At 58.3% G+C, this 67379-nt stretch overlaps 5 protein-coding genes across 7 annotated transcripts in view; 2 read left to right on the top strand and 3 right to left on the bottom strand.

Moving 5' to 3' along the window:
* The window catches only part of Scn11a (sodium voltage-gated channel alpha subunit 11), a gene marked incomplete at its 3' end in the record, with an annotated part of 17173 nt that extends 17011 nt beyond the window's left edge, over positions 1-162 (bottom strand). Inside the window, exon 1 of the mRNA XM_042672731.1 lies at positions 1-162. This exon is cut by the window's left edge and continues 114 nt beyond it. Coding sequence (XP_042528665.1) covers positions 1-162 — 162 coding nt within the window.
* A 19030-nt stretch (positions 163-19192) lies between these two features.
* Positions 19193-37024, top strand: Wdr48 (WD repeat domain 48). 2 transcript variants are annotated; one of them, XM_042672734.1, is made up of 19 exons: positions 19193-19293; positions 21890-22030; positions 24157-24235; positions 25088-25170; positions 25290-25419; positions 25968-26056; positions 26836-26937; positions 28372-28596; positions 29663-29737; positions 30303-30405; positions 31023-31120; positions 32279-32344; positions 32672-32768; positions 33199-33294; positions 33944-34049; positions 35169-35256; positions 35452-35528; positions 36030-36222; positions 36833-37024. In XM_042672734.1, exons 1-19 carry the CDS (start codon positions 19246-19248, stop codon positions 36926-36928), a joined length of 1992 nt encoding a protein of 663 aa, XP_042528668.1. In that variant the 5' UTR covers positions 19193-19245; the 3' UTR covers positions 36929-37024. The 2 variants fall into 2 exon arrangements, with proteins under 2 accessions (XP_042528668.1, XP_042528667.1); XM_042672733.1 differs by having other exon boundaries at positions 32279-32386; positions 36833-37021.
* Positions 37025-37463: 439 nt separating this feature from the next.
* On the bottom strand, positions 37464-62481 carry Gorasp1 (golgi reassembly stacking protein 1). Of its 2 annotated transcripts, XM_042672737.1 has the most exons (11): positions 62476-62481; positions 59894-59897; positions 43566-43644; positions 43158-43238; positions 42646-42849; positions 41728-41814; positions 41516-41646; positions 40773-40980; positions 39843-39993; positions 38919-39047; positions 37464-38167 (listed from the first exon to the last, which is right to left on the bottom strand). In XM_042672737.1, exons 3-11 carry the CDS (start codon positions 43626-43628, stop codon positions 37917-37919), a joined length of 1305 nt encoding a protein of 434 aa, XP_042528671.1. In that variant the 5' UTR covers positions 43629-43644; positions 59894-59897; positions 62476-62481; the 3' UTR covers positions 37464-37916. The 2 variants fall into 2 exon arrangements, with proteins under 2 accessions (XP_042528671.1, XP_042528670.1); XM_042672736.1 differs by lacking the exons at positions 59894-59897; positions 62476-62481 and having other exon boundaries at positions 43566-43669.
* On the top strand, positions 43627-61505 carry Ttc21a (tetratricopeptide repeat domain 21A). The gene is given in 31 exon segments (XM_042672730.1): positions 43627-43722; positions 44522-44651; positions 45109-45219; positions 45437-45603; positions 45969-46091; positions 46553-46710; positions 47420-47504; positions 47628-47726; positions 48291-48483; positions 48589-48686; positions 48964-49164; positions 49430-49559; positions 50222-50379; positions 50569-50787; positions 51124-51336; positions 51338-51363; positions 52937-53009; positions 53125-53169; positions 53171-53236; positions 53812-53950; positions 54085-54188; positions 54549-54737; positions 55748-55858; positions 58050-58131; positions 58403-58553; positions 59202-59363; positions 59835-60015; positions 60099-60323; positions 60937-61057; positions 61267-61334; positions 61428-61505. Coding segments are annotated over 31 exon segments (4002 nt in total).
* Positions 62482-62708: 227 nt separating the features above from the next.
* Positions 62709-66536, bottom strand: Csrnp1 (cysteine and serine rich nuclear protein 1). Its single transcript, XM_042672735.1, has 4 exons — positions 66310-66536; positions 65631-65890; positions 64758-65063; positions 62709-64298 (listed from the first exon to the last, which is right to left on the bottom strand). The coding sequence occupies exons 1-4, from the start codon at positions 66488-66490 to the stop codon at positions 63513-63515; spliced, it is 1533 nt and encodes a 510-aa protein (XP_042528669.1). The 5' UTR covers positions 66491-66536; the 3' UTR covers positions 62709-63512.
* Positions 66537-67379: the final 843 nt, after the last annotated feature.

Here is a 67379-nt window from a genome sequence, read left to right as displayed (position 1 = left end):
CCGGGCGGGCGCGGGGCGCTCGGGGCCGGCGTGCGCCCTGGACCCCCGCCGCGCCCGGGCCTGCGCCGCGCGCCGCCGCTCGATGGCCGCCAGCGACTCGGCCGTGAACGGGCGGAAGTTGCGCTCGTCCGGGAAGATGACCGGGCAGCCGCGCTCCGCCATGCCGGCCGGGCCTGCGGGGACGGGCGAGGCCGTGGGCGCGGGGCGGGCGCACCCCACCCGCATGCAAGCCCCACGCGCGAGTGCACACTGCACACACACGCGTGCGCACCCCACCCGCGTGCGCACACACTGCGCACCCCACCGCGTGCACACACACTGCACACCCCATCCGCGTGCGCACACACTGCGCACACCACCCGCATGCAAGCCCCACGCGCGAGTGCACACTGCACACACACGCGTGCGCACCCCACCCGCGTGCGCACACACTGCGCACCCCACCGCGTGCACACACTGCACACCCCATCCGCGTGCACACACACTGCACACCCCATCCGCGTGCACACACAATGCACACCCCGCCCGCGTGCGCACACACTGCGCACCCCCACCCGCGTGCACACACACTGCACACCCCACCCGCGTGCAAGCCCCACGCGCGAGTGCACACTGCACACACACGCGTGCGCACCCCACCCGCGTGCGCACACACTGCGCACCCCCACCGCGTGCACACACTGCACACCCCATCCGCGTGCACACACACTGCACACCCCATCCGCGTGCACACACAATGCACACCCCGCCCGCGTGCGCACACACTGCGCACCCCACCCGCATGCAAGCCCCACGCGCGAGTGCACACTGCACACACACACGTGCGCACCCCACCCGCGTGCGCAAACACTGCGCACCCCACCCGCGTGCACACACACTGCGCACCCCCACCCGCGTGCACACACAATGCACGCCCCATCCGTGTTCACACACTGCACACCCCACCCGGGTGCGCACACAATGCACGCCCCATCCGTGTTCACACACTGCACACCCCACCCGCGTGCACACACACTGCACACCCCACCCGCGTACACACACAATGCACACCTCACCCGCGTGCATACACAATGCACACCCCACCCGCGTGCACACACAATGCACACCCCACCCGCGTGCACACCCCACCCGTGTGCACACACTGCACACCCCACCCGCGTGCGCACACTGCACACCCCACCCGCGTGCACACACAATGCACGCCCCATCCGTGTTCACACACTGCACACCCCACCTGCGTGCACACACACTGCACATCCCACCCGCGTGCGCACCCACCCACATGCGCACCCCACCCGCGTGCGCACCCACCCACATGCGCACCCCACCCGTGTGCACACACAGCGCAGCCCACCCGCGTACACACCCCACCCGCGTGCACACCCCACCCGCGTACACACCCCACCCGCGTGCACACCCCACCCGCGTACACACCCCACCCGCGTGCGCACCCACCCACATGCGCACCCCACCCGCGTGCACACCCCACCCGTGTGCACACACTGCACACCCCACCTGCGAGCACACCCCACCCGCATACACACACTGCACACCCCACCCGCGTACACACACAATGCACGCCCCATCCGTGTTCACACACAATGCACGCCCCATCCGCGTGCACACCCCACCCGTGTGCACACACTGCACACCCCACCCGCGTGCACACCCCACCCGCGTGCGCACCCACCCACATGCGCACCCCACCCGCGTACACACTGCGCACCCCACCCGCGTGCACACACACTGCGCACCCCACCCGCGTGCACACCCACCCACATGCGCACCCCACCCGCGTGCGCACCCCACCCGCGTGCACACCCCACCCGCGTGCACACACACCCACATGCGCACCCTACCCGCGTGCACACACCACCCGTACACACACCCGCGTACACACCCCACCCGCTTGCATTCCCACCTGCATGCTGTGGCACTCCACCCGCTTGCACGCCCACCCACATGCACACCCCACCCACTTGCACGCCCACCCACATGCACACCCCACCCACTTGCACGCCCACCCACATGCACACCCCACCCACTTGCACGCCCACCCACATGTGCACCCCACCCGCTTGCACCCCCACCCACATGCACACCCCACCCACTTGCACGCCCACCCACATGCACACCCCCACCCACTTGCACGCCCACCCACATGCACACCCCACCCACTTGCACGCCCACCCACATGTGCACCCCACCCGCGTGCACACACCACCCGTACACACACCCGCGTACACACCCCACCCGCTTGCATTCCCACCTGCATGCTGTGGCACTCCACCCGCTTGCACGCCCACCCACATGCACACCCCACCCACTTGCACGCCCACCCACATGTGCACCCCACCCGCTTGCATGCCCCATCCGTACGCACACCCGCGTTTGCACCCCACCTGCTTGCACTCCCACCCACGTGCACACCCCACCTGCACGCACACCCCACCCGCCTGCACGCCCCACCCGCATGCACATGCACGTGTGAACACTTCACCCGCATGCACACGCACATACACACCCTGCCTTGTGCACACACACGTACACAGCCCACCCGCGTGCCCACCCCACCCACACGTGCACACGTGTGCACACACGCACACACGTGTGTGCACAGCCACCTGCATGCACACCTGGGCTGCATGCACACCTGAATTCCGTACACAAGCACATGTGTGCACACCCTACCCACGTGCACACCTGGGCTACGTGCACACACAGCGCACACCCCAGCCCTGTGCACATCCCAGCACCGTGTGCACACCCACCCGCGTGCACATCTCACCTATGTGTGCAGCCCAGCCCACGTGGGCACACCCCACCTGCCTGCACACGCACGTGTGCACACCTCAGTACGTGTGTACACCCCACCCACATACTCCCATGCACACCCCAGACCGCGAGCACACGCCCAGCCCACGTGCACACCCCCAGTACCGTATGTACACCCTCAGCCCCGTGTGCACACCCCATCCATGTTAACACACATGTGCACAACTCATCCCGTGTGCATACCCCACCCGTGCGTGCACACACCCGCGTGCACACATGTGTGCACACCTGAGCCCGCGTGCGTAGCCCAGGACCACGTGCACACCCCACCCGTGTGCACACCAGGACCAAGTACACACCCCAGCCCAGTGCACACCCCACCCGTGTGCACATCATGAAGTGCACACCCCAGCCCGCATGCACACCCCACCCACTTGCACACCAGGACCGCGTGTAAACCCCAGCCCATGTGCACACCCCAGCCCGCACACCAGCCCTGTGTGCACACCAGGCCCATGTGCACACCCCAGCCCATGTGCACACCCCCAGCTCCATGTGCACAGCTCCAGCCTCACGTACACACCAGCCCCGCATGCACACCCCGAGCCCCTTGTAAAGCCTCAGCACTGCGTGCACACCCTCAGTCCGCCTGCACACCAGTCCTATATGCACACCAGGACCACGTGCACACCCCAAGCCTGTGTGCACACCCCCAGCCCATATGCATACATCCAGCCTTGTGTGCACACATTCAGAACGTTGTGCACACCCCAGCCCCGTGTGCACACCAGCCCTGCATGCACACCCCCAGCCCCGTGTGCACACCAGCCCTGCATGCACACCCCCAGCCCCGTGTGCACACCAGCCCTGCATGCACACCCCCAGCCCCGTGTGCACACCAGCCCTGCATGCACACCCTCAGCCCCGTGTGCACACCAGCCCTGCATGCACACCCCCAGCCCCGTGTGCACACCAGCCCTGCATGCACACCCCCAGCCCCGTGTGCACACCAGCCCTGCATGCACACCCCCAGCCTGTGTGCACACCCACACTGTGTGCACAACCCCTGGGCACTCAGGGGAGGCAGGAAGGATGTGGCCGGCAGTGAATCTCTCTGTCTCTCTGTCTGTCTCTCTCTGTGTCTCTGTGTCTGTCTGTCTCTCTCTGTGTCTCTGTGTCTGTCTGTCTCTCTCTCTCTCTGTCTCAACGCTGGTACTAGGACTTGAACTCAGGGCCTGGGCACTCTTCCTCTGCTTTTTCCCTCAAGCCTGGTGCTCTGCCACTTGTACTACAGCCTCCACTTCCATCCTTTTGCCGGTTCATTGGCGATGAGAGTCTCTTGGACTTGTCCACCTGGGGTTGGGCCTCCAGCCACGATCCTCACACCTCTGCCTCCTGCGTAACTCCAGACAACAGACACCAGGCAGCCGCGCCCGGCTGGTTTCCCAGGGAGACCTCTGTGCCCGGGTGCCCTAGCAGCGGGGGAAACTGAGGCACAAGCTCATAGCCAGGCAACAGCCCAGAGAGATGTCGGAACCAGGCAGGCAGCCGGGCTCAGCTGAGCCGAGAAGGCCCAGCCTCTTAAACCAGAGCCCCGGCATAAACCGTGATGGCCAGCCGGGCGCCATGGCTCATGCCTGCCATCCCAGCAACTCGGGAAGCTGAGATCTGGAGGACGACGGTTCAAAGCCAACCCAGGCAGGGAAAAAAAAATCCAGAGACTCTTATCGCCAATGAACCAGCAATAATAATTAATGATGATGATGATGATGATGAATACAAAGTAAAACCAAAAGGCAGACGTGGAGGTGTGGCTCAAGTCACAGAGTAGCAACAGCTACCTGGCACCCCCAAAATTAACTAAATAAATTCAAGCCATTAATTCTGCTATTCCCACAGCAGCTGGCCCAGCGGGTGATGCGGCTCTTTATCCACTGTGGGTGGTGGCTTTAGCTTCAGGACCAAGATACTGGTTGATTCACGTCCACAACCAAAAATCTCCCTCCTCCCCCTCCCACCCCTCCTCCCAGAACTGATTTAAAGCCAAAACGCTGAATGCTAAAAAGAAAAGAAAAAGAAGTTTTGACTGCCATTAAGGCCAATATTCTGGAACTATCGTCTGCACCTGAACTACCAGAAAAACAGCACTGCCATAATTCCTTTTTCCTCTCTGGATTTCTCATTACATTTTCTTCATATCAAAAAAAAAAAATCCTACCATGATTAACCAAGGATCGGAATTCATTTTTTTGTTTTCAATACACCTGGGTGGCCATTCTAAACCCCTGATTCCAAAGATCTAGCTCTCTCCCCTAAAGAAGCCTCCCCCGGAACATCGAATCTCTGGATTTCTTAGATGTCAGACTCACATCAGTGTCACACACACACACACACACACACACACACACACACACACACACACACACAAAGAATAAGTCTTTTGAGATTTGCCCAACTCCAGCTGCTTTTGCAAAGAATAAAAGAACTTTTTCCTCCCATCTACTGCAAACAAATCAATGACAATACACAAATGCATAAATAGATATAAAAACAACACTCACCTCGCAGCCCTGAGTGACAGCCTGGCCGGCTCAGATCCCCAAGCCCAGCCAGCCGGCTCTGGGGTGGGGATGGGGCTGGAGGAGATGGCTTAGTTGGAGAGTCTGGGTGGAGAGCGGATGGAGCTTGGGAAGGAAGCCAGAAGGGATGTTTTAGAAGAGCCTGCCAGCCAGGGAAAACCCAGCTATGGGAAGAGGTGGTTGGTTCGAGGCAGGGAGGGCTGGCGGCTCCCCTTCTTACGTTGGACGCCTGGTCCAGCTGCGCCCGCCTTTAATCACTGCCGAAGCTCTCGCTGACAGAAAGCATCATGAATAAAGAAACAGGTGGTTGAAATGGCCTCCTCCTCCTCTTCCTTTCTCCACCCTCCTTCCACCAGGCCTCAGCCAAGCTGGGTGAGGGAAAAAAAAAATCTAGAAAATTCTAGGCAGGAAGCTTGAAGCCTGAAATTGCCCGCGGGATTTCTGTTTAGCATCGCCTGATTTCCCTTTTTATTTTTTTTCCTTTGCTGCCAGTCCTGGGACTTGAATTCAGAGCCCTGAGTGCTCTGTCCCTAGAGCTTCTTTTGCTCAAGGCTGGGTGTTCTACAGCATGAGTTGGACCTCCTCCACTTCCAGCTTGTTTATTTTATTTTTGTGCCAGTCCTGGGGCTTGAACCCAGGGCCTCGGTGCTGTCCCTGAGCTGTTTTTTACTCAAGGCTGGTGCTCTACCACTTGAGCCACAGCGCTACTTCTGGCTTTGTCTGTGTCTGTGGTGCTGAGGAATCGAACCCGGGGCTTCCTGCGTGCTAGGCAAGCGCTCTACCACTGAGCCACCCTCCCAGCCCTCCAGCTTTCTTTGTTTTATTTTTAGTGGTTCATTGGAGATAAGTCTCAGGACTTTCCCCAGCACGGGCTTCGTGGAACTGCGATCCTCTGGATCTCAGCCTCCTGAGTAGCTGGGATGCCGGGCTTGAGCCACCAGCGCCCAGCTGTGAGCTGCCCAAGGAGGAGGGACAGAGGGGTGGCAGACAGGCTCAAAGCCAGCGAATGGGGCTCGGAAGGTGGCCAAGCCCGTATGGAAGAGCCCAGCCCAGCCCAGCTAAGGGACTGGCTGGGAATCAAATGGGATATAATTAACTTAAAGTATCCCAATAAACTTGTTGTCATGCTTTATAAAAGGTTACAAATATTGTCTCCATTTACCCTGGCTCCAGCTCTCCTTGGCTTCAGGCCTCTTGTTAGGAAGAAAGAACCGAGAAGCCTTAAAGCGACAGCCTGATCGATTTATTCAAGGGAGGAATAAAAAGGTCTGACCAAGCCAAGCCCAGTGGCTCACGCCTGCCATCTCCACTACTCGGGAGGCTGAGATCTGAGGATTGTGGTTCGAACCCAGCCCCCAGGGCAGGAAAGTCCAAGAGACTCTCATCTCCACTGAAACACCAGGAAACTGGAAGTGGTTGAGTGCTAGACTTGAGTGAAAGAGTTCAGGGACAGTGTCCAGGCCCCAAGTTCAAGCCCCACAACCCACAAGTAGTCATCCTAGTTACTCAGGAAGCTGAGATAGGAAGATTTTTGTATTTGTATCTACAAGTTACTATTATATTTATATTTTATATAAGTCATAATGATTTATATTATGTAATACATATAAAATATATAGACTATATAGAGTATGTATAATATAGAATATATTCTATATATATATTCTATACAATATGTTTATATAATATATAATTATATTTATATAAGACACACATAACTTACAGAATATATAATTATATTTATATACTCTGATATATAGTTATGTTTATAAGCCGGGCACCAGTGGCTCATGCCTGTAATCCTAGCTACTCAGGAGGCTGAGATCTGAGGATTGTGGTTCAAAGCCAGCCCGGGTAGGAAAGTCCGTGAAATTCTTATCTCCAATAAACCACCAGAAAACCGGAAGTGGCGCTGTAGCTCAAGTGGTAGAGCGCTAGCCTTGAGCTGAAGAGCTGAGGGACAGCGCTCAGGCCCAGAGTTCAAGGCCCATGACCGACAAAAAAAATTATTATTATTATTATGTGTATATGCAATTCTATATTTACATACCATATTCTATTTGTGTATTATATGTTTATATTTAGTATAATACGAATTAACATGCATATATTACCTTGATATATGATTATATTTATATATAACTATATCATATATTACATTATACATATTAATACATTATAACATTATGCTACACTTATACTATATTATGTATATAACAAAATTTATATATTTTTTCTATTTTATATAGTTTATATGTATAAGTTATGCATAGTTTGTATATAAACTCTTTTTTTTTTTTGCCAGTCCTGGGGCTTGAACTCAGGGCCTGGGCACTGTCTCTGAGCTTCTTTGGCTCCTGGCTGGTGCTCTACCACTTGAGCCACAGCACCACCTCTGGCTTTTTCTGGGTATGTGGTGCTGAGGACTCGAACCCAGGGCTTCCTACCTGCCAGGCAAGCACTCTACCCCTGAGCCGCCTTCCCAGCCCTAACATGCCCATTTCTGGTCAGATGGGACAGGAGTTACTGGTGGAAAAATAAAAGCTCAGCTGCTTCCAGAAAAAGGACACTGGCGGGCAGGCGTGGGAAGGAAGCGAGTTTCCCCGCTCACCAGAAGCTTAGGAACCACACAGCACAGAGCTCCAAACCACAGCACAGAAAGCTCGCTCACCAGGGCCAGGGTAACCCGAGAGGGCTGGTAATGGCGGCTCTAGAGCAGCTGAATGACCCTGTGGCCAGTTGTGTTATTACGCCTAGCTTCACGGAGAGGAAATGGCTTTCAAAGAAGAGCTTCAGGGCTGTGTGTGTGTGTGTGTGTGTGTGTGTGTGTGTGTGTGTGTGTGTGTTTGGGGGGTGGAGGTGGATGATAGCTTCTAGAACCTTCTGCATCTAGAACTTTGGCCTTCCAGAGGGTTGGCTGGGCTTCCTAGTGACCAGGGCTCTGTGTTCCCAGCAGGGCCTGAGCCATCCGCAGGCCCAAAGGAGAGAAAATGGAAGGTGTGATTTGTGGGATCAAGAGTCAGTAAATGAGGTCCAGTCTCTGAATCCCATCCCCTGCCCTAACGGGGTCCCCTCCCTGCCCCGCCCTTCCCCCCAAATTACTCTCACCCTAAAGAAAGCCAAGCACAAAACAAATGCTAGGGAGCTCGCCCACCCTGACACCCATAGCTAACTTTATGAGGCTGAGATTGGGAGGATTGAGGTTGGAGGTCAGCCTAGGCAGAAAAGAACATTTTATATTTTAAGTATGTATGAATGCCTGCTCACCTATAGAAAAAAACTCAAAATGCTAACAGAGGAAAGAAAGGCATAGGAGGAAAATGGCTCTTATTATTTAAAACTGTGGGTCTTGTAGAAGAGACTTTTTTTTTTTTTAAGCCAGATGCTGGTGGCTCACGCCTGTCATCCTAGCTACTCAGGAGGCTGAGATCTGAGGATTGTGGTTTGAAGCCAGAGCAGAGAGAGATTTTTTTTTTATGGTCAATAAACCCCCCCCCCAAAAAAAAAAAAACAAATCTGGAGGCTTGGTAGCATATCATCCTTGAGTGGAAAAAAAGCAAACAAAAACAAAAACAACTAAGGAACAAACAACTTTCAGACCTTGAGTTCAAGCCCAAGGAATGGCACAAAAAAAGAAAGAGAGAGAAAAGAAGGAAGGAAGGAAGGAAGGAAGGAAGGAAGGAAGGAAGGAAGGAAGGAAGGAAGGGAAGGGAGGGAGGGAGGGAGGGAGGGAGGGAAGGAGGGAGGGAGGGAGGAATGGAGGAGGGAAGGAGGGAAGGGGAACGGAGGGAAGGAAGGGAGGAAGGAAGGAAAGAAGGGAGGGAGGGAAGGAAGGAACGAAAGAAGGAAGGAAGGGAAGGAGGGAGGGAGGGAAAGAGGGAAGGAAGGAAGGAAGGAAAGAAGGAAAGAAGGAAGGGAAGGAGGGGAGGAAGAGAAGAAGGGAAGGAAGGAGACGAACAAAGGAAGGAAGTAAGGGGAAGGAGGGAGGGAGGGAAGGAAGGAGGGAAGGAAAGAAGGAGGGAAGGAAGGAAGAAAGGAAGGAAGGAGGGGAGGAGGAAAGGAAGGAAGGAGGGAAGGAAGGAAGAAAGGAAGGAAGGAAGGAAGGAGGGAGGGAGGGAAGGAGGGAAGGAAGGAAGGAAGGAAGGAGGGAGGGAGGGAAGGAGGGAAGGAAGGAAGGAAGGAAGGAGGGGAGGAGGAAAGGAAGGAAGGAGGGAAGGAGGGAAGGAAGGAAGAAAGGAAGGAAGGAAGGAGGGAGGGAGGGAAGGAGGGAAGGAAGGAAGGAAGGAAGGAAGGAGGGAGGGAGGGAGGGAGGGAGGGGAGGGAGGGAGGAATGGAGGAGGGAAGGAGGGAAGGGGAACGGAGGGAAGGAAGGGAGGAAGGAAGGAAAGAAGGGAGGGAGGGAAGGAAGGAACGAAAGAAGGAAGGAAGGGAAGGAGGGAGGGAGGGAAGAGGGGAAGGAAGGAAGGAAAGAAGGAAAGAAGGAAGGGAAGGAGGGAAGGAAGGGAAGGAGGGAGGAAGAGAAGAAGGGAAGGAAGGAACGAACAAAGGAAGGAAGGAAGGGAAGGAGGGAGGGAGGGAAGGAAGGAGGGAAGAAAGAAGGAGGGAAGGAAGGAGGGGAGGAGGAAAGGAAGGAAGGAGGGAAGGAGGGAAGGAAGAAAGGAAGGAAGGAAGGAAGGAAGGAGGGAGGGAGGGAAGGAGGGAAGGAAGGAAGGAAGGAAGGAAGGAAGGAGGGAGGGAGGGAGGGAAGGAAGGAAGGAAGGAAGGAAGGAAGGAAGGAAGGAAGGAAGGAAGGAGGGGAGGGAGGGAGGGGAAGGAAGGAAGGAAGGAGGGAGGGAAGAAAGGAAGAAAAGAGGGAAGAAGAAGGAAGGAAGGAGGGAAGGAGGGAAGGAAGGAAGGGAAAGAGGGAGGGAAGGAAGGAAGGAAGGAAGGGAAGGAGGGAAGGAAGGGAAGGAAGGAAGAGGAAGGAGGAAAGGAAGGAAAGGAGGAAAGGAAGGAAGGAGAGGGGAAGGAAGGAGGGAGGGAGGGAGGGAGGGAGGGAGGGAGGGAAGGAGGGAAGCGAGGGAGGGAGGGAATAACCATTGCTTAATTCCAGAACATCAAATGAAGCTCCATTGTGAAACCTGCCACAGCAGAACCAGAGATCCATTCCCAGGAAAGGCGGCTAATTGATGGCTGCCACCCTCAAAGCAATAAAGGAGGCCGGAAGACAATAGTAGGAGAGGTCTCCTGTGCAGAGACAGAGGAAAGAAAAGACCAAGCCTGTCAACCTGTAATCCCAGCTGACAAAACTAAGCTGCCAAGAGCATCCGTGACAGACACTTTCAGACAAAAGCCCAGACGGAAGTCTCATCCCCAGAAGATCCTCAGTCAAAGAGAAGTAGGAGAGAAATACTTCAAGGAGCAGAAAACATTATTGTATTTTTCCTTACAGGCAGAAAGTCTGAGACACTTAAAGGGGTAAGGGGGGGTGCATAGCTTAATATCTGAACAGCCCTTAAAAGGATGGTGAATTACAAACAGGTTAATATGTAAATAGCCCTTAAAGGGATGTGAATTACAAACAGGTTAATATGTAAATAGCCCTTAAAGGGCTGTGAATTACAAACAGGTTAATATGTAAACAGCCCTTAAAGGGATGGTGCATAAAAACAAGTTAATATTAAACACCTCTTAAAGGGATGGTGAATTAAAAAGAGGTTAATATGTAAATAGCCCCATAAAGGGAGGGTGAAATAAGAAAAGGTTAGTATGTAAATAGCCCTTAAAGGGATGTGAATTAAAAACAGGTTAATATGTAAACAGCCCTTAAAGGGATGTGAATTAAAAAGAGGTTAATATGTAAATAGCCCCTTAAAGGGATGTAAATTAAAAACAGGTTAATATGTAAACAGCCCTTAAAGGGATGGTGCATAAAAACAAGTTAATATTAAACACCTCTTAAAGGGATGGTGAATTAAAAAGAGGTTAATATGTAAACAGCCCTTAAAGGGATGGTGAATTAAAAGCATGTTCTTATGTAAATAGCCCTTAAAGGGATGATGAATAAAACAAGTCAATATGTAAATAGCCCTTAAAAGGATAGTGAATTAAAAGTAGGTTACTATGTTAAACAGCCCTTAAAGGGATGGTGAATTTTTTGGCAAAAAGGTTAACATGGAAACAGCCCTTAAAGGGGGTAGTAGCAAAAAAACACAAAATCACTGTCTTCCTTTGAACTTTAATTACATATCCAAGAAGTAATTCTGATGGCTGGGGGAGAAATGGCTTCTGGGTGGTTCCCAACATGAATACAACTTTGGTTGTATTCATGGCAGGGCCAGCTTGCCCATCCATCTGATCTTTTTGTGAATCGGTTTTCAGAATCATTTTCTGACCTCTTCATCCATAAACTCTAGAAAGGGTTTAAAGGCATTTGATTTATGTCGGTGTGTGTGTGTGTGAATCCTGAGACTTGAACTCAGGGTCTGGGCACTGTCCCTGAGCTTTTTTGCTCAAGGTTAGTAATCTACCACTTTGACCCATATATGGTGCCACTTCCGGTTTGCTGGTGGTTCATGCAAGATGAGAGTCTCACAGACTTTCCTGCCCAGGCCGGCTTTGAACCATGATCCTCAGATCTCAGCCTCCTGAGTAGCTGGGATGACAGGCATGAGCCACTGGTCCCCAGAAATGGATTGTTTGGGGTTTCTTTGTCTTTTTAGGTAAAGTGACTGTTCCCCCAAAGGGCAAAACATGAGAGTATCCATTACGTAAACCACAGAGAAAATTCCAGCCGAAAACCACAAAGGTCAGAAATGCCTGCTTCAAGCTGCCCTAACTTTCCTGTAGCTATAATGAACCCAACAGGGAATGAAAAAGAGAAAGCTCATTAATTTAGAATCCTGGGAACAAGGGTCTCCCCAAAAATGCCAATGGAGCCAGGCACCAGTGGCTCACAGCTGTCATTCTAGCAACTCAGGAGGCTGAAATGTGGAGGATGGTGGTTCAAAGCAAGGAAGTCCGTGAGACTCTGCTCTCCAATGAACCACCAGAAAACCGGAAGTGGCGCCATATACATATGGCTCAAAGTGGTAAAGCGCCAGCCTCAAGCAAAAAGAAGCTCAGGGACAGCACCCAGGCCCTGAGTTCAAGTCCCAGGACAGGCACAAAAAGGAAAAAACTGCCAATGGAGGGCAATATTGGGTTCTAGGAGGACCAAACAGCCAAGTGTGAAAGAGGAAGCAAACAGGCTCTGTTGTCTGCTCTGACTCCAGGCTGGACCATCACAGCCTGTAGACTTTCCAGAACTCTTAATACAGGAAGAAGACATTTGTTTCCACAATGGAAAAGGAAATTAACTTTGATCCCAACAAAGTGCATGAATCTTCCTGGCCTGCGAACAGATCATTTCTTTTTAATGGCTTAAAAGACGCTGGACAAAAAGGTTGTGTGAGGCTGGTGCCAGCAGATCACACCTGTCATTCCAGCTACTCAGGAGGCTGAGATCTGGAGGATCGTGGTTCAAAACCAATCTTTTTTCCAATAAACCACTCAGAAAATGCCAGAAGTGGGGCTGTGGCTCTAAGGGGTAGAGCGCTAGCCTGGAGCACAAAAGCTCAAGGACAGCGCCCAGGCCATGAGTTCAAGCCCCAGGACCGACACCAAACCATAATTGTAATAAATAAGATAAAATGAAATAAAATCACTCTCCCAGCCCAAGCCATTAGCTTTCCAGAGCCACCCACATTTGCCTCTTTCCAATCTCCAATAAACACTTTGCCTCTTTTGATTACAAGAGAATTCTCTCCACCCTAATTGACTTCCGAAGCATTAAAGTTTCACTGAGATGATCTCAGAGGCTCTCCCGGGAGCCTGGGGAAAGTGCTCAGAAATACTGGCCTTCGGGACTCTGAGGGTTACAAGAGCGTTCCCCAAATCAGGCCTCTCCATCTGGGTGGAGCACGTCTTCCCTGGAGCCTCAGAGAGCAGCAAGAAACAAAGGGTGGAGGCTGGCAGCCCTGGCACACGCCTGTAACCTCGGCTACCCTGGAGGCTAACATTTGAGGATCACATTATGAAGCCAGCCAGGAAGAAGAGGAGGAGGAGGAGGAGGAGGAGGAGGAGGAGGAGGAGGAGGAGGAGGAGGATGGGGAGGAAGGGAGAAAGAGGAGGGGGAGGAGGAAGAGGGGGAGGAGGGGGAGGAGGGGGGAGGAGGAAGAAAGTTAGAGAGGGAGGAGGAGGGGGAGGAAGAGGGGGAGGAGGAGGGCAGAAGAGGAGGGGAGAAGAGGAGGAGGGGGAGGAGGAGGATGGGGAGGAGAAGGAGGGGGAGGAGGAAGGGGAGAAGGAGGGGGAAGGGAAAGAGGGAGAGGAAGAGGAGGGGGAAAGAGGAAGATGAGGAGGAGCGGGAGGAGAAGGAGGAACGGGAAGGGGGAGGAGGGGGAGGGGAGGAGGAGGACAGGAGGAGGAGGAAGAGGGGAGAGAAAGAGGGGGAAGGGGAGGAGGGGGAGGAAGAGGAAGGGGAAGAGGAGGAAGAGGAGGAGGAGCAGGAGGAGGAGGAGGAAGAAGAAGAGGAGGAGCAGGAGGAGGAAGAGGAGAGGAGGAGGAAGAGGGGGAGAAGAAGGGGGAAGGGGAGGAGGGAGAGGAAGAGGAGGGAGAAGAGGAAGATGAGGAGGAGCAGGAGGAGGAACGGGAAGGGGGAGGAGGGGAGGGGAGGGGAGGAGGAGGAGGAAGAGGGGAGAGAAAGAGGGGGAAGGGGAGGAGGGGGAGGAAGAGGAGGGGGAAGAGGAAGAGGAGGAGGAGCAGGAGGAGGAAGAAGAAGAAGAAGAAGAGGAGGAGGGAGAAGAGGAGGAGGAGGAGGGAGAAGAAGAGGAGGAGGAGGAGGGAGAAGAGGAGGAGGAGGAGGGGAAGGAGGAGAGGGAGGAGGGGAGGAGGAACGGGAAGGGAGGAGGAGGAGGGGGGAGAGGAGGAGGAGGAGGGGGAAGAGGAGGAGGAGGAGGAACGGGAAGGGGGAGGATGGGGAGGAGGAGGAGGAGGCCAGAAGCGGGGCTGTGGCTCAAAGTGGTAGAGCACTTTGTCAGTAGGGAGACTTGAACTCAGGGCCTGGGCGCTGTCCCCGAGCTGCTTTCACTCAAGGCTGGCGCTCTACCATCTGAGCCACAGCGCCGTTTCTGCTTTTCTGAGACCAGAGTCTCAGGGACTTTCCCACCGGGGCTGGCCTGGATCCCAGACCCCTGAGATGCTGGGATGAGAGGCCAGGCCCTGACCCTGTCCACCATGGAGCTGGGTCACCACCCCGCTGGGAGAGAACCGGATTTTCCTCTGTGCACGGGGCCTGCTCTCCACTGCTGTCTCCAGGATGGAGAACGCCACACCTCAGAAGGTTCCAGAGGAAGCGAGGGCGCATGTGCGGTGAGATCGCACGTCTGTGAGTGGTAAATACCATGCAAAGGCAATGCAAGGACACGCCTTCCCTTTCCAGGTGGCCAATCTGGAGCCCTATCCAAACTAGCCAATCACAAGCAGATTGTGAACGCCAATCAGAGCAGGGGGCGGGGCCTGCTGCCTTAGGAATAAACTATATACAATTTACCCTATCCAAACTTGCCAATCACAAGCAGGCTATGAACCTGAGCTCAGCCAATCAGAGCAGGGGGCGGAGCCTGTTGCCTTAGGGATAAACTATATAAATACAATTTACCCTACCCAAACTAGCCAATCACAAGCAGGCTATAAACTTGAGCTCGGCCAATCAGAGCAGGGGGCAGGGCCTGCTGCCTTTAGGGATAAGCTATATATATATACAATTTACCCTATCCAAACTAGCCAATCACAAGCAGGCTATGAACCTGAGCTCAGCCAATCAGAGCAGGGGGCGGGGCCTGCCGCCTTAGGGATAAACTAGGTAAAGACATTTCACCCTATTCAAACTAGCCAATCGCAAGCAGATTGTGTACCTGGCTCAACCAATCTGAACAGAGGGGTGGGGCCTGCTGAGTGAGGGACAACCTATGTATATTTTTACCCTATTCACATCGGCCAATAGCAAGCAGATTGTGAGCCTGAGCCCAGCCAATCAGAGTAGAGGGGTGGGGCCTGCTGCAATAGGGCTAGCCTATGCAAACACCCTTCACCCTCTCCAAACTAACCAATCATAAGCAGATTGTGAAGCTGAGCTCAGCCAATCTGAGCAGAAGGGTGGAGCCTGCTTCATGAGGATAACCTATGTAACTACATTTCACCCTGTCCAAACTAGCCAATGGCAAGCAGGTTGTGAGCCTAGGCTCAGCTAATCCGAGCAGAGGGGTAAACCTGGGATGTCAAAGGTTTGCTAGAGAAGGGGAAGATGATGATAGTCTAGATTTTATTGCACAGGGAATCTGAGTAGGAATGAAAATTGAGCAGGGCTGTCCATGCTCTGTGGTAGACCAATGGTTTCTCTCAGCTCTACTTATATTTCTAGACGCAGTAAAGATAAGAGTCAAGACAGTGGTTCATAGCCAGGCACTGGTGGCCCACACTTGTCAGGCCAGCCACTCAGGAGGCTGAGATCTGAGGATCGTGGTTCGAGGCCAGCCCAGGCAGCAAAGTCCCTGAGACTCTTATCTCCAATGACCCACCAGAAAACAGGAAGTGACACCACAGATGGCTCAAAGTGGTAGAGTGCTAGCAGCCTTGAGCAAAAGAGCTCAGGGACAGCATCCAGGTCCTGAGTTCAAGCCCCATGACCAGCCAAAAGAAAAAAGAAAAATGTGTTCCTTGCCAGTCGATTCCCTGCTTTGTAAATTCGATTTCAGGTGTTGTTTTCCCTTCCAGATCTCTGTGTAGGTAGCAATGCTTAAGTAATCAGTAACGGTGTTCATCTCTCTGTTTTTATTTATTCTTTTTCTTGTAGGCTCATTTCTATAGTTCCTCCTGTAATTATGCTTGCCTTACAGAGAATGGCTAAAAATGTACCTGCAGCAAGAGCTTGAAAAAGCAAGATAAATGCTTGATTGGCTGCAATTAGGGGTTTCCTGAAAATAAATGCCGGGTTGACAGTGAGTGCTTTTCATCACGAAGCATGAGCAGAGGTGAGGGGCATCGCATTTGGCATTTGTTCTGTTTTTCTTCCTTCTTTCAAAGCGACCAAATGTAGAAAAGTCATCAAAAATGGGTCCGCCTAGAGAGCGCTACTTTTAACAGACTCAGTCCTTAATGGTGTCTTCCAGTCCTTTTTCTTTATGAGTAGAACCAGACAAGCTTTATTTATTTATTTATTTATTTTTGCCAGTCCTGGGGCTTGAACTCAGCACCTGGGAACTGTCTCTGACTCCTTTTGCTCAAGGCTGGTGCTCCACCACTTGAGCCAAAGCACTATTTCTGGCTTTTTCTGTGCATGTGGTACTGAGGAATCGAACTCAGGGCTTCAAAGATGCTGGGCAAGCACTCTACCACTAAGCCACATTCCCAGCCCCCAAACCTTATGATTATATAAAATAGACATTTTAGGTGATCTCTACCTAAATGGATATATTATATATGATGCCTATCTATGAGATATATTACATTATATAAATCTATAAGATATGTATCTGTCTAGAATATACTATATTATATCTATAATAGATACATTTACATGTGTATTCCTAGACATATGTGTATATATACATATATATACACACATTTGTATATCCTGCTGGGCGCCAGTGGCTCACACCTGTCATCTTGCCTACTCAAGAGACAGATCTGAAGAGCTCTTTTGTTCTAGGCTGGCACTTTACCACTTGAACCACAGCACCATTTCCAGTTTTCTGGGAAGATAGTCTCACAGACTTACCTGCCCGGGCTGGCTTTGAACTGAGATCCTCTGAATCTCAGCCTCCTGAGAAGCTGGGAAGACAGATGTGAACCACCAGTGCCAAGCCTCCTTGTATTTTTTTAATCCAACTGTAAATACACCTGCAAGCGGAATTCCTAGCAGAGCAACTGCTCTATTTCTCTCCGAAGTCATTAAAATTGATTGAACCCTCCCACTCGGAGTTTATAAAATGATGGTTTTTCCCACATCACCTGAATGTAGTATCTCATTAAACTTTCAGATCCTTTCCGATCGGCACAGGAGAATTGGTATTTTGATAGGAACATGTCTTTTCCTTCCTTACAAAGGAGATGAAGGATATTCACATATAATCGGAGCTGTGGATGTTCTTTCTCCTGGAGACATCCGTTTGTATCCTACAGTTCCTTTTTTTTTTTTCTTTTTCCTAATGTGTTTTAGTAAATTGTTTCGTACTGGTTTATAAGAACTCTTTGCAGTCATTCTTCAGGAAATTGGCCAAGATGCCCGGCTTCTCAGACATGATCTCTGGAAGCTGGGCCCCGGTGGCTCACACCTGTCATCCCAGCTACTCAGGAGGCTGCGATGTGGAGGATCGCGATTCAAAGCCAGCCCTGGGCACAAAAGTCTGGAAGACTCTTATCTCCAAGGAACCACTAGAAAATAGAAGTGGTGTCACGGATGAATCCAGGTGGTAGAGGGCTGGCCTGGAGCAGAAGCAGCTCAGGGGCAGCGCCCAGGGCCTGAGTTCAAGCCCCAGGACTGGCCTAAAAATAAAAATGAAAATAGATCCATAGACCTCCAAGGCCTGGGGGCTTCACAGGGATGGAGTTGGGCTTACAAAGGCATCTTCTCCCTCACCTCTGCCATCCACCCAGCCCTGCCCAGGAGATTTATTTAACTAATGGGAGTGCAAGCAGGGGAAGGGGGGGGGGGGGGGAGGGAAGAGAAAAGGTGCATTAGCCTGTTACCATGGGAACCGCCCCGCCCACCGCATTTCCCTATTGAATGGCTTTGTGCAGGACACATTAGCGGGGCCAGGGGAGGTTTTAGCAGCCAGGGATTTTGAAAGGTGCTGGGCTGGGCAGGAGGGGACGCCTGTGGACTTTTGTCTGCCCAGCTACCAGCTTCTGGGGCCACACCATTTGGTGGAGACATTGAAGGGGATGGGGAGGGAGGGGGTGGGCAGGGCTGTTGTTTGGAGTTGTACCATCCTTGAGAGAAAAGAAACAGCCAAAGAGAAGCTGGGCCTCGCCCCTGTCATCCCAGCCACTCGGGAGGCTGAGATCTGAGGATCGGGGTTCAAAGCCAGCCCCGGAGGGGGGCAGGAAAGTCCATCATTGAGACTCTGATCTCCAAGGAACCACCAGGAAAGCGGACGTGGCGCTGTGGCTCGGGGGGTAGCGCGCCCGCCTGGAGCTGAAGCGCTGAGGGACAGCGCCCAGGCCGTGAGTTCGAGCCCCAGGACTGACAACATGAAAATAGAAGTCCATGAGACGTGGTTCCTCCAAGGAGAGGGGGTCCAGGGCTGCGGGCCCCACGGTGCACGCTCGCCCCCAAAACCAAACCCAAAATGTACAGCAGGATTTTGTGGTTTGGGGCCCGAGATCGGGGCTGGAGCGGGCTCGGGGCCGCCCAGCGCTCCCGCGGCCCAGCCGCGCCCCGGCCCGCCCCGATCCCGCACGGATCCCGCACGGCTCCCGCGCGGCTCTCTGCTGCCCTCCAGAGGCCAGACTGGGAAAACCGACCGGGAAGAACCACCCGCCAGCCGGCTTTCCCGCGCCTCAGGAGGCTGCGATCGAGAGGATCGCGGTTCGAGGCCAGCCCCGGGCAGGAAATGTCCCTGAGACTCGGCGCTCCCCCCGCTCAGCAGCGGGACACACGCGATCTCGGGGGACGCGGGGCCCAGGCCGGGAGTCCCAGGCCCAGGCCGGGCCCGCGCGCACGCGCACGCGCACGCACGCAGACGCACGCGAGCGCCGCCGCCCCCCATCACCTAGACAACAGTCCCCGCCTTCCCTCCCTCCCTGGGGAAGGGGCGGGACATCCGGCCCGGGAGACCTTTCCGGAAGTGACGTCGCAGTGTCAACATGCAAGATGGCGGCCCATCACCGGCAGAACACGGCCGGGCGGAGGAAAGTGCAGGTACGGGAGCGGGGGGGCTCCTCCACCTCCCGGGACGCCGCTCGCAGGCCGGGGGCCGCCGGGGCCGGGCGGACGTGTCGGGCCGCCGCCGGCCGCGCGCGGCGTGGCGTGGCGTGGGGAGGGTGGCGGAGGGAGGGGGCGCCCGGGGCGGAGCGCGGGCGGCGAGGGGAGGGGCCGCGGCGCTAACGGACGGGGAAGGCGCGGGGCCGCGGGCGCGGGGAGGCCGCGCGGGGAGGCCGCGGCGCTAGCGGTCTGCGGAGGGGGCGGGGCCGAGGGAGCGGGGCGGGGCTGGGGGCGGGGCGGGGCTGGGCGGGCTGGGGGCGGGGCCAGCCGGCGGGCGGGGCCAGAGGGAACGGCTGAGAGCGACTGGGGGCGGGGCGAGGTCGGATGGGCGGGGCCAGCCGGCGGGGCGGGGCCAGAGGGAACGGCTGAGAGCGACTGGGGACGGGGCCGAGGGGAGCGGGGCGGGGCTGGGCGGGCTGGGGGCGGGGCTGGGCGGGCTGGGGGCGGGGCCAGCCGGCGGGGCGGGGCCAGAGGGAACGGCTGAGAGCGACTGGGGGCGGGGGCCGAGGGGAGCTAGGCGGGGCTGGGCGGGCCTGGGCGGGCTGGGGGCGGGGCCAGAGGGAACGGCTGAAAGCGACTGGGGGCGGGGCGAGGTCGAAGGGGCGGGGCGAGAGGGAATGGCTGAAGGCGACGAGGGCGGGGCTAGCCGGCGGGGCGAGGCCAGAGGGCACCGCTGAAAGCGACTGGGGGCGGGGCGATGTCGGATGGGCGGGGCTGGGGCGGGGCCAGAGGGAACGGCTGAAAGCTGCTGGGGGCGGGGCGAGGTCGAAGGGGCGGGGCGGAGGCGGGCTGGGGGCGGAGTGAGGGAACGGCTGAAAGCGACTGGGGGCGGGGCGAGGTCGGATGGGCGGGGCTAGCCGGCGGGGCGGGGCGAGAGGGAACGGCTGAAAGCGACTGCTGGCGGGGCGGGGCAGGGCAGGGGCGAGGTCGAGGGGCGGGGCCAGAGGGAACGGCTGAAAGCGACTGGGGGCGGGGCGAGGTCAGAGGGGCGGGGCTGAGGCGAGCTGGGGGCGGGGCTAGCCGGCCGGGTGAGAGGGAACGGGAAAGCGACTGGGGGCGGGGCGATGTTGAGAGGGCGGGGCTAGCCGGCGGGGCGGGGTGAGGGAATGGCTGAAAGTGACTGGGGGCGGGGCGAGGTCGAAGGGGCGGGGCGGAGGGTGGCTGGGGGCTGGGCTAGCCGGCGGGGCGGGGCCAGAGGGAACGGCTGAAAGCGACTGGGGGCGGGGCGAGGTCGAAGAGGCGGGGCTGAGGCGGGCTGGGGGCGGGGTGAGAGGGAACGGCTGAAAGCCACTGGGGGCGGGGCAACAGGGAACGACTGAAAGCGACTAGGGGCGGGGCGAGGTCGAAAGGGCGGGGCTGAGGCTGGCTGGGGGCGGGGCTAACCGGCCGGGCGATAGGGAACGGCTGAAAGCGACTGGGTGGGGCGGGGTCGAATGGGCGGGGCTAGCCGGCGGGGCAGGGCGAGAGGGAACGGCTGAAAGCTGCTGTGGGCGGGGCGAGGTCGAGGGGGCGGGGCTGAGGGCTGTCGTGGGCCGGGCTTGAGCTAGCGGCTGAAAGCGGTGGTGGGCGAGAAGGGGCGGCGCTGAGGACGAGGACAGCTGGGGGCGGGGACTATATAGAAGGGGCGGGGCTAGGTGGAGGGGCGTGGCGAGAGGTAGCTGAGAGCGAGTGTGGAAGGAGCGAGGGGAACGGGGCGGGGCTGAGGGCAGTCAGGGGTGGGGCTAGGCTGTGGGGTGGAGCTGAGCGCCACAGGGCAGGGGCTGTGAAGGGGCGGGGCTAGGTAGAGGGGCGGGGCGATGTAGGGGCTGACAGGGACTGCTGTGGGCGGGGACCAGGTGGGAGGGGCGGGGTTGTGCCGACGGGGCGGGGCCGTGGGCCTGGCACCCGGGTTCTGGTTCCGAGTTACCTCCTGCGCCCTGTCCTGGGAATGAGGCAGACGTGAGCCACCCATGCCCGGCTTCAGAGTAGGTTTTGAAAGTGAACCGTGGAAACGAGGGGCATGGAACTGTATTTGTGGCGGGCAGAGGAGGCCTTGCTTCAGAACCGACTTTTGAATGAGAATCTGGAGGAGATAGCCACATAGCTTATCTGGTTGAAGAGCCTTCCAAAACCTGCTTGGTGCTCCTGGCTTGGAAGGTGTTTGCCTTAGGGGGGAAAGATGAAATCAAACCAGGCGTCCATGGCTCAGGCCTGTCATACCAGCTTCTCAGGAGGCTGAGACCTAGAGGATCACAGTTCAAAGCCAACCCAGGCAGGAAAGTCCATGGGACTCACCTCCAATTAACTGTCCCCCTCCTCCCAAAAAAAGCCATAAGTAGAGCTGTGGCTCAAGTGGTAGAGCACTAGCCTTGAGCAAAAAAGCTCAGGGACAGCGCCCAAGGCCATGAATTCAAGCCTGGGCACCAGCACAAAAACAAAGTTTTCCCTTAGAACTGGCCACTTGGTGTGGGCTATGCATGATCATCGCTTGGCTTATAACTTAATTTTAAAAAATATACAATCGTGTGTGTGTGTGTGTGTGTGTGTGTGGCAGGTTTCCTATGTCATTCGCGATGAAGTGGAGAAATACAATCGCAACGGTGTGAACGCCCTGCAGTTGGACCCTGCGCTCAATCGACTTTTCACAGCCGGCCGAGACTCTATCATAAGAATATGGAGTGTCAATCAACACAAGGTGAGGCCTTTGCCGACGTGCTTTTTGACTTCTGCATGAGTCCACTAGAACCTCTCCAAGCACTGAGGCGGGTTTTTTGTGGTTGGATTTTTTTGTGCCCATCCTGGGGCTTGAACTCAGGGCCTGGGCACTGTCCCTGAGCTTTTGTGTTCAAGGCTAGCGCTCTACCACTTGAGCCCCAGTGCCACTTTTGGCTTTTTGTGGTTTTAGTTTTTTGGTGCTTCATTGGAGATAAGACCCTGCTTGGGCTGGCTTTGAACCACGATCCTCTAGCTCTCAGCCTCCTGAATAGCTAGGATGACAGGCGTGAGCCACCGGCATCCAGTATTTGTTTTGCTACACCCTAAAAAGACATTGCCACCAGAGTTCTATAAGCCTCAGAGAAAGAAGAAACCATCCCAATGAGAGTTTCAGAAATACTTTAACTAAAGCAAGATCTCCATGCATAAAAAATGTGCTATGCATAAAAAATGTGCTTTGCTTAAGATCTCTTTTCCATAAAGGAGCAAGGATATTATGATCCCGGGTAGCTGCGTGCCCAAACACACACACACACACACACACACACACACACAGTGATTTGGGCTCCCAACAAAACCCTACAGCCTGCTTACATTGAATATAAAGATAGTGATGATACAAGGATAATAATATAAGATTAAAAGTCTTCTTAAAACACACAACAGAACTTAGATATGTGAAAATCGTCGTGCAAGGGAGAATTCTTGGAGCATTTGGTTTGAATGTCTATATTCTGGGTGATGTGGAAAAGAACAGGTAAGCCAAAGGGATACTTAATGAGCACGAAGTTAGGTGACCCTTTCAAAATGTCTACCAGAATCTGAATTCTCATTTAACCACCCCCCACTCCATCCCCTACCCCCAAGAGCTCTTATGACCCATTTTCATTAGATGGCAGAACCAGCCCCAAAAAATCCACAGTTAAATGATGAGCAAGGATCCTGAGCAAGGAGGCTGAGATTTGAGGATCACGGTTCGAAGCCAGCCAGGCCAGGAAAGTCCATGAGGCTCATTCTCATCTCCAATAAACCAGCAAAAAGAAAAAAGCCACAAGTGGAGCTGTGGCTCAAGTAGCCTTGAGAGAAAAAGCCAAAGGATAGTGTCCCAGCCCTGAGTTTAAGCTCCAGTACTGGCACAAGAAAAAAAAAAAATAATAGGACCCTGATTAGCTTTAACTCTTGGTGCTAGCCCTTGTGTTTTTCAGTTTCTCTTTAGCAAATTGCTCTACAAGCTTAATAATGTTCAGGGCAAGAAAAGGTATTTTGCTTAGCAGAGTTGCTACATGAAACTTTGTATCTTGTCTTTATATTTTGGGGCAGGTCCTAGGACTTGAACTCGAGGCCTGGGCACTGCCCTTTAGCTTTTTTTCTCCTTCAAGGCTGGTATTCTGCCACTTAAACTGCCACATGAAGTGTCTTTAAATTAATTTTGGTTCCGAAGGCTTTAAATTCTTTTTTTTTTTGGGTCTGGTCGTGGGGCCTGAACTCAGGGCCTGGGCGCTGTCCCTCAGCTCTTCAGCCCAAGGCTAGCGCTCTACCACTTGAGCCACAACGCCACTTCCGGCTTTTTTCTTTTTGCTTATGTGGTGCTGAGGAATCGAACCCAAGGCTTCATGCATGCAAGGCAAGCGCTCTACCACTGAGCCACCTTCCCAGCCCATGGCTTTAAATTCTTTAAGTTGGGCACCCATGGCTCACGCCTGTCAGTCTAGTTACTCAGAAGGCAGAGATCTGGAGGCTTGCAGTTCGAAGCCAGCCCAGGCTGACAAATCCAAGAGACTCTTGTATCCGGTTAACCAGCAAAAACCTAGACATGGAGGTGTGGTTCAAGGGGTAGAGCACCAGCCTTGAGGAAAAAAAAAAAAAAAGCTAAGGAACAGCTCCCAGGTCCCAATACTAAAAACAAAAAAACAAAAACCTGTCATCTTTTTGTTAAAATTTTACCCTGAAGGTAGTTTCCATTTTTCAGAACAGTATGCTACTTAGTAGCATAATCTGAAAGTGTAACCTGTACTTTAATTCTGTTTATTACAGCTTTGTTTACCGTTGCTTGTATTTGCATTTTTTCCCTTCTAGTACAGCTTTGCGATTTTCTTTTTTTTCCAGCAAGACCCATATATAGCATCAATGGAGCACCACACCGATTGGGTAAATGACGCTGTGCTGTGCTGTAACGGGAAAACCTGTGAGTAGTAGTGAGCTTTCATATGGTTTTATTATTTTTTGGTTTTATTATTTTTTAGTGTGTGGGTCGTGGGGCTTGAACTCAGGCCCTTGGGCGCTGTCTCTGAGCTCTTCAGCTCAAGGCTGGCGCTCTCCTACTCTGAGCCACAGCACCGCTTCTGGTTTTCTGGTGGTTCACTAGAGATCAGAATCTCAGGGACTTTCCTGGCCTGGCTGGCTTCAAATCACGATCCTCCAGATCTCAGCCTCCTGAGGTAGCTGGGATGACAGGTGTGAGGTATACCACCAGCCCATAGAAGAAAGTTTTTGGATCAGATTAGTTGGAGGCTCAAATGGATAGAGCCCTTGCCAATCACAAGATTTTGGGTTCACATCTCAGTACTGCCAAAGAAAATATATTGCGCCTTCACTTGGAACATTAACAAAGTTTCCTCTGTCTGCTTGAAAATGTGCGTGCATGCATGCGTGTGTGTATGTGTGTGTGTGTGTGTGTTTGAGGCAATATACAAAACTACTCGAAAATACTTTTAAGACTGTGCATTAGCCAGGCGCTGGTGGCTCACGCCTGTCATCCTAGCTACTCAGGAGGCTAAGATCTGAGGATCGAGGTTCAAAGCCAGCCCGGGCAGGAAAGACCATGAGACTCCTATCTCCAATAAACCACCAGAAAACCAGAAGTGGCGCTGTGGCTCAAGTGGTAGAGCGCTCGCCTTGAGCTGAAGAGCTGAGGGACAGCGCCCAGGCCCAGAGTTCAAGCCCCACGACCGACAACAAAGAAAAAAAAAAGTTGCCTTAACCTTCAGCTCAACTAATTTTTAAGCCATTGTAATTGGAGCTCTCTGCCTGTCCGCAGTAATATCCGCTTCGTCCGACACCACCGTGAAAGTGTGGAACGCGCACAAGGGCTTTTGCATGTCCACGTTACGCACACACAAGGTAAGGCAGCCGTCTGGCCAGGCGCGGCGCATGCGCGGGTGCTGGCCTCCGCAGTGCTGGGTGAAGCTCCCGTTCCAGTGCTCAGCAGAGGAGATCACAGAGTGCCAGTTGTGTTGCAGGATTACGTGAAGGCCCTGGCGTACGCCAAGGACAAGGAGTTGGTAGCCTCGGCCGGATTGGACAGACAAATATTCCTTTGGGATGTGAATACTCTCACCGCTCTAACCGCCTCAAATAATACTGTCACAAGTAAGGCGCTGGGTTTTGTTCATTGCTTTGTTTTGTTTGGTGCTGGTCCTGGGGTTTGGGATTGCCCTGGGCTGTCCCTGAGCTTTTCTGCTCAAGGCTGGTGCTCTACCACTGGAGTCATGGTGCCACTGGTGGCTTTTTTTTTGGTAATTCATTGGAGATAAAGAATCTCACAGACTGCACGCAGCTCTTTGATGAGTCCAGACAGGATGCTCACATTTCCAGCCAGACACCACTGGCTCCCGCCTGCCATCCCAGCTGCTCAGGAGGCTGAGATCTGGAGGATCAAGGTTCAAAGCCAGCCCAGGCAGGAATTCAAGACTATCCATGAGGTTCTTAATCTCCAGTGAGCTGCCAGAAAACGCCCAAAGTGGCGCTGTGGCTCAAGTGGTCCAGCAAAAGAAGCTCAGAGACAGGGCCCAGGTCCTGAGTTCAAGCCCCAGCACTGGCCAAAAAAAAGAAGAATAATTTAACTGGTCATTTGTGCTTACTCTTTAGCAGACAGCCAGGAGATTTGATTAATACTCAGCTCTGTGTCTCCTCCACAGCTTCTTCTTTGAGTGGGAACAAAGATTCCATCTACAGCCTGGCCATGAACCAGCTGGGCACCATCATCGTGTCGGGGTCCACAGAGAAGGTGAGGGGGCGCGGGAGAGGGCGTGGGCCGGAGAGAACGGAGAAGCCAAGAAGGCTGGGTGCATGTGCAACTTAGACAGGAGCTGGTGCTGGGCACGGCAGTGCATGCGCGTAGTCCCGGCACCCCAGGGACTAAGCCTTGGGAGTCACCGCAGTCTAGGTGCTTGAGACCCAGTGATATCCCACCTGAAAGAGAAAACGAAAAGACAGGGGTTGGAGGCATTGTTCAGGTCATACAGCGCCCCGGCCGGTGAGCAAAAGCACGCCTCAGATACCAAGTGCAAGTCCTGATCTTGGACTCCCCAAAAAAGTGTGTGCACGTGTGCGCACGCGTGCCTGTGAGCGTGTGTGTGTGCGCGCGCGCGTGTGTGTGTGTGTCTGTGCATCCCAGCACTGGGGTTTGAACTCGGGACCTCGCATGCTCACTTGGCTCAAGTTGGCACTCCCGTTTGAAGCACGCCTCGGCCCCAGCCCTTTTTGGGGGGAGCGGTGATTTCGGGGATTGGGAGTCCTCATCGCCCTCGTGGCTGGGACTGCAGCTGTGAGCCACCACCTCCAGCTCACCTGTTGAAATGAGAGCCTCCTGTGGGTTTTGCCCAGGCTGGCCTCTCATTTCAGTCCTCCCAACCTCTGCCTCCCAAGTCAGCTAGGGTCGCATGCGGCCTCGAGCCGCACCCCCCCCTCCACCCCATCTGCGTGGATTGGGTCTCATTTGCCTGAGGAGCGCCATCTGTCCCTTGGTCCGCGTGGTGTGCGTGACACTGCGTTCGCATCCCGCAGGTTTTGCGGGTGTGGGACCCGAGGACCTGCGCGAAGCTGATGAAGCTCAAGGGCCACACGGACAATGTGAAGGCATTGCTGCTGAACCGGGACGGCACCCAGGTACCCGGCCCCTGCGCCCCGCCCCCTGCGCCACGCCACGCCCCCTGCGCCACGCCACGCCCCCTGCGCCCGCCCCGCCCCTGCGCCACGCCCTGCCCCCTGCGCTCTGCCCGGCCCCCTGTGCCACGCCCTGCCCCCTGCGCCCGCCCCACCCCCTGCGCCCACCCCACCCCATGTGCCCCGCCCCGCCCCCTGCGTTCCACCCCCTGTGCCCTGCCCCGCCCCCTGCGCCCTGCCCTGCACCGCGCCCCGCCCTGCCCCCTGCGCTCCGCCCCCTGTGCCCTGCCCCGCCCCCTGTGCCCTGCCCCACCCTGCCCCCTGCGCTCCGCCCCGCCCCTGCGCCACGCCCGCCCCCTGTGCCCCGCCCCCGAGCCCCACCCCACCCTGCCCCCTGTGCCCTGCCCCACCCTGCCCCCTGCCCTCCGCCCCGCCCCTGCGCCACGCCCCACCCCCTGTGCCCCGCCCCCGAGCCCCACCCCACCCTGCCCCCTGTGCCCTGCCCCACCCTGCCCCCTGCCCTCCGCCCCGCCCCTGCGCCACGCCCCGCCCCCTGTGCCCCGCCCCCGAGCCCCACCCCACCCTGCCCCCTGTGCCCTGCCCCGCCCCCTGCGCCATGCCACGCCCCCTGTGCCCTGCCCCGCCCCCTGCGCCATGCCACGCCCCTGCGCCCCGCCCTGCCCCCTGCGCTCCGCCCCCTGCGCCCCGCCCCGCCCTGCCCCCTGCGCTCCGCCCCCTGCGCCCTGCCCCGCCCTGCCTCCTGCGCCCCGCCCCGCCCCCTGCTCTAAAACCAAGGAGAACACAGAAAGTGATCCGCACTTTAAAAGGCTGTTTGCATCCCTTTTTGGGGGTGAGGGGGTGGTGGCAGGGCAGTTCTGGGGCTTGAACTCAACCTGGGCGCTATCTCTGAGACTCTGTGCTCAAGTCTGGCGCTCTACCACGTTGAGCCATATATGGCGCCACTTCCAGGTTTTCGGGTGGTTCACTGGTGATGAGTCTCACGGAATTTCCTGCCCAGGCTGGCTTCGAACCTTGATCCTCCAGATCTGAGTGTCCTGAGTAGCTGGGATGACAGGCGTGAGCTCCAGCACCTGGCTGCAATTTACATTTTCCAGAAGTTCTCGGGCTAATGCTGCTGCCGCCCGCCAGAACCTCTGCTCCCTTCTCCTAACCTGCTTTCAAACTCTTCCTCCAGCCGGGCGCCGTGGCTCACACCTGTCATCCCCAGCTACTCAGAGGCTGAGATCTGAGGATCCCAGTTCTAAGCCGGCCTAGGCAGGAAAGCCTGTGAGTCTCATTTCCAGAATAGCCACCAAAAAGCCAGAAGTGGAGGTATCGTGGCTCAAGTGGCAGAGCGCCAGCTTTGAGTGAAAAAGCTCAGGGATGGTGCCCGGGCTTGAGTTCAGGCGGCGTGTGACCCCTGTCGTCCGTCTGCAGTGTCTGTCTGGCAGCTCCGACGGAACAATCCGCCTGTGGTCGCTGGGCCAGCAGAGGTGCATCGCCACATACCGCGTCCACGACGAAGGCGTCTGGGCCCTGCAAGTGAACGAGGCCTTCACGCACGTGTACTCGGGTGGGCGCGACCGCAAGATCTACTGCACGGACCTGAGAAACCCCGACATCCGCGTGCTGATTTGCGAAGAAAAAGCACCCGTGCTCAAGGCACGTCTGCGTTCCCACGCAATCACCCTGCGGGCCACACACCGCGGCATTCATCTCCAAGCACAAGGGATGTGTGGGCGCTGGGGGCTCACGCCTGCCATCCCAGCTACTTCAGGAGGCTGAGATCTGGAGGATCAAAATTCAAGGCCAGCCCTGGGCAGAAAAGTCCATGAGCATTCTCATCTCCAATGAACCAGCAGAAACTCAGAAGTGGTGCTGTGGCTCAAGTGGTAGAGCACCAGCCTTGAGCAAAAAGAGCTCAGGGGACAGTGCCTAGACCCTGAGTTCAAGCCCCAGCACAAAAGTAATAACTAGAAGAACAGAAAGCCCTTGATCCTTTTTAACTATATTCACTTAGGTCCCTCATGCTAACAGTACTTGAAAATAACTTTGGGTCTGGCCTCGCATGGTGGCACATACCTGTAATCCCAGCTCTTTAGGAGACTGAGGCCCGAGGGTCGCAAATGGGAGCCAGCCCACTCAGTGGGTCCCTGTGGGAAAACCACACAAATAAAAGGGCTTGGATGTTGTTCTGTATGAGGCCTCCAGTATCAGCAAGACACAAACTCCAGGCCACTGTGTTTGGTGCAGAGTTGTTCTATTAAGCTTTTATGGGGTTGTAGATTCCTTCAGGAGAGAGACACCTTCTTTTTTCTCTTTTGGTCAGTCCTGGGGTTTGAACTCAGGACCTGGGCGCCTTCCCCAAGCTTCTCTGTGCTCAGGGACGAGCATTCTGCCACTTGAGCCACAGCACCACTTCCAACATTTTTAGTGGTTCATTGGAGATAGGAGTCTCATGCACTTTCCTGCCCAGGCTGGCTCTGAACCGCGATCCTCCAGATCTCAACCTCCTGAGTAGTAGCTGTCAGGCATGAGCCACTGGCACCTGGCTTATAGCCTTAGCTTTTCACACCATCCTGATCCATTCTTCACCGTACCATTGCTAGGAAAAGAGGGTGAATAATAGTAAGTGTATTAGCAATAATAATGGCGTAATACGGAGCTAGGCCTGGCTGTTCCCCAGAGCCGGCCTTCCACAAAGCATCCACAGCGTCTTCTATTTCAGATGGAGCTGGACAGATCCGCCGACCCGCCCCCTGCCGTCTGGGTGGCCACAACGAAGTCTACAGTGAACAAATGGGTATGTGAGCCATGCTGCTGCTGGCCAGGTTTGGGGGTGTGTTGTTCCTTTTGATTTTTGTGCCAGAACTGGAGCTCGAACTTCAGGGCCTTATGCTCTAGCGCTTGACATTCTTGTTCCCGGCGGGTGCTCTACCACTTGAGCCACGCCTCCGGTCTGATGTTTTGCCACCTGATGATCCGTGACAAAGCCTCCCTGACTTCTCTGCCCAGGCCCTTCGAGATCTCAGCCCTCCTGAGAGGCTGGGATGAGCCACCAGCACCCCCCCACCCCCAGTGTGGCGTCTTTCATTATGATTGTCTTTTGTGTTATTATTGCATATGGTGATTGATTGCATTTTTCGTGAGTAGGAGGTCGTAGTGGGAAAGCCACAGGTCAGGTTATGAGCACAGGTTTCTTAGCTTCCCCCCCTCCCCACACCCCTTCCTGTATTCTCTGTTGCTCTTTTGAATCGTGCTTTGCCATTGCCATTTTCTCCTCTTTCTTTCCCCGTCTTTTTCCTGGACAGCAAGGCAAAGCTCAGCGGGAAAGAGACAGTTAGGTGACTGTCTTGTTTTCCCCACAGACGCTGAAAGGCATCCACAATTTCCGAGCCTCGGGGGACTACGACAACGACTGCACACACCCCATCACACCCCTGTGCACCCAGCCCGACCAGACCCTCAAAGGTGCGGACCACACGCAGCCCTGCTGCTGTGCTGGGACTCGAACTCAGGCCTGAGCCTCTCCGTGCTCAAGGCTGGCGCTCTACCACTTGAGCCACAGCTCCGTTTCTGGCTTTTTTTTTTTTTTTTTGCCCGTTCACGGGAGATAAAAGGGGCTCACAGACTTTTCTTGCCCAGGTTGGCTTTGAACTGCGATCCTCAGATCTCAGTCCTCTGAGTAGCAAGGTAGGATTATAGCACCCAGCTGGGATTGTGGTTCTTTTGATTGCGATTGTTGGTTATTTTTAAATGATTATTAGTTATGAGGTTAATTGCAGTTATTAAGGAATTGACAGCGATAACGGTGGCCTCGCATTCGATGCAATTGTGCTGTTAACAAAAGGGTTTTAGTACAAGGAAAAGACCTCAAAATTAAGCCAGGCATCAGAGGCTCACGGCTGTCATCCTAGCTACTCCGGAGGCTGAGATCTGAGGATCGGGGTTCAAAGCCAGCCCTGGGGCAGGAAAGGCCATGTGACTTACCACCAGCGAACCAGCAAAAAGCTGGAAACGGTGGTAGGCGCGCCAGCCTTGAACCCAAAAGCTCAGCCTTGCTGACTGTGTCTCCCTTTCACCCACAGGGGGCGCTAGCATCATTCAGTGCCACATTCTCAATGATAAGCGGCACATATTGACCAAAGACACCAACAATAACGTGGCCTTCTGGGATGTCCTGAAGGCAAGTATCTTGGGGTACTTGCTTATTTCTCCTTTCTATACATGGCCCTAAAGACTTGTGATCATGCCTTATTTGGGGTGAGATTTTATGATGTGAGTGCTAAATAAGACTGTGGTGTGTGTGTGTGTGTGTGTGTGTGTGTGTGTGTGTGTCTCCCTTGACTTTTTTCCTGGAAGCTGGTTTCTATTTTAACTTGTGTTAAGGACTGGGAAGGTGGCTCAGTGGTAGAGTGCTCGCCTAGTAGCATTCCTCAGTGTCACACACATAGAAAAAGCCAGAAGTGGTGCTGTGGCTCAAGTGGTAGAGCACCAGCCTTGAGCAAAAGAAGCTAAGGGACAGCGCCCAGGCCCTGAGTTCAAGGCCCAATACAGAGAGAGAGACTTGTCAGTTGCTGCTTGGGCATTTGACTGACCTTCTATTTAAGTGAGCACTTAGTATCTTATTTCTTACTTGGAGATACATTCACCACCACTACTTTTTTTTTTGTTTTTGGCTGGTACCAAGGTTTGAACTCAGAGCCTCGAAGCTCAGCTTTCTCAGCTGAGCAGCATGCTGTTTACTGATTGTTTTGGAGATGGAGTTTCAGGCTTGTCTGCTTGGGCTGGCCTCGAACCACAGTCCTCCGGATCTCAGCTAGGGTCTCAGGCATAAGCCCCCAGTGGCCAGCTTTTTCCCCTTTTGTAGGTTGGTTTTTTTTCTTTTTGGTCAGTCATGGGGCTTGAACTCTGGGCCTGGCCGCTGTCCCTGCGCTCTTCAGCTCAAGGCGAGCGCTCTACCACTTGAGCCACAGCACCATTTCTGGTTTTCCGGTGGGTAATTCAAGATAAAAGTCTCACAGACTTTCCTGCCCAGGCTGGCTTTGAACCACCATCCTCAGATCTCAGCCTCCTGAGTAGCTAGGATGACAGGCGTGAGCCACCGTATATCAGTCTCGGCAAATTTATCTTTTCCTCTTCTTTATTTGGTTCCAGACTGGGACTCAAACTTAGTACCTGGTGCTCTTATTGCCTGGTGCTCTACCAACTGAGCCACACCTCCTACCCCAGCATCAGCCAAAAAAAAAAGACTTGAGATGTTAAAGTCACAAAATTTTGAATCGCACAGTAAGTCTGAACTGAGCCGCTTTGTGTTGACATGATACTTGGCTTTTACATACAGGCATGTAAAGTTGAAGATCTGGGCAAAGTGGATTTTGAAGATGAAATTAAGAAGAGATTTAAAATGGTGTACGTGCCAAATTGGTTCTCAGTAGACTTAAAGACGGGGGTAAGTCAGTTGTCAGTCTTCGTGTCTTCTTTTTTTGGGGTGGTCGATGGTGGGGCTTGAACTCTGGGCCTGGGCGCTGTCCCTCAGCTCTTCAGCACAAGGCAAGCGCTCTACCACTTGAGCCACAGCACCACTTCCAGTTTTCTGGTGTTCATTGGAGATAAGAGTCTCACGGAAGTTTCCTGCCTGGGCTGGCTTTAAACTGCGATCCTCGGATCTCAGCCTCCTGAGCGCTGGGATTACAGGCGTGAGCCGCCGCTCCCAGCTTGACTCTTCTTCTGACAGATGCTGACCATTACTTTGGATGAGAGTGACTGCTTTGCTGCATGGGTATCCGCGAAAGATGCCGGCTTCAGCAGCCCTGACGGCTCGGATCCAAAGTGTAAGCTGTGTCTCTGCTTCTTTCTCCCACGAGTACACGGATCTGTGTTACCCACAACTATGTACCTGATCTTCGTGATTGGCCCTTGAAATTTGCCATAATCTGTTGTCAGTAGGCTTCTGGAAAGAATATGCTAGGTAAGAAATAAGTATTCAGAGTGTTCAGCCATTTTAAGAGGTTTTCTGTAGAAGTGGACCTACCATGTTCCTTGCTGGGCATGGTGGTGGATGCCTGTAATCCCGGCCTTAAGAGGCAGAGGCAAGGGGAACTGGGAGTTCCAGGTCAGCCCCAGATACACAGCAAAACCCCGCCTTTAAAAAAGAAATAACAAGAAAAAACCTGGCACTTGACATGTGCAGAAACTTTATATTGCTTTCTTCCACACCACAACCCGCCGACTGGCATTTCTGTTGTCTTCCCCGCGTGGTAGTGAACCTGGGTGGGCTGCTGCTGCAGGCGCTCCTCGAGTGCTGGCCTCGGACACACGCGAACCCAGTGGATGAGGAGGAGAACGAGGTCAGCCACGGTGAGTGTGTCAGCACACACCAACGTGAAACTCACCCAGAGCCAAAGCGTGGCAGCTCACGCCGGTAATCCCAGCTGCTCAGGGGAGGAAAAACGTTGGGAAAATAATCGGGCAAGCTTTGAAGCCTTTAGAAACGAAATGTGTATAGAGCCTTGTTTTTATTTTTTTATGCCAGTCCTGGGGCTTGAACCCAGGGCCTGGGCACTGTCCCTGAGCCTCATTTTGCACAAGGCTGGCGCTCTACCACTTGAGCCACAGCGCCACTTCCGGCTTTTTCTGTGTATGCGGTGCTGAGGAATCGAACCCAGGGCTTCATGCTTGCTGGGCGAGCACTCTACCACTGAGCCACCTTCCCAGTCCCTATTTATTTTTATGCCGATGCTGGTGCTTAGTCTTAGGACCTGGGCACACTGTCCCTGACTTGGTTGTCCAAGACTCTCCCACTTGAGCCACACCTCCACTTATAGTTTTCGGGGTTCCTTGGAGATGAGTGTCTTGTGATTTGTGTGCCCAGGCTGGCTGTGCACTGGGATCCTCAGGGCTCAGCCTCCTCAGTAGCTGAGATGTCAAGGGAGCCGCAGGCTGGGAGTCTGGGTGCTGCTGGTGTGCAGCGCGGGTGAGCGCTAACCCTCGCGGCCTCTGCTTGTAGTGAACGGGGAGCCGGAGGCCCGCGTGCAGAAGGGCAACGGGTACTTCCAGGTGCCGCCCCACACCCCCGTGATCTTCGGCGAGGCTGGAGGCCGCACCCTGTTCAGGTAGGGACAGGACCACGGCAAGTCCCAGCAGCCTGGCTAGAGCCCCCCACTTCTGCCCAAAAGCATCGGCCCGGACACATGGGAGAACGCGGGAAGGTAGAGAACTGGGGAGGCCGGCGCTGGTTCAAACCCCAAGATCACCAGCCAAAGAAAAAGTTCTGCTCTTCTAACTCCCTGCGGGAGTTAAGTCAGGAAGTCGTCCCTGGGGTTAGGATGAGCTAAGGCCGCGCCTCCAGCCAGCCCCGGGTGGCCAGCATCCAATCAGGCCGGGCTGCACGCAGTGGGAACAGCTACAGAGCGGACCGCTTCCCCGCGGCCAATCAGCTGGGAGGGGCGGGGCTGCACGTGGGAACCACTACAGAGTGGACCGCTTCCCCGCGGCCAATCAGCTGGGAGGGGCGGGACTGCATGTGGGAACCGCTACAGTGGACCGCTTCCCCGTGGTCAATCAGGCGAGAGGGGCGGGGCTGCACGTGAGAACTGCTACAGAGTGGACCGCTTCCCCGCGGCCAATCAGCTGGGAGGGGCGGGGCTGCACGTGGGAACCGCTAGAGTCTCCTCGCGGCCAATCAGGCAGGGGGGCGGGGCTGAGCGTGGGCTCGCTGTGGAGTGGGCCACTTCCTCGCCGCTAATCAGGCGGGAGGGGCGGGGCTGAGCGTGGGAACCGCTGTGGAGTGGACCACTTCCTCGCCGCCGATCAGGCAGGGGGCGGGGCTGAGCGTGGGCTCAATGTGGAGTGGACCACTTCCTCGCCGCCAATCAGGCAGGAGGGGCGGGGCTGAGCGTGGGAACCGCTGTGGAGTGGACCACTTCCTCGCCGCCAATCAGGCAGGAGGGGCGGGGCTGAGCGTGGGAACCACTGTGGAGTGGACCACTTCCTCGCCGCCAATCAGGCGGGAGGGGCGGGGCGGCACTGGCCTGGCCTCCGGTGGGCGCCAGCCCCTGAAAGAGAGGGCTTTGTCTGGCGCGCCTCCAGGCCTGCGTTCCAGCCCTGAGCCAGGTACAAGGGACAGACAGCCGTGGTGTATAGTCAGGGAGTTAGCCTGTCTCCCGCGAGGCAGGTCACGTGGGTGGGCAGGCGGCGACCTCTGACCCCCGACCCCCGCCGGTCGACTGCAGGCTGCTCTGCCGGGACTCGGGTGGCGAGACGGAGTCCATGCTGCTCAACGAGACGGTGCCGCAGTGGGTGATCGACATCACGGTGGATGTAAGCGCCCGCGGGGGCCGGCGGAGGGGGGGGAGGTGGCCGGGCTCTGTGCACTAAGGCGCGCGGGTCCCCGCCGTGCTGGCTGTGGACGGGAAGCTCATTTTCGCGTGGGGAGGGATTCTCGGTAAACCACGCGCCGTGACGGCGCTGCAGCGCGTCCAGACAACGGTCCTTTCCAACTTCTTGACGTTTCAGAAAAATATGCCCAAGTTCAACAAAATTCCTTTCTACCTCCAACCGCAAGCATCTTCGGGCGCAAAAACCTTAAAAAAGTAAGTAACACCCCGCCGTCACCCCCAGCTCCTCGGGAGGCGGAGATCGGAGGATCGTGGTTCAAAGCCAGCCCGGGCAGGAAGGTCCGTGAGACTGATCTCCAATGAACTCACAAAACTGGAAGTGGCCCCGTGGTTCAAGTGGTAGAGCGCCAGCCTTGAGCTGGAGAGCTGAGGGACAGCGCCCAGGCCCAGAGTTCAGGCCCCATGACCAACGACAAAAGAGAATAAAATCCAGAGGCTATTGTGTATTGGCTTCAGAAATAACAAGAACACAAGTGTGATCCCGTTTAGTTAGATAGAATTGATCTTGGCGGCTTTGTGCTGGTCTTCATGGTATGTCTGAGCTTTAGATGTTAACACCAAAGAAAAGTAATCCCGGACGAGAAGACAATATATATATTTAACATATTACATATATGGCTTATATATTTGTTATGTAAGTATGACGTGCATAAAATATGCATAAACGTTTTTCCTAACGTCCCCGTCGCCCCGCAGAGACCGGCTGTCAGCCAGCGACATGCTGCAGGTGCGCAAGATCATGGAGCACGTGTACGAGAAGATCATCAACCTGGACAGCGAGTCCCAGACCACCAGCTCATCCAACAACGAGAAGACGGGGGAGCAGGAGAAGGAGGAGGACCTCGCCGTGCTGGCCGAGGAGAAAATCGAGCTGCTGTGCCAGGACCAAGTGAGTGGGGGGAGCGCCGGTGCCCCGCTTCCGCAGGGAGCAAGCCGCGCGTGCGTGAACGCACACGTGCCGGCTGCTCAGGGCGCTGGGAGCCGGAGGATCGCAGGAGTCCATGAGACTCCTTGTATCTCCAGGGAGCCAGCAAAAAGCCAAAGTGGCGCTGTGAATCAAGTGGTAGAGCACCATTCTTGAGCCAAAGGGCGTAGGGACAGCCCAGGTGCTGAGCTCCAGACCCGGGACTGGTGTGTGTGTGTGCGCGCAGTGCGCACACGTGCAGAGGCCCCTCCCGCCGTGTGGGGGCGGGGCCAGCGGAGGGGGCGGGCGGCACGCGGGGCGGGGCCAGCAGGGGCGGAGCTGCGGAGGGGGTGGAGCAGCAGAAGAGGCGCGCTGGGCGGGGCCGGAGGGGGCGGGGCCAGCGGGGGCGAAGCAGCAGAGGCGCGGGGCGGGGCCGGTGGGGGGCGGGGCCAGCGGGGGCGGAGCAGCAGAGGCACGGGGCGGGGGCGGGGGGCGGGGCCGGCGGGGGCGGGGCCGGCGGGGTGGGGCGGGGCCGGCGGGGCGGGGCCGGCGGGCGGGACGCGGCCCTGAGACGCTCTCTGGCGCGGCTGCGCAGGTGCTGGACCCGAACATGGACCTGCGCACGGTGAAGCACTTCGTGTGGAAGAGCGGCGGCGACCTCACCCTGCACTACCGTCAGAAGTGCGCCTGAGCCGGCCGCCGCCACGCACCACACGCCACGCGGGGGAAGCAGTGGCGGGGCCTCCGCGCGGGCGGCGCGGCCCGCGGAACCGGCCTGCGGGGGCGGGCCCGCGCCACGCACGCGCGGCCCCGAGAACATTCCACGGCGGGCCTCCCCCTGCCGGGCGGCCCTGCCCAACGTTTGTCATAAAAGAGAAAATGCTCAAACCCGGCGGCGTGGGCGGCTCCTTCCTCGCCCGCGGGGCGCATGCGCGCGTGTGTGCCGTGCCGTATCGCTGTGCGCATGCGCGCTGCTGGCTTCCACGCCACCGCGGCGCTGGGGGGGGGGGGGGGGGGGCGCAGCCAGGCCGGGGCGCGCGCGACGCGGTCCCCGAGGCCCCGCCAGGCCCCGCTCCGCCCGCCGCCTCTCACACCACTGCCGGGCGCGGGCCTGGGCGCTGGGCCTGGGCGCCGTCCCGCAGCTCTTCAGCTCAAGGCGGGCGCTCTACCACTGAGCCACAGCGCCGCTTGCGGCTTTCTGGTGGCTCATTGGAGATGGGAGTCTCGCAGACTTCCCTGCCCGGGCTGGCTTTGCACTGCGATCCTCGCAGCTCAGCCTCCGGAGTAGCTGGGGTGACGGGTGGGAGCCGCCAGCCCCGGGCAGGGGATGAAGAGCGAGGCCCCATCCCCGAGCTGCTCCTTCCAGAAGGTTCCACCCAGCGGAATAAAAGCCTCTCGCAGCGGTTCACGGTTTATTGTGGCCTCGTCCTCATCCAGGCCCCTCCTTCCCCTCCTCCTCCTCCGGGATCGGGCGCCGCGGGGAGCCAGAACCTTCGAGAACCTTCCAGACTGCAGCCGGCAAGGGCAGCGCCCGGGCCACCGCCCCTCACCAGGCCCTCCACGGGGAGGGGGCCCCGGGGCGCCCCAGAGCCCTCCACGGGTGGCCAGGCAGGGCCGACCCGCGAGTGCACCCCGGGGCGGGCCGAGCGTCCCGGCCCCCCTCCCTGCGGGCCTCGCGGTCAGATCCCCCGCGGGGCCTCCACAGCCGGCCCCGGCCCCGGCCCCGGCGGGCTGGGCTCCGCCGCGGCCTCCGCCGCCTCCTCCTCCTCCGCCTGCGCCTCCAGCAGCTCGGCCGACAGCCCGTCCTCCGGGGAGGCCGCGGCCGTGAGGCTGTCGGGGAGGCTCAGCCGGGGCAGATCGGCCGGGGCTGCGGCGCCTGGGCTGTCCGGGAAGGAGACCTCGAACTCCGAGCCCGACCACGTGGCCTCGCCTGCAAGAAGGAAGGAGCCAGGGCTGCTGTCATCCCGGCCGCCCTGCTCCGGAGGCGCAGATCGGAGGATCGTAGTTCAAAGCCGGCCCAGGGAGGAAAGGCCCCGAGACTCTCATCGCCCACGAACCACCAGAAAACCAGAAGTGGGGTTGTGGTTCAAAGGGTAGAGCGCCAGCCTTGAGCTGAAGAGCTGAGGGACGGCACCCAGGCCCAGAGTTCAAGCCCCACCACCGACAAAAGAGGAGGAGGGCGGAGCATGGGCCAAGGGATAACCAAGCCGTGAGTTCAAGTCCCAGTAATGGCACAAAAGTTAGAAGCGTGGGAATCAGGAGGCCTCAAAAACCTGGGACCACGGTGCTGAAGCCAGCAAAAACCCCCACCTACCCAATACCACCACCCAGGGCTTTGTTTTTGTGGGTCCCAAGGCTCAAACTCAGCCTGGGCGCTGTCCCTCAGCTCTTCAGCTCAAGGCCAGCGCTCTACCACTTAAGCCACAGCGCCACTTCCGGTTCCCTGATGGTTCACGGGAGATGAGAAGTCTCCTGGACTTTCCTGCCCAGGCTGGCTTTGAACCTCGAGCCTCAGATCTCAGCCTCCTGAGTAGCTGGGATGACAGGCGTGAGCCACCAGCGCCCAGCAAGCACCAGGCTTTGACAAGATGTGCTCCACCTGGCAAGAGGCATTTGGGGGTCCCCCTATGGGAAATCGCTGCCAAGTGGGGGGGGGGGGGCACCAAGTTCAAGTCACTTACCTAGGCGCTCATGGGAGCTGCCACTGGAGCCCACGTCCTCCCGTCCCAAGGTTGGGGGAGAGACCCGGCCCGGCCCTACACCGGCACGGCTGCTATCCAAGAGGGAGATGCCAGACACCTCCAAGAAGCCTGGGGGAGATGGACACAGTTGTTATTATTGACAGCAGGTCTGGTGGGTTTCAACTCAGGACCTGGCTGTCCCTGATTGTTTTGTTTTTTTAAATCAAGGCTGGCGCCCTACCACTTGAGCCACACCTCTACTTCCGGCTTTTTGCTGGTTCATTGGAGATAGTTTCGCGGGGACTTTCCTGCCCAGGCTGGTTTTGAACCACGATCCTCCAGATCTCAGCCTCCTGGGGAGATGGGATGACAGGCGTAAGGCTCAGTTTCAGCGTGGTGGCCAGGCAGGCCTCTTGGCTGGAAGAACTCTCTGCCTTGTTCTGGAGAAATCCACCTGATCCCACCCCCAAGGAGGCTCCGACCTCCTCCTAGGGTCGGTGTGTGCGAAGAGCCTGTGATCTGAGTCCAGTTAGTTGTGCAACTAAAGTAACCTAACCTGTCGTGCCTGGACTACAGGCGCTACGCCAGTGCCCGGCAGTGCTGTGTGAGACCAGCAAGAGGTCAATAAGACCCCTGAGCCTGCACCCCGCTTCAGTGCCGGGAATCCCAGTTGCCACCATGGGCTGACAGCTCACACCTGTCACCCTGGCCACTCAGGAGGCTGAGATTGGAGGATCGCAGTTCAAGCGCTCCAGGGCGGGAAGGTCCCTGAGTCTCCTCTCCAGTGAACCCACCAGGAAACCGGAAGTGGTGCTGTGGCTCCCACAGTAGAGTGAAAGCTCTCAGGGACAGCACCTAGCCCCGAGTTCAAGCCCCAGGGTTCCAGGTGCCTCAGTTTCCTCCCCTGGAGGCCTGGCTCAGTACCTGGATCCATGACTCTCTGTACTGGAGGTGGAGGCTGAAGAGAAATCTCCATGGAGCACGGGAGCACCCCCAGGTCCGGGGCGGCATGGCTGGGGCTCCCCGGGGCGGGGGGCTGCTCCTCTGGGAAGAAGCCTGGGACCTGGAGCAGGGCCTGGGGACGTCAGGGAGAGAGGAGCAAGGACCAGGGTGAGGACCCCATCTCAATCACCCGACCCCTATGTGCAGGCCTTCCTGGAGTTCAGGACCATGATTGCCTCGCATGCCCACCCCCAGCCCCTTTCCCCACAGCCTCCTCGGGGTCCCAGGAAGAGCTCCTTCCCGCCAGATGCCCGTGGCTCACGCCGGTCAGCCCACCCACTTGGGAGGCTGAGGTTTGGAGGATCGCGTTTCAAAGCCAGCCAGAGCAGGAAAGTCCATGAGACTCTCATCTCCAGTGAACCACCACCAGAAAAAGCCAGAAGTGGTGCTAGTCTTGAGTGGAAAAAGCTCGGGGATGGTGCTCAGGCCGTGAGTTCAAGCCCAAGGATAGGCATCAAAAAAAATAAATAAAAGCTGGGGTGTCTGCTCCCCAAGCATTCCAAAAACAGCTGTTAAGCTTTGTGTGCTGGTCCTGGGGTTTGAACTCACGGCCTGGGCACTGTCTGAGCTGCTTTTTGTTCAAGGCTGGGTGCTCTACCACTTGAACCATAGCACCACTTCCAGCTTTTTCCTGTGGTTTATTGGAGATGAGCGTCTCACGGACTTTCCTGCCCTGGGCTGGCTTTGAACTGCCATCCTCCAGATCTCAGCCTCCTGAGTAGCTGGGATGACAGGGGTGAGCTATGGCTCTGGGCTACAGGGCACAGATTTCCGGGCACGTCCGGGTGGTGTCGGGGCCTTTTGCGCATGGCAGACCTGGAGCAGCAGCCTCCCCTCGCCGCTGCTGCTGACCTCCTGGTAGTCGCTCTGGAGTGGGCGGGGCTCCAGGTCCGGAGCAGGTGGGGGTCCGGGCGGGGTGTCCGGTGGCGGGGCATGGTCCCGGGCTAGGGTATCTGGCGGCGGGGCATCAGGCGGCGGGGCTCTGGGCGGCTTCTTGGGGTGACTGGACGGCTGAGTGGGGATCCGGTGCAGGTAGCCGTAGCCCACGCCACACCCTAGACTGGGGGGGCGGGGGGGGGGGGGGGGGGAAGGCTGGAGCATCTCACCTCACCCAGCCTCACCCAGCTCTCTATAGAGTCCACATAGTATCTCATCTAACCACACAGTATCTCATCTAACTACACAATATCTCATTTAACCACGTATGTCATCTAATGAAATATCTAACAAAATATCTCATCTAACCAAGATCTAACCAAGTATCTAACAGAAGAGCTTAAGGAAGAATCTCCCTCAGCCAAGTAGCTAACAAAGTATGGCATCTAACAGACTATCTCAGCTAACTAAATGGCCAACCACCTCAGGCAGGGCAGGAAAGGGGAAAGGAAGGAAGCTGGAGGCGTGGCTCAAGTGGTAGAGCAGCAGCCTGGAGTTCAAGCTAAAGCCCAGGGACAGAGCCCGAGGCCCTGAGTTCGAGTCTCAGTGGCGAGTGCAAGGCATGAATAGCAGCAGCAAGGCAGGCACAGGGCCCACCCCCTCCACGGCCACCCCAAGTCCTCACCCCAGGCCTGCGAGTCCGGGACTACAGGCAGTACCTGCCTTCCCCGCCCCAGGCTGCGTTGGGCGTGACGGTGAGCTCGCGGCAGGCATCCCACTCGGAGTTGTACACCATGAGCTTGAGTGGCTTCCCCTCGTGGGACTCGATGAGCGAGAAGAAGTCCTCAGACTGCGTGGGGGGACAGGGAGGCCCGAGCTGCAGCTCCCTGCCTCCCCAGACGCCCGCCCCACCCCGGGGCCCCCCCCTCACCTCCTGGAGGATCTGATCCGAGCCCACCACGTAGTCAGTGTAGGGACGCAGACCGGCCAGGGCGGCCGGGGAGGAGGGTGCCACGTCCTAGAGGGGTTACAGTGACAGCCTCAGCCCTGAGGGGGGGAAAGGGGGTCAACCTCCCCTCAGCCCCACCCACCCACCCCAGGCACAGCACTGCACAGCCGGGCACTGGTGAGCACGCCTGGAATCCCAGCTACTCAGAGGCTGAGATCTGAAGATCATGGTTCAAAGCCAGCCCGGGCAGGAAAGGCCCAATGGGCCTCCAATGAGCCACCAGGAAATGGAAGTGGCGCTGTGGCTCAAGTGGTAGAGCGCTCACTTTGAGCTGAAGAGCTGAGGGACAGCGCCCAGGCCCAGAGTTCAAGACCCACAACCAACAACAGCAACAAAAAAAATAAGAATAAAGCATCATAAAAATAAGCAAAGTAAATAATACATTTAACAGCAAAGTAGTAATAGTACATTAATAACAACGACCAAGTAGGGACCCTCAGGGCCCTAAATTGAGCATCCAGGCCAGCATGAGGCAGGGTCGGCCGAGCAGGGAGGGAGCCAGGGAGGAACTGAGCGGGGCCAGATGGAGCCCAGGAGTTTTCTTTTGTGTCAGTGGTGGGACTTGAACTCAGGGCCTGGGCGCTGTCCCTCAGCTCTTCAGCTCAAGGCGAGCACTCTACCGCTTGAGCCACAGCGCCACTTCCGGTTTTCTTGAGTGGTTTACTGGAGATGAGAGTCTCACGGACTTTCCTGCCGGGGCTGGCTTTGAACCGCGATCCTCAGATCTCAGCCTCCTGAGTAGCTGGGATGCTAATAGATGGGCGTCACTGGCGCCTGGCAGAGCCCAGAGTCGTCTTTTTGACCCCACAGAAGCTGTCTGGCTGCCCATCCGGGACTCACCAGCACGTGCCACACCTGCTCGCTGGCCCGGCGGAAGCTGCAGAAACGCACGCTGGCCCCCAGCAGGCCCTGGCCGCCCCACAAGTTGCTGGGTACCACCTCCACCTCGCGCACGCGCATGGTCTTCATGCTGAACACCTCCAGCTTGACCGGCCTCTCCACGTTCGCCTTCAGCAGCGCCTTCAGCTTGTCGCTGCCCTTGTTCTGCATTAGTGGAAGGGGAGTGGGGGGGGGGGGGGGGATAACGGGGCGGACTTCTTCCAAGGCCCAGTCGGCCTGGCTTCCCCCGACCCCAGAGGCTGCAATCGGGAGGATCGCTGTTCCAGAGTCGGCCAAAAAACAGAAAACAAAAGCCTGGAGAGCAGCTCAGGGTCGCAGTGCCCCGAGTTCAAATCCCACAACTGACAGGTAGGGGGTTGGGGGGAGGGAGGGAAAGCGAGGCGGGGGCAGTGTAGAGCTGGGTCCTCCTGCGGGACAGACGGACACACTGGAGGGGGGGAGAGAAACCTCACCAGCCTCGAGTGTCCGATGGTGATGATGAAGTCGAAGTAGGGCTCCAGGCCGGCCTGCTGCGCGGGCGAGTTCTCCTGCACCTGTCCGCACACACCACGCACGGCTAGTCGCGCCCTCCTTTAGTCCCGGCCTTCCCACCTCTCCCAGGGTCCTGCGGGAGCAGACTCGTGCCCTGGGTCCAAGTCCCGGGTCGGACTCGAACCCGGGACCATCGTGTCTCGGAGCTCCGCCTCCTGGGGGGGCCTGGATGGCCCCGCGGCCTGGCCGCGCATGCGCACACGCACGCACACACACGCGCGCGCGCATGCGCGGCTCGCCCCGCGCCGGTGGAAGCCCCTCGGCGCCCCGCTGCCCAGGACGCCGCGCACGCGCACACGCGCCCGCGCACGCGCGCATGCCTGGCTCACCCCGTGCAGGTGGAAGCCCTCGGCGCCCCCGGCCGGCTGCTCGGCGCTGGCGCCCAGGCCCATGGCGGCCGCTCCTCCGCTCGGCGTCGGGTCGGCGCTCGACGGCTCCGGCCTGGCCGCGCCAGCGCGCATGCGTGTGGCGGCACTTCCGCCGCCGGTGACGTGAGGGCGCCAGGCGCAGGGCCGGAGCCACGCCTACTCACGCCCGGCGTCGCCTAGCAACCGGCGCCGGCGCGGCCGCCTGGTTGCCAAGGACGCGCCGGCCGCCGCAGCGCGTGAGCGCGCTGGACGCCCGAGCGAGCCGGCGTCGCCGCCCCTAGCAACCTGGTTGCCAAGGACGCGCGCGCACGCGCACTGTCGAGTCTTCCACCTCCGCCCCAGGACCTGGATTCCCCGCGATCGCGGCCCCCCGCGATGAACTGCGGCGACGCCTCCTCCTTCGTGGTGGGTGGCCGGCCCGGGGCTCCCCTCCCCGCACCCCCCATCCGCTCGTCCCTCCCCCGATCCCGCCCCGCGGGGCCCCACCCGTCCTGCCTCAGTCTACCCCATCCACAGACGCACTCACAGCTGCACACACGTCCGCACACTCCTGGACTTGCATCCGATGCGCCTGCACACACACTCACTGCTTTGTGATTATTGTATTTTATTTGCCCGTCCTGGGGCTCGAACTCGGGGCCTGGGCGCTGCTGCCCCTGGGCTGCTTCTGCTCAAGGCTGGCGCTCTACCGCTTGAGCCACAGCGCCACTCCCGGCTTTTCCTGTGGATGTGGCACTGGGGACTCGAACCCGGGGCTTCATGCGTGCTAAGCGAGCACTCTACCACCGAGCCACCTTCCCAGCCCCTCCCAGTGCTTGCTTTGTCCCTTTTGCAAAAGGAGCCCTGATCCCCCCCTCCCTCCCTCCCTCTTCCCTCCTCCCTCCTCCCTCCTTCTCTGTCTCTCTCTCTCTGCACAGGCTGAGATCATTTATTACAGCCAGGAGCAGTACTTTAACCAGGTCCAGCAGACCGCGGCCCGCGGCTTGGAGAAATTCAGCGGCGACCCCGGGCTGCTGTTTTTCAAGGCCTATGGACTCCTCAGGGAAGGTACAGGCCAGAACTCCTTGTTTTTTTGTTTTGTTTTGTTCTAATCGTTTTAGTCGGTCCTGGGGCTTGAACTCAGGGCCTGGGCACTGTCCCTGCGCTCTTTTTGCTTAAGGCTAGCGCTCTACCACTTGAGTCATACATACATACATATGTATATATAGGGCACCATTTCTGGTTTTCTGGTGGTGAGTTGGAGATAAGAGTCTCACGCCCTTTCATGCCCAGACTGGCCTCAAACTGCGATCCTCAGATCTCAGCCTCCTGAGTAGCTGGGATGACAGGCGTGAGCCTCGGTGCCTGGGCCTACCTGTCCACCTCTTGCAGCTGGTGCTCCTGGTGCCAGCCACCATTACAACACACCTCCAGGCTTCGGGCTCCTTTCAGATCTGGGTGTAGGAAGATGGTGCCCGGCCTCTCGGCTCAGGCCTGGAGGCCCAGGCCCGCCTGTTGTTGGCAGGATGCGTCGGAGACGCCATCAGCGAGCTGGAGAACATGCAGAACCATCCACACCTGACCCTCTGCTCCGTCATGGCTCTGCTGTATGCCTACAGAATCCACCATGCCCACGGTGAGTCGAGCCACGCAGAGCAGGCCCACCGCCAGGCCCGCCAGCGTTCTGGCTCTCTCCCACAGAAGGCCTGGCGCCGCTCCCAGCTTTGGGGGGCAGTTCTCTATGAGAGATCCTCCGATCGCAGCCTCCTGAGTAGCCGGGATGGCAGACGTGAGCTACTATACTCCCTGGTGTGTGACCCCTTGGCCCTGTCTTCCCACCCTGGGGCGGGTAGATCGGGAGGCCATCCAGGATCTGGAGAGCAGCCTGAAGGAGCTTCGACGGCATGCCAGCCATGCCGCCTTCTACTACGCCGGGATCTTCCTGTGGCTCGTGGGCCGACACGAGAAGGCCCGGGAATACGTCGACCACATGCTGAAGGCCTCCAGCAACGCCAGAGAGGTACCTGCCACGAGGACCAGCCATGGAAATCCCCACGGCACCCCAAAAGGAGTCCCAGTTCTAGGCCTGTTGGGGGGGAGGTGGGGGCTCACACCCATCATCCCAGCTCCTCAGGAGGCTCAGATCCGGAGGATCGCGGTCCGAGGCCAGCCTGGGCCAGGAAAGTCCATGAGTCTCTGATCTCCAAGGAACTACTCAGAAAGCCAAGCTGCAGAGCGCCAGCCTTGTGTACAGAGGCCCAGGGACAGGGCCCAGGCCCCGAGTTCAAGTCCCGGGATGGGCATAAAATTAAGAGGGGGGGGGGCAGGTGGTGGCCTGAGTCAGCAGAACCCAGAGCTCTGTGTTCCCCCCTTATTCTCACCCAGGGCCTCATCCTCAAGGGCTGGGTGGACCTCACCTCCGACAAGCCGCACCTGGTGAAGAAAGCCATCAAGTATCTGGACCAGGGGACTCAAGACACCAAAGACCTGCTGGGGCTGATGGGAAAGGTGGGCGGAGCCACAGGGGAGAAGAGGGCGGGTTCCCAACGGAGTGACAGGAAGCAGGGACCTATCACAAGACCTCAGGCCTCCCCTTCTGGTCGATGAGGAGCCTAGGCCAAGAGAAGTCACCTCAGGGCCAGCCCAGGGTCACACAATGGCCCCCCCACGTCCACCCGGGACCTGGCTCCTTTCTGCTGAGGGCGCTCTACCACTTGAGCCACAGCGCCACTTCCAGTTTTCTGGTGGCTGATTGGAGATGAGTCCGCCCAGGCTGGCTTTGAACCGCGATCCTCTGGATCTCAGCCCCCTGAGTAGCTGGGATGCCAGGCGTGAGCCCCCAGCGCCCGGCTACTGCCTTCTGATTAATCTATTTGTTGCACTCTGCCTGGCTTTGGACACCAACACCCCCCTTCCCATTGACCGGATCCCCCACCACACACACACACACTCTGTTTTCCCCCCAAAAGGCAACGTACCTCATGATGCACCAGAACTTCTCAGGAGCCCTGGAGGCCACCAACCAGATGGCCGTGGCGTCCGGGGGCTTCCTGCCCGCCCTGGTCCTGAAGATGCAGCTCTTCTTAGCTTGCCATGACTGGGAGCAGACCGTGGAGACCGGACACAGGTAAGTGGGGTGCAGCTCACCAGGCCAAACACCCCCCCCACCATTCTCTTCCAAGCCTGGGGGTGCTGATAGAAAATCACACAGGTGGCGGGCACCGGCGGCTCACGCCTGCCATCCCAGCTTCTCAGGAGGCTGAGATCTAGAGGATCGTGGTTCGAAGCCAGCCTGGGCAGGAAAGTCCCTGAGACTCTGATCTCCACCAAACTGCCCAAAGGGGGGAAAAAAAAGCCAGAAGTGGTGCTGTGGCTCAAGGGGTCAGCCTTGAGCACAGAGAGGCTCAGGGGCAGCGTCCAGGCCCTGTCCCAGGACATCCCCCTCTCCCCCCACACACACACACAGTCCCCCAAAATGTAACGGGCCTAAAATGGCAGACAACACATCATAGTGTAGACGCCCTGGGTGTCCACCCAACCAATGAAGAGCCAGAGCGCACACGCCCTGTGTCCACTCAACCAATGAAAAGAGCCCAGAGCAGTGCACCAGCCGTGCATCAGCCATCGCCCAATCAGCGTGCAGCTCGGGAGTCGGGGGCGGAGCCTGGAGGTATATAAACCACCTTCCAGGAGGGCTTGTAGCCTGGTGGGAAATTTCTCCCCTTCTTTATGCTTTTGGTCACCTTTCAAACACACTTACTTCGTGACACACACGCACACGTGCGTGCACACACACGCACACCAAGCCCTCCGCACGCGCGTGGTTTCTCCTCCAGAATCCTTGAAAAAGACGAAAACAATATCGATGCCTGCCAGATCCTAGCTGTGCACGAGCTGGCCAGAGAAGGAAACCCCATCCTGGTAAGTGGGCCGGGCAGTAAATCATAGTAAATAAATAAACAGACAACCCTGGGTACCAAGGATTTCAGGAAAGCCCGGCTGGGGGCTCCTGCCTGTCACACTCACGTCCGTGTGTCCTAACAGGCTGCCAACTGCGTGGGAAATCTAATTAAGGCCCTGGAGACAAAAGAACCTCGAAACTGGAACCTCCACCTCAAGAAGATTCTCCCAGTTAGCAGATTGGTAAGAAGATGGCTCCTGGCCTCCGGCCAGTGGCTTCTTTCTGCCTTTCCCTCCAGGGGCTCCCGGCCACTTGTCGGCCAGCTCCCCGCACCCACGTGGCCTTCCCACTGGGGACCCACGTCCTGTGTCATCGTAGCCAGGTGCCGGTGGCTCACACGCAGGAGGTTGAGATCCGGAGGATCATGGTTCCAAGCCAGCCCCGGGCAACTGCATGAACTTGGAGCTCTACCACTTGAACCATGGCTCCAGCCCAGCATTTTGCCACTCACTTGAGCCACAGGCTCCACTTGCAGCTTTTTTTTTTTAATGCCAGTCCTGGGATTTGAACTCAGGGCCTGAGCGCTGTCCCTGAGCTGCTTTTTGCTCAGGGCTGGGCCTCTACCACTTGAGCCACACCTCCACAGGTGGCTTTTTGTTTTTTAAATTACTTCCTTGGAGAGAAGAGTCCTCTCAGAAGCATCTGGCTGGGTTGGCCTCCACCCGCGATCCTCCAGCCTCAGCCTCCGGAGTGGCCGGGATGATGGACGTGCGCCACCCATCCAACCCCTGTGTCCTCTCCCGCAGTGTGGGAGGCAGCAGGAGGTGGTCCACCTGGTGAGCAGCTTCCTGGAGCGAGTCTTCACGGCTGCGCCCACCTGCGGCCTGGCGGCCACGGAGCTGGGCTACCTGTACCTCCTGCAGAACCAGCCGAAGGAGGCGCGCACCTGGTACAACGAAGCCACCAAGCTGCAGGAGGACAGGATGGCGGTCCTGACAGGTGGGTGCGGGCGGGCGCTCACATGTCTGGTTTGGAACCACGATCCTCCGGATCTCAGCCTCCCTGGTAGAGCTGGCTGCTCACCCTCTTCGGCCTCCATTCTAGGGAATATCTGGTGCCACATCTTACAAGGGCAGCTGGAGGAGGCCTCACAGCAGCTGGAGTTCCTGAAGGAGGTGCAGCAGTCTCTTGGCAAGTCCGAGGTACGAGCCCGGGACCATCCTGGGGGTTTCCTTGCCGGTCCTGGGACTTGAACTCGGGCCCTGGGCGCTGTCCCTGCGCTTCTTTGTGCTCGAGGCTGGCGCTCTACCGCTTGAGCCCTAACTATATGGCGGCGCCCCCTTTCTGGTTTTCTGGCGGAGATAAGAGCCTTACAGACTTCCCTGCCCCGGGAGCTGGCCTCAAACCGCGATCCTCTGGATCTCGGAGGTGGGGTCTTCCCTCTCGGTTCTTGCTGCCAACCCGGCGTTGTGGACACAGGTGCTGGTGTTCCTGCAGGCCCTCCTGGCCTCGAAGAAGCCCCCGGGGGAGCAGGCGGCCCCTGCCCTGCTCAGGGAGGTGGTGGAGCTCCATTTCTCCGCCATGCACACGCTGCCCCTCAGCCCTGAGTACTTCGAGAAGCTCGATCCCCTCTTCCTGGTCGGCGTGGCCAGGGAGTTGCTGCGCTTCTGCCCCAAGCAGGTGAAGTGGGGGGGACAGGGAGGATTCAGGGCGCATGCGCGGGGAGACAGCCGCTCAGGAGATCCGGAGGATCACGGTTCAAAACCAGCCCCCGGAGCAGGAAAGTCCGTGTGCTTCTGATCTCCAGTGAAGCCAGCCCAAGGCCAGAAGTGGAGCTGTGGCTCAAGGGGTAGAGCGCCAAAGCTCAAGACAGCAAAGAAGGGAGGGAGGGAGGGAGGGGGGTGCTGTGGGAAGGTTCTGGAATGTTCTGCGTCCCCCCCCACAGCCCCGCCCCCCCGGCCAGGTGGTGTCTCCGCTGCTGAAGCAAGTCGCCATGATCCTGAGCCCCGTGCTGAAGGCCGCGCCGGCCATGATGGACGCCCTGCTTGTGATGGCGGAGGTCAACTTCCTCTCAGGTGGGTCCGGCCTCCCTTGCCCGGCCTCCCTTGCCCGGCCTCCCATGCCGGGCCTCCTGTCCCTTCCAGCTCCTTTTTTTCCTTTTTGTTGGTCCTGGGCCTTGAACCCAGGGCCCGGGCGCTGTCCCTGAGCTCTTCAGCTCAAGGCCGGTGCTCTACCACTTATATGGCGTCGGTTTTCTGGTGGTTCATGGGAGATCAGAGTCTCCCGGGCTGGATTTGAACCGTGATCCTCAGCTCTCAGCCTCCTGAGTAGCTAGGATGACAGGCGTGAGCCACCTGCGTTTGGCTCTTTCCACGTTCAAATCCTGGACCCCCCCCCCACCCAACAACCCGCCCTCCTCCTCTCTGGCTAACCTGGAGGGGAAAGGGGGGGGGTCCCCAGACCTGTGGATGGCTGGCTTCCTGCTTTGTGCGGCTTCCTGTGGTCAGTGAAACCCTGGGATGGCTCGCGGCGGCTCCCGCCTGCCATCCCAACCGCTCAGGAGGCTGAGATCCGGAGGATCGCGGTTCCAAGCCAACCCTGGGTGGGTGTGGGGGGGGGGGAGGGAGGCAAAATAAACCACCCAGAAAAGCAGAGGCGGGGTGGTGGCTCAAGTTGTAGAGCGCCTGAGGTCCTGAGTTCTAGCGTGGGGACTCCCCCCACACCCCTATAATTACAGGAGACCTCGAGACGGCGCAGAGCTCACTGCAGCGCTGCCTGGAGCTGGACCCCGCATGGGTGGACGCGCACCTGCTGCTAGCACAGGTCCACTTGGCCCAGGGCAACTTCGCCATGTGTGCGCACTGCCTGGAGCTGGGCGTCAGCCATAACTTCCAGGTGCCTGGCGGGTGGGGGGTGAGGGGGGCCCGCCATGGCCCCCAGACTTGCCACACCCCCCCTACCAGGGGAAATGGGGGTGCAGCCTGAGCTCCCCAGGCTCCCCTGGAGCCTGGTCTGAGGCCTTGTGCTCACTCTCTGTCTGTCTGTCTGTCTGTCTGTCTGTCTGTCTGTGTCTCTCATCTGCAGGTTCGAGACTACCCCCTGTACCACTTCATCAAGGCCAGAGCCCTCAACAAATCCGGGGAGCACGCCGAGGCCGTGAAGACCCTGAAGATGATCGCGGCGCTGCCCGGGGGGAAGGGCGAGGAGGGGCCCCGGAGTCGCCGAGCGCCCGCGCTGCGTCCCGGCGAGCGAGCATCCGTGTTGCTGGAGCTGGTGGATGCACTCCGGCTCAACGGGGAGCTGGTGAGGGACCCCCCCCCACCCTGATGGGGAGGGGGGGGCGGCTGACGGGGCCAGGAAGCCAGCTCCCGGGGGTTTGGAGGCTGTGTGGTTTTTCATCCGTCCTGGGATTTGAACTCACGACCTGGGCGCTGCTTCCCCCCCCACCCCCCTCCTCCCAACCACTCTGCCCGAGGCCAGCACCCCGCTCCCGGTGTTCGGGTGGTTCATGGGGGATGAGAGTCTCTCGGGGACTCCGCTGCCCAGGCGGGCCTCAGACCACGGTCCTCCGGATCCCGGCCTCCAAGCCCAGCAGCTGAGATCGCTCTCCTTCTCCCCCCCCCCCCATGTGGTTGGCAGCACGAAGCCACGAAGGCGATGCAGGACGCCGTGCACCAGTTCAGCGGCACGCCCGAGGAGGGCCGCGTCACGCTGGCCAACGTGGACCTGGCCCTGAGCAAGGGCGCCGTGGACGCCGCCCTCGCCATGCTCCGCGGCGTGGGCCCCGCGCAGCCCGGCTACGCCGACGCCCGCCAGAAGATGGCCGACATCTACCTGCGCACACGCCGGGACCCCGCGCCTCTACATCAGCTGCTACCGGTCAGCACCCCCCCCCCTCCCTCCCTCCCTCCCTCCCTCCCCTCCCCTCCCTCCCCTCCCTCCCTCCCTCCCCACCCTCCCTCCCCCCCACCCTCCCCACCCCACCCCACCCTCCCACCCACCCCCCACCCACCCCCCCCAACCCTCCCACCCCCCACCCACCCACCCCCCACCCCCACCCTCCCCCCACCCACCCACCCACCCCCTCCCCCTCCACCCCACCCCCCCACCCACCCCCCCTCCCCCCTCCCCCCCCACCCTCCCTCCCTCCCTCCCTCCCCACCCCCCTCCCACCCCCACCCTCCCTCCCCCCTCCCCCCCTCCCCCCACCCCCACCCCCTCCCTCCCACCCTCCCCCACCCTCCCCCTCCCACCCCTCCCCCACCCTCCCCCTCCACCCTCCACCCTCCATCCCTCCCCCTCCCTCCCCCTCCACCCTCCCCCCTTCCTCCCCTCCCTCCCTCCCCCTCCATCCCTCCCACCTCCCTCCCTCCCTCCCTCCCTCCCTCCTTCCCTCCCCTCCATCCTTCCTCCCTCCCTTCTTTCCCTCCCTCCATCCCTCCGTCCTTCCCTCCCTCCCTCTTTCCTCCTCTCCTTCCTTCCCTCCTTTCTTCCCTCCTTCCCTCCCTCCTTCCTTCCCTTCTTCCCTCCTTCCCTCCTTCTCTCCTTCCTTCCCTCCCCTCCCTCCTTCCTTTCCTCCTCTCCTTCCTTCCCTCCTTCCCTCCCTCCTTCCCTCCCTCCCTCCTTCCCTCCTCTCCTTCCTTCCCTCCTTCCTTCCCTCCCTCCTTCCTTCCCTCCTCTCCTTCCTTCCCTCCTTCCTTCCCTCCCTCCCTCCTTCCCCCCTCCCTCCTTCCTTCCCTCCTCTCCTTCCTTCTCTCCCCTCCTTCTTTCTCTCCCCTCCTTCCCTCCCTCCTTCCTTTCCTCCCTCCTTCCATCCCTCCTTCCTTCCTTCCCTCCTTCCCTCCCTCCTTCCTTTCCTCCTCTCCTTCCTTCCCTCCTTCTCTCCCCTCTCCTTCCCTCCCTCCTTCCTTTCTTCCTCCTTTCCTTCCTTCTCTCCTCCCTACTTCCTTCCTTCCCTTCTTCCCTCTCTCCTTTCTTCCTTCCCTCCCTCCTTCCTTTCTTCTTCCTTTCCTCCCTCCCTCCTTCCCTCCCTCCCCTCCCTTCCTTCTCTCCTTCCCTCCTTCCTTCCCTCCCTCCTTTCCTTCCTTCCCTCCTTCCTTCTTTCCTTCCTTCCCTCCCTCCTTCCTTCTTTTCTTCCTTCCCTCCCTTCCTTCCTTCCTTCCTGTCTTTTTCTCCCTCCTGCTTCCTTCCTTTCTTTCTTCCTTATTGCACCAATCCCAGGACTTGAACTCAGGGCCTGGGCACTGTCCCTGAGCTCTTTCACTCAAGGCTGGCGCTCTACCCCATGGAACCATCTACGGCACCACTTCCGGTGTTCTTGGTTGCTTCCTTGGAGATGAGAGTCTCACGGACTTCCCTGCCCCGGGCTGGCCTCAAACCACGATCCTCAGACCTCAGCCTCCTGAGGAGCTGGGATGCCAGGCGTGAGCCCCGGGCGCTGCTTCCCCCGCAGAGAGCTGTGTGAGCATCTCCCGGGCCCGCACACCAGCCTGCTCCTCGGCGACGCCTACATGAACATCCAGGAGGTGCGGGGCCGGCGGGCGGGGGGGGGGGGGGGGGGGGGGGGGCCCTGGCCAAGGCCCCACGGAAGGACGCCCCCACACCCACCTACACCCACGCCCCCCTCCTCCCCTCCGCCAGCCTGAGAAGGCCCTGGAAGTATACGAGGAGGCCTACAAAAAGAACCCCCCACGACGCCGGGCTGGTCAGCAGGATCGGACAAGCCTACGTGAAGACTCACCAGTACAACAAGGTCCGGCCGGCCTGGGCAGGAGGCCGGGAAGGGAGGCTGGGGGACGGAGGCTGGGGGAGGGAGGCCGGAGAGGGTGCAAAATGGCTGCTTCTACCCCAGCTCCCTGCCAAAGACCAAATTTACCTGTCCCTCCCTCCCTCCTTTCCTCCCTCCCTCCCTCCTTTCCTCCCTCCCTCCCTCCCTCCCTTCCTTCTGCCAGTCCTGGGGCTTGAACTCAGGGCCTGGGGCTGTCCCTGAACAACCTTTGCTCAAGCCTTGGCGCTCTATCCCTTGAGCCACGGCACCACTTCTGGCTTTTTCTGAGTCATCCGTGGGAGATGAGAGTCTCATGGACTTTCCTTCCCCAGGGCTGGCTTTGAACCACGATCCTCCGGATCTCAGCCTCCCTGAGTCCCTAGAATGACGGGCAGGGGCCACCGAGGCCCATGACTTTGTCATTCTGTCTTTAACCGAGCCCCGTCCCGGGGACCTGGGGTTTGACATCTTGGTGGTCAACGAAGAAGCCTGGTTATTCTCAGGGGTCCCCCACCCTCCCCCTAAAGCAAAAAGCCAACATGGTCTCCCTTCCCACCCAGGCAATCAATTACTACGAGGCGGCGCAGAAGATGAGCGGGCAGGACTTCCTGTGCTGCGACCTGGCTGAGCTGTTGCTCAAGCTGAAGAAGTTCAGCAAGGCGGAGAGGGTGCTGAAGCAGGCCCTGGAGCGCGAGTCTGGTAGAGCCGCCCTTGGAACGCATGCGCAGCTTCACCCCGGGGGGGCCCCCCCACTCCCAAAGGGGAGCTGGTTCCCTCCTGACTAGCCCTGCAGCCAGACAGCGACCCCCACTGATGGAGATTCCCTCTCACAGCCAAAGGCCTGGCGCCCATGATGGATCAGGTGAAGTGCTGGCTGATGTTAGCCAAAGTCTACAAGAGCCACAAAAAGGAGGAGGTGGCGGAAACGCTGAGCAAGGTGCGTGCACATGCGCATGCGTGCTGGTCCGGGGACTTGAACTCAGAGCCCAGGCGCGCTGCCCCCTTGAGCCTCTCGGTGCTCAAGGCTGGGAGATCAGAGGCTCACGGGCTTTCCCCACCATGCACCAGCCTCCAACCGCCATCCTCCAGATCTCAGCCTCCCGAGGATCTGGGATGACAGGCGTGAGGCACCGGCACCTGGCTACAGATTGGCGGGTTTTTCTGCTGGACCCCCAGACTCCCCCCCTTACCTGCTCAGGGCCCGGGTTTACCTCCCCTTGCCACCCCCCTTCCCGCCCCGATGACTCTGCCCTGGGATTTAGGGTTTACCAACCCAGCTGGCTTGTTTTTCGCCAAGGCCTTAGATGTACAGACCAAGGTGCTAAAGCGGGCCCCAATGGAGCAGCCGGAGATCATCCCCACCCAGAAGCAGCTGGCCTCCTCCATCTGCATCCAGTGTGGGGAGCACTATGCAGCGGAGGAGGACTACACAAAAGCCGTGCGGGCTTACAAGGACGCCCTCTGCTACTCGCCCACTGACAACAAGGTGGGTGACCCTTGGGTCCACAGGCTGCTCCGCCGCTCAAGAGCCGTTGAGTCTTGGCTCAGAGGTGGAGGCCAGACCTCGCTGAAGGCTTGGCTGGTTTGTGAGTGTGTTTGCCAGGCCTGGGACTTGAACTCAGGCCCTGGGTGCTGTCCCTCTCGGTGCTCAAGGCTGGCGCTCTACTACTCAGAGCCACATGTGACCCCACTTCCGGTTTTCTGATGATTTCGTGGGAGATAAAGAGGCTCATGGACTTTCCTGGCCTCGATCCGTGATCCTCCCAATCTCTGCCTCCTGCGTCACTGGGATGACAGATGTGAGCCACCGGCGCCTGGCCAGCGGTGGAGGTGTGGCCCAAGTGGTAGAGCACCAGGCCTTCAGTGGACAAACCTAAGGGACAGCGCCCAGGCCCTGAGTTCAAGCCTTCGTACTGGAGACAAAGAAAACTAAAGGAAAGGAGCCAGGCGCTGTGGCTCCCGCCTGCCATCCTCACTTCTCAGGAGGCTGAGATCTGAGGATGGTGGTTCAAAGCCAGCCTGGGCAGGAAAGTCCGTGAGACTCTGATGTACAGTGAACCACCAGGAAACCAGAAGTGGCATTGTATGTAACTCCAAATGGTAGAACACCAGCCTTGAGCAGCTGCTGTTGGTTGATTGCATCCGGCCTGGGCAGGTGGTATTGATTGATTGATTGATTGCATCGGGCCTGGGCAGGTGGTATTGATTGATTGATTGATTGCATCTGGCCTGGGCAGGTGGTATTGATTGATTGCATCTGGCCTGGGCAGGTGGTATTGATTGATGGGCAGGTAGTATTGATTGATTGATTGATTGCATCGGGTCTGGGCAGGTGGTATTGATTGATTGATTGATTGCCTCTGGCCTGGGCAGGTGGTATTGATTGATTGATTGATTGCCTCTGGCCTGGGCAGGTGGTATTGATTGATTGATTGATTGCCTCTGGCCTGGGCAGGTGGTATTGATTGATTGATTGATGGCCTCTGGCCTGGGCAGGTGGTGCTGGAGCTGGCGCGGCTCCATCTGCTGCAGGGAAACCTGGATCTGTGCGAGGACCAGTGCTCCATGCTCCTGCAGACGTCACAGGATGCCGCGTCCACCTCTGTGGTTAGCGGGGACCCCCTCCCCACCCTCATGGGACCCCAGGACCACACCCAGCGGCTTCCCCTGGGGTGGGGTGGAAGGGAGAGATTATTTCCAGTTGTTCCAGTGGAAGCCCCCAGCTTCCCACCCGGGGGCTACTATAGAGAAAAGTCGGGGTGTGGCCCCTGCCACCTGCCAGGCCCTTCCGTGGCTAGCGGGCCTGGACCCACTACGAAGCCCAGCTAAGCACAGCAGGTGAAATCAATAGGCTCCAGGGAAGCCACGCCCACTGAGCACAGGGGGTGAAATTGATTGGCTCAGGTGAAGCCACACCCACTAATCACAGAAGATGAAAATGATGGGCTCCAGGGAAGCCACGCCCACTGAGCACAGAGGGTGAAATTGATTGGTTCAGGGTAAACCACGCCCACTAATCACAGAGGCTGAAACTGATGGGCTCCAGGAAAGCCACGCCCAGCTGGGGGTGGAGATTGATAGGCTCCAGGAAAGCCATGCCCACTGAGCACAGAAGATGACATTGATGGGCTCCAGGGAAGCCACGCCCACTGAGCACAGGGGTGATGTTGATTAGCTCAGGGTAAACCACGCCCACTAATCACAGAAGATGAAATTGATGGGCTCCAGGGAAGCCACGCCCACCAAGTACAGGGGTGAACTTGATTGGTTCAGGGTAAACCACGCCCACTAATCAGAAGATGAAATTGATAGGCTCTAGGAAAGCCACACCCACTAAGCACAGAAGATGAAATTGATGGGCTCCAGGGAAGCCACGCCCACCAAGTACAGGGGTGAACTTGATTGGTTCAGGGTAAACCACGCCCACTAATCACAGAGGCTGAAATTGAGGGCTCCAGGGAAGCCACGCCCACTGAGCACAGGGGTGATGTTGATTGGCTCAGGGTAAACCACGCCCACTAAGCACAGAAGATGAAATTGATGGGCTCCAGGGAAGCCACACCCACCAAGTATAGGGGTGAACTTGATTGGCTCAGGGTAAACCACGCCCACTAATCAGAAGATGAAATTGATAGGCTCTAGGAAAGCCACGCCCACTAAGCACAGAAGATGAAATTGATGGGCTCCAGGGAAGCCACGCCCACCAAGTACAGGGGTGAACTTGATTGGTTCAGGGTAAACCATGCCCACTAATCACAGAGGCTGAAATTGAGGGCTCCAGGGAAGCCACGCCCACTGAGCACAGGGGTGATGTTGATTGGCTCAGGGTAAACCACGCCCACTAAGCACAGAAGATGAAATTGACGGGGTCCAGGGAAGCCACACCCACCAAGTATAGGGGTGAACTTGATTGGCTCAGGGTAAACCACGCCCACTAATCAGAAGATGAAATTGATAGGCTCTAGGAAAGCCACACCCACTAAGCACAGAAGATGAAATTGATGGGCTCCAGGAAAGCCACGCCCACCAAGTACAGGGGTGAACTTGATTGGTTCAGGGTAAACCATGCCCACTAATCACAGAGGCTGAAATTGAGGGCTCCAGGGAAGCCACGCCCACTGAGCACAGGGGTGGTGATGATTGGCTCAGGGTAAACCACGCCCACTAAGCACAGAAGATGAAATTGACGGGGTCCAGGGAAGCCACACCCACCAAGTATAGGGGTGAACTTGATTGGCTCAGGGTAAACCACGCCCACTAATCAGAAGATGAAATTGATAGGCTCTAGGAAAGCCACGCCCACTAAGCACAGAAAGTGAAATTGATGGGCTCCAGGGAAGCCACGCCCACCAAGTACAGGGGTGAACTTGATTGGTTCAGGGTAAACCACGCCCACTAATCACAGAGGCTGAAATTGATGGGCTCCAGGGAAGCCACGCGATTGATAGGCTCCAGGAAAGCCATGCCCACTGAGCACAGAAGATGACATTGATGGGCTCCAGGGAAGCCACGCCCACTGAGCACAGGGGTGATGTGGATTGGCTCAGGGGAGGCCACGCCCACCGCCTGTACCCACTGCCCGCAATATGGCACCTGTGTGGTTTTCTTTTTTCTCTTTTGCCAGTCCGGGGGCTCGAACTCAGGGCCCTGAGCCTTTTCACTTGTGGGCTAGCTCACTACCGCCGGAGCCACAGCACCACTTCAGGCTCCTCAGTTGTGTGCAGGGCTGAGGCGTGGAGCCCGGTGTCCCCCACAGCCCCCCCCAGCCCCCCAGCCCGCCCTGCCTGTCTCCTGACAGATGCTTGCTGACCTGATGTTCCGGAAGCAGAACTACGAAGCAGCCATCGGTCACTACCGCCAGGTCCTGGAGAAGTGTCCAGGTAATCCGGCCTTCCTGAGATCACCACTAGAAGGTCACCCGGGGCCTGGATGCCATCCCTGAGTTTCTCCTGCTCAAGGCGGGCGCTCTACCACCTGAGCCACAGCGCAGCTCCCAAGTCTGTGAGGCTTTCTCTGCTGAGAAGAGTCAGGATTTCTCTGCCCCCGGGGGTTGGCCTCGAACCCTGATCGTCAGGAGTCTGTCTTCTAAGGAAGACCTGGCCGCCAACCCAGAGCCTGGCGAAAGATCAACTCGGCCTGATTTCTTCTCAGACGACTTCGTGGTATTTAACAAGTTGATCGATTTGCTCCGCCGCAGCGGCAGGCTGGAGGAGGCACCCACCTTCTTCGAGCTGGCCAAGAAGGGGTCCAGCAGGGTGGTACTGGAGCCTGGCTTCAACTACTGCAAGGGCATCTACTACTGGTGAGCGGAGCTGGAGTGAGGGATGTTGGGGGGAGGGGGAAGAAGAGGGGAGATGCAGGGGTCTTGCTTTCAATAAACCAAGAGGAAGCTGGGGGCTGGGGGCTCACGCCTGTCATCCCAGCTACTCAGGAGGCTGAGATCCCGAGTATCTCCGTTGGAGGCCAGCCCAGGGCTGGGGAAAGTTGGTGAGACTCATTTCCAGTGAGCCACCTGGAAAACCAGAAGTGGCGCCATCTACAGGGCTCAAAGTGGTAGAGCACCAGCCTTGAGCAGAAAGAGGCTCGGACTGTGCTTACCCAGGGCCTGGGCACTCTCCCTGAGCTGCTTTTGCTCAAGGCTGGTGCTCTACCACTTGAGCCACAGCTCCATGTCTGGCTTTTTTTTTGGGGGGGGGTGATTTATGGGACATAATCTCACGGACTTTCTCACCTGGACTGGCTTTGAACCAAGATCCTCTAGATCTCAGCCCCCTGAGCAGCTGGGATGGCAGCTCCTGGCCGGGCTTAGCCTCTAATTGTGATCCTCCAGGTCTCAGCCTCCTGCGAGAATGGCAGACGCGAGCTCTGGACGCCGAAGTGTCCCCCAACAGAGACATTGCCTGTCCCCTTCCCATTACATTCTTGGGGTCTTAACTCTCTCCAACTCCAGGCACGTTGGAAGGCCAAACGAGGCCTTAAAGTTCCTGAACAAGGCCCGCAAGGATACCACATGGGGTCAGGAGGCCACGGACTACATGGTGCGGATCTGCCTGAACCCCGATGACGAGATCTTGGGGGGAGAGGTGCTCGAGAACACGGGGGCAGAGAGCAAGTAAGGAGGGGGAGAAGGAGGGGCGGGGAATCCACAGGCCCTGTGGACGGGCGGCCGCCTACCACAGAGATCCTCAGCCTGGCAGCCCAGCCGCTCAGGAGGCTGAGATCTGAGGATCACAGTTCAAGGCCAGCCTTGAAAGGTCCAGGAGATTCTTCCCTCCAATAAACCACCAGACATGGAGGCGTGGCTCGAGTGGTAGAGCGCCAGCCTTTGAGCTGAAGAGCTGAGGGACAGCGCCCAGGCCCAGAGTTCAAGCCCCAGGAGTTAGAACTAAGAAGAACGTATGAATTCTATTATCTATGCGTATCTCAGCAAACCTATGTTGCTATGGCGTCTGGCAATAGAGAGTAACCTATACAGGGTGCACCAGGTGTACAATTCCACGCAACCCTGTGGCTCTGGGACACGTACCGTGTCCAGGATCGTGATGCCAGCCTCCCTCCCTCCCTCCCACCCCCCCCCCCCCAGGGCTGGGTCCCGGCCTCAGGGGCTGCGCACGGCCGAGCGGCTACTACAAGAGTTCCCACCGCCCTCAGACCCGGGCCCTGCACGCTTGCGGCTGCTTCGCGGCCTGTGTCTGCTGCACGGTGGTGTGCGTGCCCAGGTGGAGGCCGCTCTGGTGGCTTTCGTGGAGCTGGCCCAGGCCGAGGTGCGTGCAAAGGGCCTGGGGCTGGCGGGGGGGGGGGGCACATTTCTGATCTTACACCAGACCCCCCCCCCACCCCGGGACAGAAAGAGAATGCAGCAGCACTACTGGCGCTGGCCCAGGCCTACACGCTGCTGCAGCAGATCCCCAAGGCGCGCACGCAGCTCAAGCGCCTGGCCAGGGCGGTGTGGACCCCGGGGGAAGCGGACGCCCTGGAACGCGCGTGGTTGCTGCTGGCGCATCTGCACTGCGCCGCTGGCAAGTTCGATCTGGCCGTTGAGCTGCTCCGGCGCTGCGTGCGCTACAACAAGGCGAGCACCCGGGGGGAAGGGGGGTGGGGGTGGTCCAGATCTGGGGGGGCAGGGGGAGGGCAGACCCCACAGCACATCGGGAATCGCGACCACTCGGGAGGCTGAGATCCGGAGGATCGCAGTTCAAAGCCAACTTGGGAGAAGCAAGCCCGTGAGACTCTGATCTCCTGTGAACCAGCAAAAACCACAGGGGGGAGCTGTTGGGCAAGCAGTTAAGCACCAGCCTTGGGCGAGAAAGCTACAAGGCTCTGAGTTCAAGCCCCAGGACAGGCACAAAAGAAAAGACAGGGCCTGGGGGGAGAAGGGAGGGTTCTCGGAAGGGGCTCAGTTGAGGGAGACTCCGGATTGGGGGTACCAAGCCTCTGGGCAGCCAGGAGTGCAGGAAAGTTTGGTGCAAAGGGCTTAACACCAACACCTAACTTTGTGCCACTCCTGGGTCTTGAACTCAGGGCCCAGATGTCCAGACACGGACTTTCCTTGCCCAGGCTGGCTTTGAACCACGATCCTCCGGATCTCGGCCTCCTGAGTAGCAGGGATGGCAGGCATGAGCCACGCCCTTCCTGTGGGCGAGGGGTTCTGAGTGACATCCCCCCCTCCCTGCCTGCCCCCCCAGTCCTGCGCCAAAGCCTACGAGTACATGGGCTTCATCATGGAGAAGGAGCAGTCTTACAAAGATGCGGCCACCAACTATGAGCTGGCCTGGAAATACAGCCACCACAGCAACCCAGCCATCGGTGAGGAGGGCAGCCAGCCCGGGGGGGGGGGGGGGGGGGGGGCGGGGCACAGCTGGTGGGGGGGGAGGTGGGATCTGACCACAGATGACCCTCCTCTCCCTTGAGCCCGGAACTCAAAGTCTGTCCCCTGATGAGCAGAGGTGGGAGGGGAAGACATTCTTGGGTGCACCCGGGGCTGGGTGTCACCTCCAATGCTGCCCCCCCCTTAGGTTTCAAGCTGGCCTTCAACTACCTGAAGGACAAGAAGTTCGTGGAAGCCATCGAGATCTGTCACCATGTGCGTGAGCCGCCTGCTGAGGGTCGGGGGGGGGGGGGGGGGCTGGGACCCTGGCCTCGGGCTGACCATCACCCCAAGTTCTTCTCTTCCCAGGTCCTCTTGCAATACCCCAACTACCCCAAGATCAGAGAAGAGATCCTAGAAAAGGCCCAAGGATCTCTAAGGCCGTAGCTGCAGTGGTGGACAGCAGTGGGGTGGGGGGGGTTGGGGTGGGGGGGTGCCCGGTCCGTGGGGAGCTGCTGGTCCATCAGCTGAAGATTTATGGGAGAAGGGGAAAAAAAAAAGTTGGGGGGGCAAAGTGGATCCTCAGAGAATCGAGACCAAGTCCTATTCAGCCACATCACTGTAGTGTCAACGATTCTTTGGGGGGTTGTGATTTACCTGAGGTGAAGTGGGGGGGTGGAACCCCTTCTTTGAGGAGTGATTTTTTGGGGGGGGTCAGTTGTGGGTCTTGAACTCGTGGCCTGGGCGCTGAGCCACCTCCAGTTTTCTGGTGGTTCATTGGAGGTGAGAGTCTCACAGACTTTTCCTGCCCGGGGCTGGCCTCGAACTGTGATCCTCAGATCTCAGCCTCCACCTGAGTAGCTGGGAAAACGGGTGTGCGCTTTGTCCCCACATGAAGCAAATCCTCATTGTTCTGGGCAGGATGAGAGCTGGAGGGAGCTCCTGAGGCTCCGGCCCAGGCCCCACTGCCAGGACGGGGCGTGGCCTATTGTTTTGGCCTCGGGTGCGCGTGGATGTGGTGTTTTTCTCCCAAGTTTCCCAAGTTGGAATCTACCCCCCCCCACCCCCCGCAGTGCTTGCGACTTCCACTCAGCTGTGTGCGCATGCGCGCGCCACACACACACACACACACACACACACACACACACACACACACACACACACACACACACACACACACACACACACTTTGGTGATGGTACTAGGGCTTGAATCAGGACCTCTGTGCTGTTTTGTTTTTCCGCGCAAGGCTGGTGCTCTACCACCTGAGCCACACCACCACTCCTGACTTTTTCTGACTAGTTCATCAGAGATGAGAATCTCACGGACCTTCCTGCCCGGGGCTGGCTTTGAACCGCGATCCTCTTGATCTCAGCCTCCTGAATCTCTGGGTTGACAACGCGTGAGCTCCCAGCACCCAGCTCCGCTCAGCCTCCCTCCCCGTTATATCTCCAGTGACCCTCTGGGGAGGTATGGGTTAATGCCCCCCCCCAGCCCTGTACCCCCCAATTCACAATTCACCTAGCCTGTTAGCTGGCTTCCTGTCTCTAAGCTGCTAGACACTACACTGCACAAGAAACCTCTTCAGTTTCTCCTGGGGTGAACAGGGCCCACAGTTCTTATGAATGATGATGATTGATGGTATGATGATGATTTTAATTCATTTTTATTGTGTCCCATGAGACGCAGGCTGCCCAGGCCCCGCCCTGGAGCACGCGAGAGTTTCTTGGCACAGGTCCACAGAGCGCTGAATAAATTAAGGATTCCTGACATGTCACTAGATGAAAAACCACATCAAAACGGGAGCAAAGGAAAACCAAGACAAATAACATCCAAAATGAAATAAGAAAGCCCTGAAGAGTTACCCCAAAACCAACAGGAGGTGGGGGGGGCCTGGGGTGCTGTTCAGATCGTGCCCCAAGTTAAGACGAGACAGGTACAAGTCCCTTGCTCTCCCCCTCCTCCCCCCAGGCCCCCCTTTCCTTCTCTCCTCCACCAGAGATGGGCCAGGATTTATGAATAAGGCCCTTGGAGAAAGGCCAGGGCTGGGCGGGGCACCGCTGCTCACGCCTGTAATCCCGGCTCCTCCTCGGGAGGCTTGAGATCCGGAGGATCGTGGTTCCAAGCCAGCAGCCCAGGGGCTGGGGAAAGTCCCCAAGGAGCCACCAGGAAGCGGGGGAGAAGTGGCGCCCTAAGGTAGCTCCCAGTGGTTGAGCGCCAGCCTGGAGTTCGGAGGGGCCCTGAGTTCGAGTCCCAGGACTCGACTGGAGGAGAAAAAGACCAAATAAATAAGACAATGTAAAACAGACACAGAAACGGGACACGGGTGGCTAGGCCGGTCGAGGACACAGCTCCTTGTTGGGGGACTGGGGGCCCCCAAACCACAAAATCCAGCAGCAGTGGGGCTCTGGGAGGTGGGGCGCTGGGCTGGGGGGGGGGCCCCCCGATGGTGCATCACAGGGGTGCGGGCTCCACGAGGGAGGTGGCCCCGTGATCGAAGGGCAGGGTGGGCTCCGTGGCTGCCGTGGCCGGATCGGAGAGGCCCAGGAGGGAATCCAGGAAGCCGGGGCTCAGGTCCCCAGGCGTGGGGCCATCTGGGGGGGTGTGGGGGGCCGGGTACCGGGGCCCCAGGCTGTAGTCAGGCAGGGCCTGGAGCCAGGCGAGTGAGTCACAGCCCGGCTGGGCCGGGGGAGCCCCGGGGGTGCTGTCCGCATCCAGGTTGGCATTCTCATCCCAGATCCCCGAGGGGAGATTCGAACTCGCGAAGCTCTGGGGCCAATGGGCCGCGCCGAAGACGTCGTTGAAATGGAAGCAGCTGAGGTGATCCAGAGGGTCTCTGCTGGCGGCCTCCTCCTCCTCCTCCTCCTCACCCCACAGCTCACAGGGCTGGAAGGGGGGCGCAGGGTCATCTCCCTGCGTCTCCCCCAAACTGGACGAGGAAGACGAGGCGGTGGAGGAACCTGTCATGTCGCTGCTACGGCTGTCCTGCTCCGACTCGCTGCTGCTGCTGCCCCCCAGGAATGAGGGGAGAAGGGCCTGCTCTCCCAGGCCCGGGGGGTGGCCGCCATCGGGTGCCTCAGTTTCTCCCAGATCGCCGGTGGCGGTGGCATGCTCCAGCTGCAGCCGGGCGAGGGTGCGCACGAAGTGCGTGTGGACTCGGGCCTGGTTGAACTCCACGCGGCCCTCGGGGTTGGCGCAGCTCTCGCGAGCGCAGCCGCAGGGGAATGACGTGTGGTCCATCTGCGGGGACAAGAGAGCTGGGGGAACAGAGGCCGGGAGCGGTAGTGCCCGCCTGTAGTCCCGGCCCGCTCAGGACGCGAGGATCCGAAGGCCCGGATGTGTGAGGTGGCCAGCCAGGGGCGGCCAAGTCCGGGGGAGGGGGACACCTGTCACCCGAGGGACCGGGGTGAGGCCACCAGGGCGCTGTCAGGCTAGCTACGTGGGGAGGCTGAGATCCGGAGGATCGCGGTTCAAACCTGGCCTGGGCAGGAAAGTCCGGGAGACCCTCTCAGCCAGCAAACCACCAGGAAAATGGAAGTGGCGCCATATATATATAGATATAGATAGATAGACAGGTCCAAGTGGTAGAGCGCCCGTCTTGGGGAAAAACAGCTCTGGGGCAGCGCCTGGGCCCTGAGTTCGAGTCCCAGGACTGGAGGGTGCGTACGCACGTGCATGCACACGCTCGTAGGCACTCACCTGGCACGGGATGCCAGCCAGGCTGCAGCTACAGGTGCGGGGATCACAGGCGTGGGTACAGCGGCAGCCGCAATCTTCGCGGGCGCGGCGCAGGGCCCGTAGTTCCCGCCTTTCGTCCCGGTCGATCCGGCGGACACCGGAGGCCCGGAGCAAGGCCCTGCGCTGCCGGGCGGGACAGGGCTGCAGGAATGAATCGTCCTCCAGGCCGCCCCGGGCCACGGCCGCCTCCAGGGCTTCCTCTACTGACGCCTCATCCACCATGGGCTGTGGGTTCGAGTCTTCCTCCAGCAGGCCGGCTGCCAACAGCTGTGTGCAGAGGAGACGGGTGCAAAGGAGCCGTGAGCTGGGGAGTCTTGGGTTGAGCCGGTGGTGGGGCTTGAACTCGGGGCCTGGGCGCTGTCCCTGAGCTCTTCAGCTCAAGGCGGGCGCTCTACCACTTGAACCACGGCGCCACTTCTGGCTTTTCTGGTGGTTCATTGGAGATCAGAGTCTCACAGACTTGCCTGCCCGGGCTGGCTTTGAACCGCCATCCTCTGGATGAGCACTGGAAGGCAAGCCAGGGTCCAAAAAGCCTATGGGCTTCTCATTTTCCAATCGATTGGCAAAAAGGCAGAAGTGAAGCTGTGGTTCAAGCGGTAGAGCATTGCTGAGCATTGAAGCTCACGCCTGTCAACCCCAGCTCCTCAGGAGGCTGAGATCCGAGGATCCCAGTTAGAGGCCAGCCCGGGGCAGGGAAAGCCGGTGAGACTCGGATCTCCAAGAAACCACTGGGAAAAACCAGCCATGGTGCTGTGGCTCAAGTGGTAGAGCGCCGGCCCAGGCCGTGAGTTCCAGCTCCAGGACTGAGGCTCCTCTTCCCCCAGTCCTCCCTACCTTCTGCCTCTGGGCCTCCACGTTTTCCTCCCGCAGCCTCTGGCGTAGCCTCTCCCGGCGGATCCGGGCCTGCTCCAGGGTGAACTCGGCCAAGGAGAAGCGGCGGGTGGTGGTGTGTTGGGGTGCCATGCCCAGCGTGCAGCCACCCCGTCGGGGGACGCTGGTGAAGCCCTGGCACCGGGGGAAGTAGAAGACGGTGACGCCCTCGAAGGCCACGCGGCCCGCGCGGCGGTGGGCAGTGCGTCTGAGGATGGAAAGGGCTGGAAGGCCGGGGGGTGGGGGTGGGGGTGGGGGGGAAGGGAAGAGGGGAGAGTTACTGGTGTGGGACAGGCAGATCTAGCTACACCCACAAGGGCGAGGGCGGATGGGGGGTGGTCGTGGCTCAGGCCTGTCATCCTGGCTTGCTACGCTCAGGGGAGGCTGAGATGGGAGGATCGTGGTTGGAGGCCAGCCCGGGGGCGGGAAAGTCCGTGAGGCTCTCATCTCCCAGGAGCCAACCGGAAAACCCCCAAGTGGGGCCAGCTATATGGCCCCAAGGGGGAAGAGCGCCAGCCTGGAGCGCAAAAGAGGCTCAGCCACAGCGCCCAGGCCCTGAGTTCGAGTCCCGCAACTGACCAAAAGAAAGAGAGGGGGGGGGAGCGAGGGGTATGGAGGTTTCCCGGGAAGAGAGCTGACTCACGGGTAAAACTTTTGGGGCTGCACGAATCCTGTCCGGGCTGGGGTCCCCGAACCCACGGCTCCTCGTCAGACCCCCAGGGAGGGGAAGTGGAGGACGTGGAGGAGCAGGAAGGCGGCGAGGAGGAGGAGGAGCAAGAGGAGGGGTCCCCCTCTTCTTCTAACTGGTAGAATTTCCTCTTCATGGCGGCGCGGGGGGCAGAAATCTCCTCAGCGGCTGGGGCTGGGGGGAGAGGGGGGTCTGGGACAGGGCGGGGAGCCTCCTGGAAAAAGAAGGAAAGTTCTAAGTGTCAGGGGGGTACCACACCACCGCTGACCGGGGAGGCAGCAGCCTCAGGCCCCCGCCACCCAGCCTCATCATTGTTGAGGTGTCTTGGGTTCTTTCCAGCCCGAAAGTTCTAGAACTTTCTAGGACTCTCTAGAACTTTCTAGGACTCTCTAGAACTTTCTAGGACTTTCTAGAACTAGGCCAGATCCACAGGAAGAAGCTCTCTTCCCCAGACACATGCCCCCCTCCAGGCAGAAACACCGGGCACTGCCTGTCACCCCAGCTACTCGGGAGGCTGAGATCTGGAGGATCGTGGTTCAAAGCCAGCCTGGGCAGGAGAGACTGTGAGACTCTTTATCTCCAAGGCACCCGCAAAATGCAAGAGAGAAATGGCGCCGTGGCTCAAGGGGTAGAACCCCTCAGCCTTGGGCAGACGATGAATGGAATGGTGCTCAGCTCTGAGTTCGAGCCCCAGGACCGACACCCCCAGCCCCCACAAGTAAAAAGCAGCAGCAGCAGCAGCACACACACCTCCCCCCCAAGCCTTCCTAGGAATCTTCCAGCGAGTCTTGCTCATAGTTTCCTCCAAACCACGCAGAGGGACAAACAGATGGACAGACAAGACGTAGTCTGGCCTAGATCCCTCTCCGACGGGAACCTGGGGGGGGGGGGTTGGTCTGACTCACCAGAGCTGAGTCACCAGTGGCTTCTGTGTGCGTGTGCGTGTGCGTGCGTGCACCCCACAGACTCTGCAGTCTCCTCCACCCTGGCTCCACCTTCTTCCAGACAGACAGACACACACACAC

Source organism: Dipodomys spectabilis, unplaced genomic scaffold, assembly GCF_019054845.1.
Source record: "Dipodomys spectabilis isolate Male_0828 unplaced genomic scaffold, ASM1905484v1 ptg000764l, whole genome shotgun sequence".
NCBI classification, from domain to species: Eukaryota; Metazoa; Chordata; class Mammalia; order Rodentia; family Heteromyidae; genus Dipodomys; species Dipodomys spectabilis.
This window is presented reverse-complemented; position numbering and strand designations above follow the sequence as displayed.

Coding starts and splice junctions, on each gene's coding strand:
- Wdr48 (XM_042672733.1), top strand. CDS start 19,246: ATGGCGGCCCATCACCGGCAGAACACGGCCGGGCGGAGGAAAGTGCAG. Junction 24,236..25,087: donor GTGCTGTAACGGGAAAACCT/GTGAGTAGTAGT, acceptor GCCTGTCCGCAG/TAATATCCGCTTCGTCCGAC. Junction 25,420..25,967: donor CTCAAATAATACTGTCACAA/GTAAGGCGCTGG, acceptor TCTCCTCCACAG/CTTCTTCTTTGAGTGGGAAC.
- Gorasp1 (XM_042672737.1), bottom strand. CDS start 43,628: ATGGGCCTGGGCGCCAGCGCCGAGCAGCCGGCCGGGGGCGCCGAGGGC. Junction 40,981..41,515: donor GCCTGGGGCGGGGAAGGCAG/GTACTGCCTGTA, acceptor CCGCCCCCCCAG/TCTAGGGTGTGGCGTGGGCT. Junction 38,168..38,918: donor CAGCTCCCATGAGCGCCTAG/GTAAGTGACTTG, acceptor TCCTTCTTGCAG/GCGAGGCCACGTGGTCGGGC.
- Csrnp1 (XM_042672735.1), bottom strand. CDS start 66,490: ATGAAGAGGAAATTCTACCAGTTAGAAGAAGAGGGGGACCCCTCCTCT. Junction 65,064..65,630: donor TGGAGGCCCAGAGGCAGAAG/GTAGGGAGGACT, acceptor CTCTGCACACAG/CTGTTGGCAGCCGGCCTGCT. Junction 64,299..64,757: donor TGGCTGGCATCCCGTGCCAG/GTGAGTGCCTAC, acceptor TTGTCCCCGCAG/ATGGACCACACGTCATTCCC.